Raw genomic sequence first — 54,022 nt, 5'->3', positions numbered from 1 at the left:
AACCTACCTATCATTAACTTTACAACTATGATTAGTTCTCTAAATAAATACCTTATTATTTTTTTTCTTCCAATATGTGGTGATAAAAAAAAAGTTTGAAATATTCTCTTAACCTCAAAATATACTCTAATTATGCCCATGTTCAACTTAAGTTAATTATATTATGTTCCTTTCATATATATATATATATAACATATAATTTCATACGTAAACCATGACTCAAACTTGAGACATCATCTTATCATGAACCTAGTTAGGAGGCTAGAATGCGATCAAAATTACTAATTAGAATCTTAAAGGTATATATTAAAAAACGTGTGTCAAATTAGGAGTGAAACGAGAATAAAATTGTGAAATATCAAAATTATAAGAATGAAATGAGTTTAGTATTACAAATCGAATCCAAAACGTTTAATTCAAAAATAAATTTTGAATTACATTATATTACAAAACATCTACTGTTATTGTGGAACTATTAAAATATAGAATAAAATCATCAGATTAATTCTCTATTTTATTTTTTATATTTTTTTATTAGAAAATGATGTAGATAATAATATGAAATATAAATTAGATTTAGTGAAAATTACATTAAAAAAATAGGATGATATATATCGATTGATTTTGTAGGTGAAGAGAAGAGAGGGAGAGTTGAAGGGAATTAAAGTCTTGGTGTTAGTTGCTATTTAATTTATTAATTAAAACAAAGTCATACGCGGTTTAAATTCATATTCAATGACTTTTTTTAGAGCCTCACTTCCCTTTTTCCCTCTCTTTATAGTTAATGTTAATTCCAAACTATAAATTTTATTATTTTATTCTTAATAATAATAATTAATGGGAGAAAATGGTTTTTTTTTCTCCAAATTTATTTTAATCATAAATTTCATCTCATAATTTTCCAACAAATAATGTTGTAATTACACATCAATATTAATATTATATATATAACATACAAAAACTACGTCACTCCTGAAAATGAAAATGAATATTATATATATATATATTGGGAAGTTTGTATATGTTGCATGTGACAGTATTTGGATGTAATTGTTGGTCACATGCACAATGATGAAGATCAATGATTGAGTCAGAATTTATAAACCTTAGAAAAAAAAGAAACTGCAATTTCATCAGCTGTACTATAATAAAATAATAATAATAATTTAAATCAATTAGACAATTTGGTTTGATTGGATGAATTGATTGTTTACTTTTCTTCCCCATTTCTCATCAAACTTTGAAAGGGTTTAGGGTTAATTCAACTCTCTACCTTAAATTACATCATTAACTTTTAACTTTTAATTATCTGTCTTATTTCTCTATAGTTTTTTTTCCTTCTAAACAATTAAATATATATATTAAATATCATAAAATTTAAAATTTAAATAATTATCGAAAATAATCTAGTTAATTAAATGTTCGAAAGAATTATTAAACATTTTTAAAAGTTCGAAAAATGCAACATATTTAAGATTGAAATTCGGTAACTTACTAAGCAAATTTCTTATGGTTTTGTTTTCACTTCAAAAAGCTCACATCATTAAATATGATTTTTTTTCCACTTATATAAACACGATCTATCTCTTGTGTAGTGAATATGAAATTTTATCCATATTGATCTTAACACAACGTTTTTTTCTCGTGTTGAAAAGTAAACACATATGTTTTATGGCCTCTTGGAAAGGATTGAATAATTTAAATGAGTGTACGGATAGTTATGCATGAGATTAGATTTGTAATGATACTAAAGTAAATTAAAGAAATGAGTACAAAGGCAAGAAGCAACTTATTAGTTATAATATATATATATATATAGGGATTACGTTAAATATAACTGTCCTCCACCTTCTTATGATCTGTCATTTTTTATAATGCAATGTTTTGAAAATATTAATTTTGATTATATAATATTTATTTATGTAGAGAACCTTTAATCTTAAAAAGATTGGAATTGATGTAGAAAAGTATAAATAAGATAGTTAATTCTCGTCATCACTTTCGTGTTTGATTGAAGATTAGAATTGACATATAAGAAGTATAAATAAGATAATTTTCGTCATCATTTTCGTGTTTTTAATTTTCATTTTTTTCAAATTGTATTTCATATATTTTATAACTTTTATTTTCTTGCGATTTAGTGGATGGTAGATTTTTAGATCCGATCTAGATCCAAACAAAAATAGTATAAAATAGTTATTAAGCCATCTAAATGTGAAATACTTATAATACACTCCAAAACAATTTACAAACTTCAATTTTAACAATTTGCAAATTTAAAATTTAATTAGAAGGATGTGAGCAACTATTAAATCTTTAATTGAACTTTAAGAACTTAAAAGTTTGTGGATTATGGAAAATTTAATATTATCTATATTATTCTAATACACATTTTGGGTCTGAATTGCTCTTTTATTTATATATATATATATATAATTCTTAAATATAATTCATAATAAATGTGAATTAAAACTGATAATCTTAATCTGTAACACAGTCATTGGACTATAAATTTTTTAACTAATATCTATATGTGCTGAAGAGACTAGAAGGTATGTGATTCAAAATTTTCAAAAACTCATATGATATTAAGAAAAATCATTTTGTCTAACACAATATTATTATTACTCATAATTGACTTGTTAAACGATATACGACAACTATAATATTTATTTGCCATTTAGAATAAGGTTTTGAATTTAAAAAAAGTGAAAACCGCATATAAGGTAAGAAACATCAGAATAACTTTGTGTTTATATATTAGGTTTGAACTCAATTAATTATTAGCCTTTTTTTTTTATTTCCAATTAAAACTCAATCTATAACAATAAACTAAATTCTATATGATCATTTATTACTCTAATACTCTAATTATTCAATTATACTTTATGCATATGCTAAAGAGAGCTGGAGGAGGCTTAAATTTTTAAAAATCAATTAACATAACAAGTTTTAAATTTAATATATTTAATTTTAAACTGTTTATTTATTTTAAATTAGAAAAGAGATATAAATATAATTAATTAAAATGTAAAGAGACAAATCTACATTTATTTATTTATCATTATTTCATAAAGACTAATTTATATGTTTAGTAAGATAATTAATTAACACAATGAAACTTAGAAAAACGTGGAAATCAAATTAGCATACACTAAACCTGAGTCTAATTAGGACAATTTATTTTAATATAAAAACAAAATTATATTTTATTTTATGTATTCAACAATATTTTATTTCTCTTCGTGAGTGCTTAGTAGCGTACTCACTTCAATTATCTCAACCTACGCCCAATATATATATATATATATATATATATATATATTACCATATTTCCCTTACTTTTTATTTTAACTTAATTTTTTTTCCACAACTATTTGAGTTTTAAATTTAAAAAATAGCTTTTAGAAAATAATTTTTGTTTTCTTCAACAAATATAATACATCTTCAGTTTTTTTGATCAAGTATAGTAAAATGAACAAAATTAGAAGTGCAAAACATGTTTTTATAAAGTTTACTATAAATTGTATAATATAACAAATACAATTGTTATAAAAAAAAAAAAACTAAAATATGTTAATTAATAAACTAATCAATTATAGTTTATATTAAATCTAAAAAAAGAGTGGACAACATACAGCCATATTATTGAAATTTCTATCAATATATTAACAAATTCAACATGTTTACGAGAGATGAATCAATGTTTGTAGTGTATCGTAAAAAACCAAAAGAAATACCAACAAATGTGAATAGAGATTTAATAAATCCCAAAATGTGCCGCCACACGTCAGATTGGAAACTGAGCCAGCGATCCACTTGGCGGATTCTGATTGGTGACATGGCAAAACAATGAACCAAACATCATTGACCGAAATTACCAAAAACCCCATCTGAGTCTACGTGGGGCCCTGCTTCATTGTTCCCGACAAGATCCTACATGAGAAGCACTGACGCGGCACAATCTGATTGGTATAGAGAAATGTATTATAGTCCAAAACTTGTAGAGAATTTGACCAAAACTTTAGGGTTTTGTTTTTTTCTTTTAGTTTGGAAATAAAATTCAGAAGTTAGGTTACGCAATTAGATTAGATTAATTATTGGAATTATATGCAAAGTTAGCTGTGGACTTTGGAAATTAGGTAAATCAAAACGGCGTTGAGGATAAGCACAAAACTTTATTTTTTTATTCAATTATAATTACATTACATTAAAATAATATTATATGTAATTAACCCATGTGTCAAATTTTAGACAAACCAGCTTGTATTCACATTGGCCACAACCTCCTATTTTTAATTCCTTTAAAAAGAAATACAGATAAATCCCAATTCAATTCCATTACGTAAATTAATTTATGTTCAAACTAAGAATCTAATTTTAATAATCAAGTACCATAAACTTTTCATTCTAAATTATATAGCTAACAAATAACATTATTATTGGTTAGTTTTTATGTGTGTTATGTGTTTATGGAATCAAGGGTACAAACACTGCATGAGATTATTATATATTATTGCTTCCTTAGCTACATTTATAACTTCAAACATTTCTAGTCTTAGATTATTTTTTTTTTAAAAGAATATTTGAACTAGTTCGTTAGGTTTGTATTAACCTTTATTCTTCTACTATTTCAATCAAAAATGTGAAACCTTTTAATCAAAACATTTTTATTCATATGGTCAATAGCAAAAACAAAGTATCTTATTTTTTCTATATTCTTACTTTTGAAGGTAGGTTGTTATTTTAAAAGTGAACGTCTTTATTTTTATTTCATATAAAAAATAGTAGGTAACCTTCCTATTTTAAAAGTATTTCTAGGGTCAAAATACAAAAGGCCAAGTTAGAAATACTATTAGTACTATAGATTATATACACACGATAACTTTAAGGTCAAATGTTTTATCCTCTACAGTAGGATTGTTAAAAAGAAAAAAACAAACTTGATCAATTGTTATGGTAAAATATTTTAGAGAGAGAATTTGTGTGTGAGGATTAGAAAGTTATATTATTCTGTCAAGATTCTTTGGAAATAAAACTAAATTACTAATTTACTTCTAAAATTATATTAGGATTGAAGAAAATTCTTCACCCATGACATTTAGATGTTGGCATAAGAAAATCAGACCCCGGCAAAGGCCAAGATCCTGAAGGTCTTTTCCCCTTTTCTTTTCTGCCTAAATGTGTTCAGAACACCTTAGGGATATGACCCATTCATTGAACGCGAGGTTGAGCATGTTACTTTCGACCTACCTCGGCTCTTCCTCATGCGCAGTTAGATCATAGGGGTGTGATTTTTTACTTGAGTTTCCTTCTTTCTTTTATTTAACCCTTTAATTTGTAGACTCACACAAACTCGATAATTATGCCCTCAGGTCCAAATTTATGTATAATAACATACACTCATTTTAAAAAAATAAATAATTTTTTATTTGTATCGACTATCTAAAACTTTAAATATAATAAAATAAATCAAAAAATATAAAAATTATTGCAAAATACTAACCTATTTACAGTGGGCTACAATAAAATTTGCTAGACTACTATTTGCAAATAAACAATTTTAAAGATTTTGTTATTTAAAATAATTTTTTCATATTATCCATACCTAATTTATTATTTGAAACAAAGAAAACTTCACGTGGTTTAGAGAGTCTAAAAGTTATGATATATTTAAGTCCAAATATTTATCATTCCATCTAAGCCAAATTTAATTACTCATTTATCACCATTCAAAGTTTTGATTGTACATAAATACATATTAAAAATACAAAAAGAAAAAAAAACCAATAAAACTTGGACGCAGCCACTAAATCCAGTAATTTTCATTAGAATACTCCATAACATATATATTACCCGATCAAACTTATAACAAAAGGAAAGAAAAAAACATATTATTATTGGATTAGGAACTGGCCGGTTTGATCATAAGCTATTTAACACTTTAATTAGATTATGTTGGACTTTTGGAAACCATAACAACTAAAAGTTTCAATCAAATAATTAAACCCTCATTAGATAGCACAAATCTTAATTATTAAACAGTTGAATAAAGAAGCTTCACTACAAAATTCCAACCCCACCACTCAAATCTTGTCATGGTCTAAATGGAAGTAGACAAAAATGAATAGGAAAAAGAAAACATTAAACATTAGTATACCTTAATATCCAATAATAAGACAAGAAAATTATATTAATAATCGGGTAAAAACTTTATATTATAAAACATAGGAAGGAAAAAGTATAGTTTGTTGCCATTAAATAATGTAATTTCATATGATATTTTAAAGTCAACGAATCAACAGTTGCATTGGGATAATGTAAATAAAAGGGTTATGATATTGGTCCAAGTGTAACGCTTAGTCACTGCCAAGTTGGTAGCCTATTGTTTATTTAATTTCATGCAGGGGAATTTGATTTTGATTCGGTGGAAATTAACTATGTTGGCTTTGATTATGATTGTATTATTTTATATTATTGAGAAAAAGAAAGTAATACCAACCTGATAATTAATTATTTTGTAGCTATAGGCATAAATATTACGTCATAAAAAAGGAATATACCCTTAATAGTTATTAAACAACATCATATAGAATATTCGCATTAGACTATTAACTATTAAGGCAGTCTTTTGTGACTATTTATTCATTTACTTTTATTAACAATTTGGCTAAGATATAATTAAATATATTCTTTTAGTATAAAGAAAAAAAATTTACACAATTAAAGTAAGAACATCCATCATGGATGACAGCTGCTTTCTCTCATATATAGGAAGTGCTTTCTTCAATCCAAAATTTCGTCACTTTGGTAATTCTTGACGACTATGTTTAATTAGATTATGAATTATTGTATTGCATCATCTATTTATTTAGTTTAGGTTTATTTCCTATGTATAAAGTCCGCAGAATCGATTTTAGTATTCGTAGTATTTAAGAATTAAGAATATTATAGTAAAGGTTGGAAACTAAAATACGTTCTGTTTTGTTGTATCCTTTTTTGTTTATGTATTGTATCAAAGTCTATAAAGTTTAAACGGATATTCAAGATCTTATAAAAGAAATTTGTGATATGATAAAAACGATGAACTCAAAAGAGAGGGCACGATAAGATAGATGGAATTTTTATTATGTTATACCATATTATATAATAATAATTATTGAGATGATATTTAATTTAATCAACAATAACTTTCTCTCTTAAACCCATTTTAAAAAAAGAGAGAGTGAATTAGTCATCCCCACACCAAGGAGTTGAAATTTCAACTTGGGAAGATGAGGAAAAAATGTCTTTCCTGAAAGTAATGAGCTTGAGTGAAGGCATGTTATTGTAATTAAATGTTGAGCTTAGGAATGATATTATTAATTATTCATGCTAAATGTTAGAATATTTTGCATCATGTACCTCAAGGTTTCATTTGCCCATTAACATCATTTTTTTAATATAACAATGTTTATATTATTAGTTTTTTTTAATAATCTTCTAACATTAAAAATAGAAGAAGATTTAGCAAGTGGACTGAAATATCTCAAGAAGGTCACTACATTTATAAGACATCCTTAAGCATATCCTAATTTCCAAGCTCAATAGAAGAAGCTTCATTACCAAAACAAAGATAACATAATACATATGATTCAATACAACAACAAAAATAGGTAAGTTTAGGAAGAGACTAGAGAAAAGTCTTCTAATTGAAAGTAATAGAAGGTTGTATCATAATTACAAAAGATCTTAGATTTGGAGCAAAAGAAACCACCAAGTGAAGGCTATCTAATTACGAAAACCTATTATTTTTATTTTTTATTTTATTCTTTTGTTATTTTTGACAAATTGTCGTCCATAAAAAAATTAAAACTATTTACAAGAAAGTTTAATAGATTTTAGAGAAGTTCATACATTTTGTATATTTTATAAATAATTTATATTCTTGCAATTATCATCATTATCAGATAATGAGTTGATGAGTTGATTTTTTTTATAGAAAAAACTATTAAAAACACAAAATCAATTGCATTTAATGTTTTTGGGAAGGGTAAATAGTTTTTTTTTTCTATTTAAACAATTTTTCATACTATATTATAAGTATAATTATAATGATTTGAATTGAATGAGTTGTGATAGCAGACAAAATATAAGCTGTGATATACTTTGTAAAGTAAATATTTGAATAACTTGAGTTACACTCAAAACACGATTTGGAAATGATTAATTGAGAGGAAGTATTAGAAAGCATTTGAAAAAAATATTTTTTCTTTAAATGTCTCTTTCCAAAAGATTATATGGATATTTCATGAAATCTTCTCTTGATTTGTAAACTAATTAAATTTTATTATGAACTTCTTAATTCTTTTCTCTTCTCACACGACTTTAATAAACATCACATGCAAATATGTTTTATTATTATTATTTTTTTAAAACTTAGCCTGTTATTTTGTATGTTTCAATTACAGGATAATAATGAAAAAGAATTAAAATGAAAAATAGAGTTTGATTCTACAGACATTCTTAAAAGAAAGTAAATACATGCTAATGAAATTAAAATGTACCGTACATCGTTTATCTATAAGTTGACATAATTAAGAATATCTACGCATGCCCACACAAATAGTATACTTGTAAGAAGAAGTCATATATTACCCATTTTAATTTCATTTAGTCCAACCCTATTCAATTCAATAATCAACTTGCGTATATATCTTTAACAATATATCGATCCTAACATTCCCTCGTCAACAAAGTTCTTTTTCAAATGACGTATGTGTTCACATATCCTTATTCATATATCTTGCAACTTAATAAAAAAGTTAGAAATGGAATAGGCTTTTTAGTTTAACAATGGCATGCGTTGAAAAGAATCGAATTATCGATAATTGAAATGATAACGGGTATCTTATAAATGCTCGGATTGACCAACGTAACTCCCACGTAGTTTGACCTTTCAACTTTATGAATAAATTCTTCATTAGAAATCATATGCATACATCTCATATGATTTGATTGCTTGGGAACACTCCACACCTAATTATATATCAAATTCGTTGAATAACAATCTATCACCTTATATCGTTGATATAGATTCCAAAATTTTACTCTATTTTATAAATATTTTGGTTCATTTTATTATATTTGAAAACAACTCTATCTGATTTTACACGTTATTGTATATTTTTAATTAAATAATATAATTACTTGATTAAAGAAAAAAAAACGTTTATGGGACGTGGAAGAAAACATTTCATAATAAATTTATGTCAAATAAATGAGGTGATAGTGTTAGAGATAACAAAATTTAATATAGAAGTTTTTCTAGGCTAAATTTGGCTTAATGATATTTCTATTATATAGTTAATTTTGTCAACCCATAAATTGGAAATGTATCTGCAATTAAAAATTGGATTAAAATACATTTTTTAATAATCAACTCCCTAAAATCATAAAATCCTCCGGTAACAAAAATAAACTCAAATAATAATTTAATATCTCAAGAAAAACAAATCTAACAACAAATAATTCAAAATTACAAGTGACAGACCTCGATAAATCTATTCAGTAGAATTTAGAAGCATGGGTGAGAGTTATATGTAGTTTTGCTCGTAAAAAAATAGATGTTGCTAGGAATCGAAATCATTCATATATTTCATAGATTATCACGATTTTCTTTTTTAAGTACGACGATAATATAGAAAAATTTCCATACTACCCTGAGGTCACTAAAATAGAAATTAAGAAACTAGGTGGAGTCTATGAGATAAATAAATAATAAATTAATCTATAGTGTCAAATTATGAATGAGATTAATAGCTACGTGTGTCTTTTATTGGTTGGTTTTGTGGGCTTCGCCTCACTAGGCTTGGATTGTCCCAGCCCATGGGCTTTTCCAAACCACTCTACAACCATTTACATTAGTGGACTGACCTTTTCTTTTTGGCCCAACAAGAAGAGCTTGGGGGATTAAATTTGGGGAGTTGGTTGAAATTATTGCAAATACTAAATTAATAAGCTTTATAATATATTTTCTGACGTGGACCTTTTTAAATTAAAATTCAAACTCTTTGCAAAAATTTTATTTTCCCCTTCTTATAGTTAAATATTGTAGATTGGAGAAGAAGAGAAGGTTTTCAAACAGCGATTTTGCAGAAAATGACGAATGACAGAGAAACGAAGTTTTAAGACGTTATTTTATTGTTTGTAATATACATCGTCACTACTGATTTTCAACGATTTCGGCTTTGTGATTGTATGTTCATGGGTTGATGGGAAGTTGGCATTGTTTAGATGAAAAACAAGTTCTCTTCTTTGTTTTAGTTTCCTTTTCTTTAATTAATTTATTTGCAAACACGTTTTACTTCTTTTCCCTCTTTTTTTTTGTTTTCTTTTTATGCTTTTTTTTATATTATTTATATTTTTCAATCAAATTTATTTCATAGCTAAAATGGATAGCCAATTATAATTAAGAGTGTGGAGTACTTTTTAATTTGCTGCAAAGCTAAGTCAATTCTATACCATTTTGAAATTTCATGTTTATTATTTTGATTTTATTTAGTTTATATTAGTTTGATTAATTAATTTTTTTTTTCTAATTTAATAGTTAAAACGAGTAATCAATTATAATTGATTCAAATATAAAGTACTCTTTTGATAATTATGAACTAAAACTAAATTATTTTTATTCATGGTATATTAAATTAAGTGAAACATAAATTGAATTAGTTGACTATAACTACAATCAGAAAATACATCAAAATCATACAAACTCTTAAACGTATTATCGAAAATTTAATTAATTAAACTATAACTCAATACCGTTTTTCTTAAACATTAATTAATCTCTTTTGTTCTCTCTTCTTCCTCTTCTCCTCCCTCCCAACTCTATTTTGTTTACATTTCTTAGTTCATTCTCCATTTTCATCAATTTAATGTTCTTTCTTTCTTTGGGAGGATTATATTTGACCATATTCTTCCTTTTCTTTCAAGAATTTTATGGATCTTCAAAAACAAAAAAGAAATTTACTAAAATATTCATTTTTAAAGTTATTATTATTGTCATATACATGTCTTTTTAGTCTAGTCAATAAGTGTTTTATGCATGTCTAATAAATTTATTGTGTTGGACATGAACACGCTGTCTAAACTAAAGTGTGCGTGCTTCTTAGACTCAAAGTATGAATACATAAGAAAGCTTTCACATTGCTTTCCAAGGGGTGTAAGAATCCTATTTAAAATAAAATAATAACATTTTGGTTTGAATAATTTCTCATCAACCAAAATGTAAGGTCCCAACTTGTATATGCAAATGCTATTAGGATTTTATTATGAAGTAATATTTTGTAGTTAATATGGTTTCACAGTCTAATAAATAATTAAGAGTCTACTATAATTATAATTTTAAATATTTGAAAGTTGTATAATTTATAATTAAAACTAAAACTAACTAATTAATATATTTATTAGATATCAATTTAGTTATACTCTAATATAAGAAAAAATGTTTTTGTAAACTTAAATAAAAATAGATTATATATGTAAGTGAAATTTAGTTTTCTTTCAAAACAAGAATTAATTGAACCATATGAGTGGAGAGCATTTGTTTGTAATAAATCTTGAAGTGAAAGTTGTAGGAAGTAAAATTTGTGGCTGCATGAAACCCAAAATCTAAGTCTTAATTTTGTTATTTTCTTGTTTCAAAGCACTCTTTTTTGATGATTCGAAAGAGAACAAATGACAATAGCTTCAACCGCTTTCAACAGTCTAGTTTATGGCAGAAATGCACCAACTTTCGTTCTTTGAAGCAACTTCATGCCTTTCTGATCGTCAATGGCCTTAATTCAACCACTTCTGTACTCAGAGAACTCATTTTTGTTAGTGCAATTGTTGTTTCTGGGACAATGGATTATGCCCACCAATTGTTCGCTCAAATTTCTCAACCGGATATCTTCATGTGGAACACCATGATCAGGGGTTCGGCTCAGACCTTGAAGCCTGCAACTGCTGTTTCTCTTTATACCCAGATGGAAAATCGTGGGGTTAGGCCTGATAAATTTACCTTCTCCTTTGTTCTCAAGGCCTGCACTAAGCTTTCATGGGTTAAGTTGGGATTTGGAATTCACGGGAAGGTTTTGAAGTCTGGATTTCAATCCAATACATTTGTAAGGAATACTCTTATTTATTTCCATGCTAATTGTGGCGATTTAGCTACTGCAAGAGCATTGTTTGACGCTTCTGCCAAAAGGGAAGTTGTGCCTTGGTCAGCTTTGACAGCAGGCTATGCAAGAAGAGGGAAATTGGACGTTGCACGACAGTTGTTTGACGAAATGCCCATGAAAGACTTGGTCTCGTGGAATGTGATGATTACGGCATATGCGAAGCATGGGGAGATGGAGAAGGCTAGGAAACTGTTTGATGAAGTTCCGAAGAAAGATGTTGTGACTTGGAACGCGATGATTGCAGGATATGTGCTTTCTAGATTGAACAAGGAAGCATTGGAGATGTTTGATGCAATGAGAGATTTGGGACAAAGGCCGGATGATGTAACGATGTTGAGTATCTTATCTGCTTCTGCTGATTTGGGAGATTTGGAAATTGGAAAGAAGATACATCGTTCCATTTTCGACATGTGTTGTGGAGATTTAAGTGTTCTTCTTAGCAATGCACTTATAGACATGTATGCCAAGTGTGGAAGCATTGGGAATGCTTTGGAAGTTTTTCAAGGGATGAGAAAAAAAGATACCTCCTCATGGAATTCAATAATAGGAGGTTTGGCTCTTCATGGACATGCTGAGGAGTCAATAAATCTATTTCAGGAGATGCTCAGGTTGAAAATGAAGCCAAATGAAATCACTTTTGTTGCCGTGTTGGTTGCTTGTAGCCATGCTGGGAAAGTACGAGAAGGGAGAATGTACTTCAATCTTATGAAAAACGTGTTCAAAATTGAGCCCAATATCAAGCATTACGGATGTATGGTAGACATATTGGGGCGTGCCGGGCTATTGATTGAAGCATTTGATTTTATAGACACGATGGAGATTGAACCTAATGCCATCATTTGGAGAACACTACTTGGGGCCTGTAGAGTTCATGGAGATGTAGAATTGGGAAGGCGTGCAAATGAGCAATTACTCAAAATGAGGAAAGATGAAAGTGGGGATTATGTACTCCTTTCTAACATATATGCATCACAAGGTGAGTGGGATGGAGTCCAGAAAGTGCGGAAGTTGATGGATGATGGTGGGGTGAAAAAGAAGGTAGGACATAGCCTGATTGACTCAGATAACAGCTTCTTAATGCATTTCTTGTTTGACTCAAAGCCCAACTTTGTAGAAGGCAGTTGATCCCTGTTATATGTTCTACTGCTTCATCTCTACAAGGTTTTACAATGTTTTAGGATCTTTTCCTATTTGGCTATGGCCACAGAAACAAGCACACAGATCCAGCTGTGGTTGAAAGCGTGAGTGTGGACCATGATTTCTAGACTGTATGTGAAAAGATTCGTCTTCAAGTCTAATTCTTGAACACAAAGTTGAAGCCTTCGTTGTGGAGGATTCTTGTGCTTTCTATTGCTATGTTTCCTGATGGAATCCCCAAATTGGGGGTTAGAATGGTTGTTTTTATTCAAACAACTATAGATTATTTAAATTTTAGGCTCCACAAGTTGTCCTACGTACCTTCTTCAGTTATTCTTCAAAAACTTAAAAAACAAAAACAAAAAAAAGCTTCCTTTATATGCAACAATTTTTTTACTTAAATGGGAACGTTTTTTTTATCTGGTTCTTGTGTTGAAATCTGTGTTGTTTGGCTGACCCGGAGATGTTATAGTATTCATACGGTTCTCATTACAAACTGAAGCTCATTCTTACATTCACTCGGTAGAAATAAAAATACATCATCCACACAAAGACAAGTTGGACCTCTAGAGATTTTTTCACACTCAAATTCATATATGAACTATGATTTGCAGATTAAAAGACCCAGATGTAGTTCTCATAAACTTGCAAGGTTGTGATGATGAGATACTACTTTCAATGGCGACGAGACAGTGCTGCACCAGACAGGAAAATCATAATCATAAGTAGAACAATTGCTACAAAAGATCCGATCAAAGAGCCAGAGGTTCGCTCGCAGAACGAGTTAAATTGCTGGCAGATAGCTAGCCAATTTGTCTTGCCATTTCCTTTGTGTGCTAAGTACACAATGGCTGCCGCTGCAGAAGCCCCAGATGTCAAAAGAGCCATCATTCCCTTTTCACAATTGCACAAAAAAACACAAGTAAGCGAACTTGGTCAACTTTTCTTTCTTTGTTTTAATCACTGACAAAATTTATTTGCATGTTTTTACTCGATTGATGGTTTTTTTTTTTTTTTTGAAGTTATTGACATTGACATACAAATACTTCATGCGAGGTAGAGAATCAATATTGGGTACTTATCATATACCAATACTTCCTGAGACTTCTTAGATCCTTGTTTGATGTGCAATTTGACATATTTATTATTAATTTTTTAATATCAAATACGTGTGTCCCTTTCTAGAACTTAGTAGCTTATTTAAAAACCTCGCTACCTAAACCAAAACTAGGAGAAAAGTAAAAAGAAAAAACCAAATCCTAAAATCATGTAATCTCCATCTTCACGCCCGAGTCCCTCACAAAGTCACACAAAAAAATTCACTTGATTAAATATCTTTAATAATTCAATGAAGAAGTTATTTGTTTATTTTCATACATTTTCCTCTAATCTTCTTTTTCTTTGATTGATTTGACCTTAGTGTGCTACCAACCTTTTCTATTGTGTTTCATTGACTATTCATTCTATTTCAAAATGTCTCTGATCCTACCGTTTGTATTGTATTATTATAATCAAATTGACATTTTACGCTTTTAAGTGGATTGAATTAAGTATCTTCATGTTTAATATACGCATGTCCCAAATTTTCTTTTATAAAAAAACGTACCTAAACTTATATGTATGGCCATATCCTAGTTTTTTAGAAATTAACGTATCACCGTATTTTATTATATCTATATCTATATCTCATATTTGTATCTATATGTATGCTTCGTAGATGAAAAATGGTTAAACTTCATGTATACCGCGTCTAAGAATACCAGCACAACTCTTGTCGCGCGTGCTCTGCTCCTCAAGATGTGGAATATAGAAAGAGGCAGAGATAGAACCAAGTAGCCACTTACAATGGCGCAGGCTACAACAAAGAAGCTGCTCAAACAATCAAAAGAGGTTAGTAAAATTCATGAGGAGTTAGTTTGAATTATAAATCAAATGCTTGTGATTATGACATACGTAAACATAGGAAGATCATTATACTCAGCTCTAAACTGAATAAACTGTGTGGCGAATGGAAGAGTCTGGGTGGTTGTTCCCATAGCTATTGCACTTCCTAATGCTCCAACAATGGCAGCCAACCTTAGGATAAAATCGAATATCGATAAACCACGGTTCACCCCTGGTTTGAGTTTGGAACTCTTTAGCTCACTCGAGTCGCTGGCAACAGCCTTCATCTTTCTTGAAGGGTTAGATGTTGTTTGGATTATGAAGGTTTGAGAAGTGGTTTTCTTTGGAAAGCTTAATGTGCATGGCTAGACAGTGTGCACCATGGAGCTATTAATATGCAATGCAAAAGCTATGCATTGTTGTTTTGGTGAAATTTAGTGGCTGAAAAACCCACAAGAGAGCATAACAACTCCACTCCAAAGACAGGGGGAACTTCCTAGATGATATACTCTGAATAAAATAAAATAAAAATAGAGTAGTTTTAAAATAATTTTTAAGATATTATAGTTTAAGTTTTCTTCAAAAAAAAAAAAAAAGAAAAGAAAAGAAAAAAAGTTATCAGGGGTATGGTACTTTTTGAAATTAAAGACAACATTAGGTTGGTTTGTGTAGTTAAACTATTTTACGTTCTAAATGTAATTTTTCTTGTTTATGTAGGCAAAGCATATTTATTACAACACATTATGTATGGTTGTGTTAAACAAATTGCATCCTTGATGTATAATTTACATTTGCATTAGGACTCCATTTTTCAAATTTGTTTTTCAAAATTATTATATGATCTTCACTAAACATTCAAGTAAGGTGTTTTCTTACATTTTGTAAGAGTAGTTACTTTACAATTGCAAACAAAATTATTATATGATCTTCACTAAACGTTCTCTTGAATCTCTTCTAATCTTGAACTAAGATTTACATAAATTGCATTTTAATGATTTCTTGATGGATCCAGTATATGCATGAACTAATTTTGTTATCGCTCACATAGGCACATATATACTATACATGTTCGATATGTGATCATATATCCTATGTTTGAAACTGCATTATTTATTAGAGTTTTTATTTTCCTTATTTTGTGGTATGAAATTGATAAATGGATTAGTTAAGACTATAAATACTATTTTAAAATCTTTGATTAACTATAATAAACACTACTTTAAAATCATCCATTTGCTTCTATTTTTACTATTTTGCATTCATCTTTTTTTTGTTTTTATTTTTTACTACAATGTTTAATTTATTGTTTCTTTATTAAGCTAAAATAGTTTACGTACCAAACATAGGCTATTATAATTCAAACTAAAATAATAAAGATAAAACATTCGTATAAATGAACTCATTTACTAATTAAATATGAATTTTGAGGACTTTTGACACTGACCAAAACTTAGTCAATTTTTAGAATAGCATTGGTCATTTTTTAGATCAATTTGAGCGCTAACGTAGTCCAACCCTAGGAAGCACCCTTCAATACCCATAGTTCATTTACCTATGAAGATGGGTAGATCGTCTCATCTCTTTCCTCAAAGTAGTGGATCGAACTTCGATCATGTCACGAAAGTGGATTCAGTTGGTTTCCTTGGCCATTCTACGAACCTGACAACTATCACTTACTAATCAATAAAAGTGGGGTTATCTTTGAAGTCAAAGAGTACCATGTCTTTGCTTATGGAATTATTGTTTCAAAGTCACATCAAACACAAACCATTACAAAGTTAAGTATAATAACTAGAATTATAATAACTCATTTTTTTTAGTCGGATGCACAGTCTAAAGTAATGAAAAAAGGTTTCATTTTGTGATACAGCCTATATTAAGCTATGGTTAGAGGTTACCAAATCCTCTGGCAAAACCTAAGGAAGACCCAATATGGAAATGAATTTGGAGTTTGGTTATGTGGGCAGTTGGAATTTGGTATGAAGAAAATAAAAAAAGATATCACAAAGCAAAATTGAGGGAAGTTGACTATATCATCCAAAACCATTCCACTTATATATATATATATATATACATATATATATACGTTCATGATAAGATCGTGTGCTTGACACGTTCCTTTTCACCAAAAAGAAAAAAAAAAGAAAAAGAAAGAGAGAAAGAAGCATTGGAGCATATAAAAAAGATATTAAATATACCTATGAATATTTAATCCTGATATTGAACCGTTAGATTTATGATATATTGACATATTCATGAATATTCTAATCCTTGATTACAAGAAAATGAACACTAATTAATCTAATTTAACAACAAATATTAAATAAAACACATTTAGTGACTATATTTTATAATAGTAATTGTATGTATTTAGTTAAATTAGCTATTTTTAATCATTTTTATATATTTTTTTTTATTTGACTAAATATTTTCAATATCTTTTTTAAATGCACATAGAAAACGATATTTCATGATATTTAGGTAAATAGAATAAAAATACTATTAACCATGTTTGTAACTTAATTCTTATAGAAACACTCAATTATTAACCTATATAAATTCATATTTTTGTAAATTTTAAAAATATTTTATGGATACATTTGTAAAATTAAAGTTTCGTTATTGAGTTGATATCTTAATCCTTGCACAACAAAACATGAAATTTTCATTCCAAGATTTATGATGAGAGTCGAACCATATATTTGATTTAGAAGGCAAAATCATACATTCCTACCCATCATTTTTATTTGTTCATTTTTTATCACTAAATCGAAACGAATAAATTTCAAAAAAAGCATTTTACAAATTAAAGTTAGTAAGATTTCGATCATTATTATTTCTCCATTACTTCAATTAGAGGAATCGTGTCAACATCACAATCACCTCAACGATGAAAAGTCCAAAAAACACCAAAATTTAAATGAAATATATCGAATCTTCAATTGAAAAAATAAACTAAAAGAAATAAATTTAACACACCAAATACTATTAGGCAGAAACCATTTGATAAATGTTAAAAGGAAAACCACCAAATATTTAACGGCCAAATACACATTAGGGATGATAACACAATTTTAATCATTAAATTGGGTTCTAATAATAAAATCTATAAAATTGAGAAAGAAAAATACAAAAAACTCCCCATTTTAGTTGAGTATTCAATCCAACCATTCTCGTCCAAAGCTTGCGCTTGCTCATTCTAGCCATCATCGTCGAACTAATCATCGAATCGACGGTAGGTAAGACCGGGTTATAAGGTCCCAACTCCCAAGATGAAAAGCTATTTGATTTGAAGACAGCTCTTCATATCATTTCCAAACACATTAATACTTTGTACGTACATTTTAGATTACGTACATTTTAATCTAACCTTCCAATTCCTAGAAGCCAATAAAACCTTCCAAGGTCCATATGAGTGTAAAACTCTGCATTCAGCCACAACTAATACTAATTATAGCGCGAATCTGCCACGAGCATCGCAATACTTCCAACTATCAAAGGTTCCCAAGCAAGAACTAGAGGCTTATAGCATAGACCATGTCCCAGGGTCAGATTAAGTTAAATCCTTGCATAGAGGAAGGGTTTTTTTTTTTTTTACCAATAACTTGGCACGCATGTTTCTGCTTGACCTCGAAGCTATGTTAACAGAAAAAGTCCTTTGAAGAAAAAATGCTGTAAATCATGCTATGAAACAACAAAAAATATTGAAAGACATCATAGACGATTCCTATAAAATACACACTAGACTGACCAACAATAAGCAAAGCAATGCATTTTCAAAACTGACCTTAACTTTGCCTTGTCAAGTATTGCTTGCCATAATATTGCTTCTACACGTAATGGATAAAATAAAACAGTATGCATCCTTGAGCACGAATTATTTCTGATTTCGGTGTGTTTACTAGGTATAGAGCTTGAAGAATTAGAAAACAAAATGGGCGTCCTTTCCTTCTTTTCTCTGGCTGGTTATACCATAAAACTACCAGGTTTTTATATTTCCTTTTTCGATAACCCACTAAACCAAAAGCTACGCACCCACTAATCCAAAGGCACCTGTACGCACCATCCCAAAGTATTGACCAAGAAAGACAGCTTCTAATAAGACTTGATGAGAGAATCTTATTCTTTTATAGAAATTTGGAAGTTTGAAGGGGGCATTGTATCGCCATAAAAACGAATTGACTATTGGGTGCAAGAGAGTAGAACTTGACATTCAATCCCTGCACAATTTAGGAGATGATGCAGAAAGAGGGTGCACTCGAGGGTATAAAAGGGGAAAAAAACACAAAGCAGAGTTTCAAGGACATCACAAACTCTAATCAAATCTTATAGCAGTAAAGCACACAAAACGAAACTCCACAAGTGTCCAATGCGGAAGTCAACATGGTTTCATAGTTCAATCTTTGAGCAGGAAAAACAACAAAAAAAGCCAAGGCATTTCATCTAGTAGGTTCTCTTAAGGAGCTGAAGAGTTTGTGCATGGTCATCTTGGTATGTGGACAAGTTAAAATTAAGAGTCAACAGGATCTTCAGGCATGGTTCTTCTAAAGGTAGCATCAAGGTGGGCAATGAATATGTCAAACTCTGGTTCATCTGGTCTTCAGGTTTAGGCAGTAGGCTGGCCCTCAGGCTTCATAAATCTCAGCTGTTTTGATGGGAAGGAAAAGGCAAGGGGAAAATAACTGTATCAGAATTTTGACCATAGGGAGTCCGGATAGCTTTATTTCATCAAACTATCAATTGTCAGCGGTGAGTTGGCGAATGTTCTAAAAAGGTAAAGTTATCTTTTCTCCGTATTTTCTCTCTTTAATCCTGCCCCAAGGGGAGAAGGGAATAGCATACCTGTAGCTAATGGAAGCCATATCTAGGAATAGTTTCTCCTCCGAGAAACGCTGCCATGTCCAGAAACCCTAGACAAAAAAAAAACCAACAGATACAAAGTCAATCAAAATCATTATTCCTGCTTTCATGATTAACACCATTAATGGAGATGAAGAGATGCATTTACCCTGAACTACCACTACGTCCAACAGAAAAATTTCCATAGGCTCCATAAGCACCACCGCCGCCGCCGCCGCCACCGCCGCTACCACCACCACCAATCTACAGAGGAAAAGGTTGGCTTCAGTTACAAAGAACAAGCTAATTATTAAGGCAAAAAATAAAATTGTCTTCAATTAAAAGTGCATAGGCGGAATAGCTTGAAAATCTTATTTGGCATTTTAGCCTCTAAAAACAGAAGGAACCACTGTCCCCATTGCTATAATCAGACAAGTCAGGGTTAAAATATGTACCTGTGAGCCACTGTAGCTTCCATAACCATCACCACCAGCCAAATCATTGAAACCCCCATAACCACTTGAATATGAATGTCCACGCCCATGTCTTTTACCTTCTCTACCATCATAACTAAGACTATCTGAACCATCAGCTGACAGAGGAAGATACGGCAGAACAGGCAGAACAGCTGAGAGAGCGCCTTCTCTATCAAAAAGGTTGGCTCTAAGCCTGGTCACTATATGTACAAGAGCCTCCTTGGCAACATCAAGATCCCCAGATATCTAATCACAAAAACCACCAAATTAATCCCACAACAACACAAGCAATATGAAATTCAAGAAAGTTCATCATGACATGAAAATAAAAATAAATTAATTAACAATCACCTGCACCATTTCATCATCTTCCAAGGCAACCTTGGGGAGATTTTCCTTCGATAGTATTCGAATATTAGCCTTGGTGAGCCTTCTCAACTCTGTAATGATAGCTCCACCTTTACCAATTAAGCAACCAATTCGTGAGGTAGGCACAAGCAGACGGGTTGTGAATGAAATAATCCCAGAATCTCTTTCTACTTTCTCACTGCATCTTGGTTGCAAGCGCAATGCAGCTTCCAGCGTGGGAGAATATGAGTCTTCAAAGAACTGAAACAGTAAATGAATAAAACAGTTAGAACTATTACTGACAGCCAACAAAAGACAAAGCTATAAAAGATTAGATCAAACCTCCTTTGATGAAATATTTATCAAACAATCATCTCCTTCAGTAGCTGAACTATCAACTTTTATGGCAGCCTTGGTCTCCTGTCTAATCTGATTGATTATTGCTCCACCTTTTCCAATGACACCCCCAATATTTTCAGTTGGACATATCAGTCGAAGAGAAAACTCTTTTGAAGATAAATCTTCCCTTGGAGCTGAATATAAAGACCTGGACCAATTGCCACTGTCACCTTTATAACCTCCATACGGACTGACCAATGGGGCCAATCCCATAATCGGGGCACCATGTGTAGGAGCCATAAGTGAACCACCAGAAGAATATACACCCGGTATGGCAGAAGCAAGTAGATGCTGAGATCGTGATGGATTGTCATGCAAACGTGATGCAATCTGGTACAAGGCTTTCTTCACAATCAAGGGTTCACCAGATATCTGGAAAACATAACCACTTTAAAAGGCTATCAAGGAAACAAAAGCATGCACTTTGAAAAGAATTTATGGAAGACTACGCAAAATCATTAGATAAAATTCATTCACTTACTTGCACAAGTTCATCAGAACTCAAAGCACAACGTGGTAAATGATCATCCTTAAGAATGCGGACCTGTGCCCCAGTCTCAGTGCGAATATTCTGGACAATCTGTCCACCTTTTCCAATAATACAACCAATTTGATCGGAGGGTACAAGAAGTCTAGCTGTAACCTGGTGACCTCCTCCTTCAGAATCCTCATCCATATAGTCGTCAGCCACAACTCTATCGTGGATTTTGAACAAAGCCTCCTGAGCTGGAGAAACATAGTCACTACTTTCTTCCAAAGAATTAGTCTCGTTGCTTGCGCTATAGATCGTTATGACACGCTCATCTGATCCAGGCACTGTTTCTCCAATCCTAATCTTTGATTTAGTATCAATCCTTAACTGCTTCACAATCTCTCCTCCCCTTCCAATAACACTTCCAATCTTTTTAACAGGGCACAAATACCGGTAAACAGTATCTTCTGAATCTATGACAAACTGGTCCCGGTCCTCACCATGACTTCTTCGTTTGTTGCCCCCATTTTCAGAATAATCAGACTGAGAATGATTTCGTTTACCATAACTATTCCTCTGCCCAGCCATGAACTTATGAAACTGGTTGGTTATATCTGTCTCCACATGAAAAAAAAAAAAAAACATTAAAGTTATGAGCAAATCAAACAGCCATAGCATATCCTAGCTAAATCGTAATTAGCACATATAAACTACTACAACATAACACGTTTGCTCAGTTAGAATGTGAAGAAACTCAAGCTTCAGGCCAATAACAAGAAAAAGATGAAAAGGAATTGGCTTTCTTTCGTCAGGAAGAAGAAACTTTGTTCCTGAGCAGTGATATTGCGAAGATAGCGGAAAAGAAGGAAAGAAAAAGAAAAAGTAAGCAAGTGAAACAAGGGTTGAAGAAAAACAAAAATAGATCTCGAGACGTCAACGCTATGAGTTGGGTGGAAAAACAGAAAGACGATGATGAATAGGTGAAAATCGGAGAAGGATCGAGAAATTGAGGAAAGAAGAGATGAAACAATCGGAAGCGTAAGAGAAAGAGAAAAAAGGAAGAAAAACGTAGAAATCAGAGTGAGGAGAGTTAGAAGGTAAAGAGGATGGTGAAGAAACCTGTGGGAGATGGAGGATGGGAATCGGAGAAGCGAAGAGCGAAGAGTGGGAAATGGGAGAGTTTTAGGAAAGAATGGTTGATTCTTCTATGCCGGAGTCTAGGGTTTTGACCTTCCCCTCTCCATTTACTTTCCCCAAATTACACTTTTTGCCACCAAATATTTATATATTCTCATTTTTCTTTTTTCTTTTTTCTTTTTTCTTTTTTCTTTTTTTTTTCTTTTTCTCACGTCTAATAGCAATATCTTCAGTTTTCAATTAATAAAACATATTAAATTTGAATCTAATTCCATATTTAAATTATAAATGTAAAACTGATTTTTTTTTTATAAACATGATAGAGAGAAAATATAACCAGAATAAGGATCGTAAATTCGTAAATTCGTAAATTAGCCTAAAAGTCATAGACAAAGTCCTTCCATAAATTGTTATCCCACCTTTTTTATTTATTTATTTATATTAAATATGTTTGATAATTAAATTAGTTTCCACGTTCACATCTTTTTTTATTAAATTAACCTTAGCTTTTTAATTTTAATTTGATTATTTTCTTACTAACAACTTATTTATTCTTTTTCTTCCTAATATATATATATATATATATATATATATATATATATATATATATATCTAAGTTTCCAATTTTGAGTTTTTCTTATTAAATTCACTTTTTTAATTTTAATTCGGTTATATCTTTATTAATAAACCTTTTTATTTTATATATATATATATATATAAATATATTAAATATCTTAATTTTCACTCTTAAAAATATGTTTCCTCCTTAAGTTGAACATTCAATTTTAATTTGATTATTTTCGTTTCCAATTCCAAATATTCAATCTTCAATTTTTTTTCATGAATATTTTTTTCTAAAGAAGCGTAAATTATACCCCACTTATAAAATTTCTTATAAAACTCATAAAAATGTTTAGAATCAGACAGAATTTGAAATTTAGCAAGACTTAAAGAATTATTTAAAAAAACAGAATTTATATTAAAAAATTACAAAGGCAATTTATTTTAATTATTATATATAAAATTAAAAAAATTTAATATTTCCTTACCAAATACTTTGGGTCAGTTTGGTCCATGGTTATTAGTATGGAGCCATTTGGCCCTCAAATTATAATGTACTTGAGTTGACTAATTATGTTTGCAGAACGAATATCACAGTCCCTTCTAGAGATTACGACTATTCTACTTTTTTTTTTTTTTTATTCCTCACTCCCTTCTTTTATTATTCATCACTCTCTCATTTCGGTGCTTTCACTATTCCTCACATCATCTCTGTTATCTGTCAGTGTTCTTCACTCTCTCATTTTATTATTACTCACTTTCTCAAACATAAATTATAATAGCTCAAATTATAATAATAATATGTACTCCAAACATAAACTATTATAAACCACATACTATACTATTGACGAGATTCTATTTAAGATTTATTTGAATTACATTTTGAATCTAAAATTTTTACCAAATTATGCTCATACTTTTTTTAAATGCACTTTTTTGTTCTCTTTCTTCTTCTTAATTTTTATATTTTCCATTAATTCATTATAATTTTTTGGAAAATTGCATCAAATAAAAAAATATTTAGAAAAAAATTGTTTATGACAACAACTTTTTGCATATTGCGAATATGACAAAATTAGTGATATCATACGGCTATCCGACGGTAATCATAAGACTATCGAATGGCTATCAGACAGTAATCATAAGGCTATCAAATAGTCATCGTTTTAAATTTTCCACTTTTGCAAATTTAATTTAGAAAATGTTGTGATATGAGCTTTATTATCATTTTTTTTTTGCTATTTTTGCAAAAATCCTAACTTTTTTTACCATTTTTTTTGCCCTATGGAACAACAATCCTCCTCTTTAAAAATGAAAAACGAAAAAAAAGAAAGAATACTTAGGTAAGAAGAAAGTTTAGAATATTTTATGTTTAAAAAGAAAAACAATAATTTGTTTTATGAAAATTAGTATAATTTGGTAAATTGAATATACAAAATTTGTACATGAGAGTTAGAATATGAATTTAAAAGAAAAGTTAATAATTTATTTGCTCATAATAACTACATAAAAACGGTTGAAAATGGAAGTCACAGATAAAGAAATTTATGAAAATTGTTTTACAAAAATAGTTAATAAATTAAATATATGAAATGTGTGTATTAAATTTAGAATACGAATTTTAAAAAAATATAAAAATATATATTTCATAACACTTCTTACATAACTCTTCTTCGCTTTACGGAGCGTGCAACACATAAAAAAATTGGAAATGCAATGAAACGTAATAACTACTCAAATAATGTTGAATATGAATGTTATCGTTAGAGAAATTAAGTCAATTTGTTTAAGACAATGTAGGACGATTTGGTCAACAAAAATTATGTACTTTGTGTATTGGATTTATAATATGAACTTGATAAAAAGATAATAATAATAAGAAGAAAAAAAAACTTTCACAACACTACCTAAATAACCCTCTCCGAACACATTTTATTATAACACTATCCACATAACTCTTCCTCCAAAGACCTCTTTATCATAAAACTAGTTTTATCATAATTCTAGTCTTTCCATGACCCAACATTTCCCTCAAACTAACCTTTTTATATTACTACGGCTAGACATGGGTTTTAATCCTAACTGAAAATTTTATTTTTGTTATTCACGTTTGGATATCACAATAAATTCTCCAAATTTAAAATTTTAATACAAATTGAAAAAGTGGAATTTAAACTTAAGCTGTGGTGGATGAAAATAGTTGAATTTAGTCGTATATTAATACATCAATTGATTGTTTAACTAATATGGCTATGATGCAAATTTGAAAAATAAGTAAATAATAATAATAATATCCTCTCTTCACCCGTTCTAACCCTTGATTTTTCATACGAAACCTCACCATCGTTAATGATAATGGTGAAGGAATTGGAAATATGAATTTTCTTAAAAAGTTGAAATGCAAACTCGATTAAGAATAATTAAGAGTGAGTTCTTTTTTAATTATCTTTTTATATACTCATGTTATCACTTTTCAAATGCATTTTTGGAAGAATGGAGTAACTTTTGTCCCGTCATATATAGTTAAATTATAAATTTTCTTCAATTATCTTTCAAATCAATACCTGCAGTTAAAAGGTTAATTTATAGAATAAATATTGTGTTGTCTATGGTTAGTTCAATGTAATTAAAAGACATGTATGTATATATAACAATAATAATACAAAATTGTTGCACGAGAAAAAGTGAATGCATATTTAGCTAAGTATAGAGACTAACTCACAAGGTCGGCTTATTATCCAACCATAGACTTTTTAACTAAGTATGGAGACCCCCAACCATCTAGCCATACATTTATTTAGCTAAGTATGAAGACCGACCCATAAGATTACCAATAAAGTCCTTAATGTATCTAGTCATGCATTTATTCATCATTCAAACCCCAAATCTAGCTATAGACTTATTTGGCTAAGCATGAAGACCGACCCGTATATATATATGGTCGACCATCTAACCATATACTTGTTTAACTAATTAAGTATGGAGACTAACCCATCAAGGTGTCCATTGAGACTTAAGTTTCAATGATCAAGCACCACACCGGTGCGAGTTTCTCCATTTTATATGACATTGGTTCAAATTTATGTTTGACACCAAATTTATGACATCATCAATCATGATTATTGTCATTATAAAATCGAAGGTATACATTTATAGAGGGGGAATATCTTTAGTGAAACAGATCATCTTCAAACACATATCTTCATGTCTTTTCTCAAATGTTACATATACAATAAGGGAAAAGGCAAAGCAAAGACAAAGATATATACTCATCAGTTACAAAAATAAATTATAACACCAAACAGACATTAACTTTCATATTCTAACTTCTTAATTTCAACTCTCTCAAATATTTATCTAAGTACATATTACGTAGTTAAAATGATCAACAACTTAACTTAGTGTTTGTTAATTGGCCTTGATTTTTTATTTTAAAGGTGGAAGGTTCGATATGACAATCCACGAATTTTTATATAAAAAAGCTATAAGTTATCTATAAAATAATTGTGTTAAAAAATATAAATTAGAAAAATATTTGACGTTATTGTAAAATAATATTTATGATGTGATATTTTGGTTGATTGTTAACAAAATCTATTTATTCTATCCATTTTAAATTTATACTAAGGTTTAAAATGAAGACAAATACTTTCATTTACACTAAGCTACAAATTATACAATTGTTTGACTTTTGGGAACATATTTAATATAATGATGATGATTAATTTTTTTAAAAAAAGTAATAGCTTAAATACTAATTTTAAGAAAAAATAATAATTTTGAAAGAAATAAATGAATGCAAGTGGTTGAGAAACCTCTACAAACTCCCAATTTAATGAGAGCATATTTAGTTGTCACTATTTTTTCTTTTCTTTTCTTTTTTCAGCCCTTTTCAAATTCATTTTGATTCAAGAATTAGTTCATAATAGCTTATATTGTGAAATTTTGAATTATTTGTCTTCATTTTTGGAATGTGGTGATTCTTTTGTTGGTTGGGTGTCCAATCCATCTTTTAATTTCTCTCATAGTCTGTCTTTGTAGTATGCTTTTTTTCAAATATATATATTCATATTAGATCCTTGTGCATTTACAAGTTGTGAATATATTATTTGTCAATTCAAAAATTAAATTTGATCATCAACATCTTCTAAATTGTATTTTGTATTGAATAACAAAAAAAAAAGAAAAAACTATAAAAATATAAAACCGAACTAAAATATTTACAAATACGCCTCCGTCTATCTACGATAGATTGCGACAGATTATTCTATATATTTATCTTTAATATAATAGACACAAACAACATAGTTTATCAAGGTTTATCAATTTTGTATATATATTTTTATCATTTAAAACAATTTTTTATTTTGCTTTTACGTACATATATATTTTGTTTAGGAGTATAATAATTCTCTTTTATTTTTTAAGAATTTGTGAAATCTATTGGGTAGGTTTACAAATTTGGTCATGGTCATGCAAGTGGATGAACCCCATCCAAATGGGTTTCAGCCCAATACTATGTTAGGGGAACTTTTATATTTTCAATGATAATTCATGAATATATTTACCTATCAAAATTGATTTTGAATCTAACTCCTAAACATATATAGGAAAATAATATGTATGAGAATAATTTGAAAAAGAGAAAAATGTTTTCAACCTACCTATGTTTAAGAGTAATTTTAAAATGGTTAAAACTATTTTTGTTAATTTAAACTTAGTTCCAATGATGTGTTTAATTATTCAAAATCAATTGCAAATTATAGGAGAATTATGTTTAAAATTATACAAGTAATTCTTATTAAACATGATGTTGCATTTGCGAATGTGTATGTTTATGAATGAATAACCTGACAAAATCAATTATTTATGTAAAATCAATTTTAATGACAAGAAATTTATGTTTAAATGTAAAAGACCAACCATTAAAAATATGATTTATGAAAACTAATGAAATCACTACTTTAATATCATAAAAGTGATGATATTGAAGTAATTGAATTGATTGAGTTTTGTTTGAAGAAGCCACGTATTTATTTTAAAATTCATTCAAATTCTTTTTTCATGAAATCTTTTATCAATATTTCATCCAAGGTTGAATTAATATAAATTTCGTTTTATATATGATTATCAAAAGCTTTAATTTGAAAAAAAAGTATTTATTTTCAAAATTTAATCAAACTTTTTGTATTGAATTTTCACATTATTATTTCACCTAAGCATTATTAACAATTTCATGTGTAAGTATGAATTTATGAACATTTTGCATGCAAAATATTATTTCACATTTCTAATTAATTGACAATATTTTCTATTATTTGTAATTAATTTTTTTTTTAACTCCCACCCCTTTCACATCAACCTTTAACCAAATACTTACAATATACAATACATTCCAATGTTGTTTCACTCTACAAAAATTATGGTTAAAAACAATCAACTTACTGTAGTTTAAGCCACAATTAAACTTTTATTAACTAATTATCGACACCTTTAAGATGTATTGCTTATGTAAAAGGTGTTTTCGGCTACTAGACTCTCGCTATTTAGGGTGCAACACTGTACGACCGCTTCATCTAGTGCAACACAACAATAGTTTAGGTTGCTTCAATCATTATTTCACTCTTTGCTATTATGGAAATCACTTTGCGTTCTTTTTCTCTAGCTACTAAGACGTTTCAGTTGTTTAGGTTATCTCTTGCCTACCTATAGATTCAGCAACAATTTAAGGAGTTACTAATTCTCCATCTCATTATTGGTGAAGAATGAATCGACGTCTAATTATCCATTCTAGAAAGTGATTCAATATCACTAGTACTCAAAGAACTATCCGTGACTTTCTTTCCACTCGTAGTGATAAAAAATTTCATCAGAACTGATATTTCGATAAAATTGAGATCCATATAGACATCAATATTTGAAAAACTCATAACGTTAGGAGTGTATAAAGTAAAATAGAAACGGTAATTATTTGTGTTTAATAGATGAAGTATGAGAGTTATTATTAAGTTTGAAAAAGAGTGCACCGACACCTTTGTATATATTAAAACAAAAAACAAACAAGGGAACAAACCAAAGTACGGATTTGGCCAACATTTAAAAACCCTAAGCCCTTCCCCTTGTCCTCATCCTCCAAACATCTCTCTCTCTTTTAATTTTTCATTTTATGTCAAATTATTAGAGCACTGATTTTGGAAGAAAGTTGGAGTTCCAAACAATGTAAATTAATGATGTGATGGAGATGGAGATGGAGATGGAGGAAACAATATGATCATTCTTACCTCATTATAACACACTTTTACACGTAATTAACAATGTTTCATATCTTTAATTCTTGTATTTTTACTTTCACTAATCTTCTTTTATTCAATTCTCTGTTGGAAGTTGGAAGTTGTTCTCAACCAAACAAAACATAACATATATAGTATCTCAATCCATCCAATTACGTTTGATTGCCATTTTCTAAAAAAAAAACAGTAGCTTGCATGCTTAATTTTATAGCAAAATTTCGTAATCTATTAATGTTATATACATTGATAAACCATAATACACATATATCTGTATCTATATATCAATATTGGTAACATTGACAAACATTGATAGATTTTAAAATTTTGCTATATTTGCTATTCATTGATTGGATAGTTTATAGATTTCTAAAACATTGTAACTTTTTGTTTGTCGATTTAATTCTGCCGAAGCTTGTTACCTTTCTCGCATTAAAATTGTGTCACATGTTAAAAAAAAAAAAGCATATCATATAAGACAACAATATAATTGACATATAGTGATGGTAAGATATTTGGAGTAACATTATAATAGAATCTTAGGAGGTAGGACAAAATTAAAACATCTAAAATTACAGTAATTGAAGCATAAAGTATAGTTTTAATTAACAACTATCTTAAGTAAGCTATGGTATTTTAATTTCCTTCATAATTTGAGCAAAATTTTGTTAATAAATCATTAGTACTATAGAGATGAACTAAGCAAAGAAGAGTGGAACGAGATTGTGAAGTATTAATTAGAGAAAGTTAGGTGAAACAACAAAGGCATGTGCAAGGGTTTAGCTATAAAATAGACAAAAAAGAAAAAAGATAGAAAGGGTAGAATTTTAAGTCAAGTGATTTTATAAAACATCCCCATCAACTTCCTCTAATAAGTTGATGAAAATTGGTGGGATATTTATAATATGTAATGTCATTATCCTATCTCTTATTTTTTTTTCTTGCTTAGCCCTATCCCTATTGCATGCTACTTAAAAACCACATTTCACCTAATATCCTAAATCCACTTGCATTTGAAGATTGTCATGTTCATAAAATGTGTCAATATTCATAAATATTTCTAACGAATTTAAAGCAATTATTTATACTAAAAGATTAAATATTTTATGTTTTTAATATAAGTTTAAATGGTTTATTATTTATATATTGTATTTACATTATTAATCTTTGTTGAAGTATTAATTCTTCGTTTTCAAGTTGAGATTGTTTGGGTTATTATTATTACTTTTAAACATTGAGATTGTTTGGGTTATTATTATTTAGAAAAAAAACATTTCCCATTTTCAAATGATTTTAATAGTTTAAATCTAGAATTAAATTTGTTTAGTTCTAAAGTTTGACAACAAATTTTTTGAAACGTTTTAAGGACCATATTAAAAGAAAAAGTAACCATCAAATTTCACCATGAACTTGGAAAGGTATAATAATTTACCTTTTGAATTTTCAGTTTCGAATTGGATTGAATTAATTTTTTTTAAAACTCGTTTGTTTGATTTTTTAAAAAAGTAGGTTTAAAATACCCTTTAAAATTTATTTTAAATGAATTATAAATATTTTAGTTTTTTTAAAAGTAACTTATTTTTTAAATTAAATTTGAAAATATAATTTGTTTATTTTTTATTCTTTTTATTATAATTTAAAGTAATTCATTTTAAGATAAGTTGAGGGGTTTGATATTGGTTTAAAATAACTTTTAAAAAATAATATTACGAAGTAAATCATTTTAGAGAAAATACATACAACCAAATTTTAGAATAAATATTTATTTGGTGTTTAACGAGGAATCCTTTCCAAATATCTATTTTTTTTCTATTTTTTCTATTCCTTTTTACTGGCCAATTTTCATTATGTGCATTTTTTTTTGGTTTTTTTGTTTTTTAATTTTTAAATAATTTATGAATATTTGTTCAATGTGTGTTCAAATACATATAAATATAAGGATTTGTAAATGCTCATCTTTCAACCAAATTGACTTCGTCTCAACATCTGTGAAATAAATCATAGGGATGTCATTGAAAAACATGATCATTCGGTTCGTGAAATGAAGATGAATGAAAAACATGATTGAATTGCACATCCCTTTGTCTAGTTGAATTATATTCTCAAAAAAATTATTCATCTTTATTTATATTTTGTTGTTGAGAATCAATTTTTTTTTATGGTTATGTATTTACATTAAATATTTTGTGGTTTTAAAATTGAATTGTAAAAAGAAATTAATACAAAAAAAAAAGAAATTAATGTTTAGGATTAATTTTAAAATATATTTTTTAAAAAATGGATTCAAAATATGTGTATTTGTTTATGAAATTAATTCACAATGTTTAATAGTATTTTACGATAAATTTGACCTAAATATATACATTGTTAGTATAGAACAAACCAAACACAACTTTACATATAAACATTTATAAAGAGGTCAAACCAAATATGTTTAGATTTTAAACTCATTTTATAAAAAAATGTTTGTTTAAAAAATGCATTCTTAAAAAACCATTTTTTCATAAACAATCCAAACGCTTCTAACTTTAGAAAAATGAAATATTTATTTTTCATGTACATTAAATTTAAGTCACGATATGAAAACTAATTTATATATGTATTTTTTAAATTTCGCTTCGGGCTCAAATGTCATCTCAAAAGATGAAAGGTTGCTGTAAAGAAATTGCGGGAGGAGATACCATTTTTATAAATAAAAAACCAAAATCCAAAAACTAGCCTAGTTTGACAATCATTTAACTTTTGTTTTTTTTTTTAAATTATGCCTACATCCATTAGTTTTCATTTTGTTGTTGCTTCCATTATTTCTTGTTATAAAAAGATTAAGTTAGATTGGAGAGAAATACCTCAAATCAACTTATTTTTTTTAAAAAAAATTAATTGTTTAATAGTGTTGAATAACTAATTTTATCCGTGATTTGTATAAATTCTTAAAACTATTAATAAGTCGTTAACTAGTTCTCGATCTTAATTTTACTACGTTGTTGTGGCTATCACTAGGCTTTTGCCAATGACGATCATATCAAGAACCTGCTTTGGATGTCTACTATGATGGCCACGTTAGAGGATCAACTCCAATGGCGTCCCCAAATAACCGCCACCTTCAACCACTCTAGCCATCACCACCAACTACCTCCAGCAATCACCATCATCAACTTGAAGTTTAGGTTTATGATTCTAATTTTAAACGGCTGCAATTTACAAAATATATATACATAAAGAATAGAAATATTAGATTGGATGAGTGGATAGGTTTTGGGTTTATGGATTCGTGTGTTTATAAGTAAATGGGACCTTATAGAAAGAGGTGCGTTGATAGAAGGGAAACAACAATGGGTATGCAATAAATAAGAGAAAAGAAGGGCATTTAATAATGTATATGAAATTTTAGAACATAGTCCATGTGCCACTACCCCATCTCTAACTCTCTCTCTTTCACCCCCTTCCCTTCTTCAACAAACCCAATTGCCCACCACCCTTACCTCTTAACCCTTACTGCCCCTTACTGCCCCTTACCCCTTCTTCATTTAATTAAATACCACAATTCTTCAATCTTATATATCTATCTATATATATATCCTTACCCCTCCATTCCCCTAAACCCAATAAAATACTGATTGGATTCACCTTAAATTACACGTTCCATATCTATCAACATTCGTACAAATTCTACATTAATTACTTGCTTCTGACATTTTTCTTTCTATGCATCTCATACCATCTCCTTCTGTCATTCTCTTACAATATATACTCCATGTGTTAAAGTATATTGGTAATAGTTTAAATTTATTATAGTCCATCGATTCAAACTTGTTAGAGGAAGACATCCAACGTATTATTGCTAATTAGCCAATTAATAACCTCTTAGTTTTGGAATTCAGATGATTGAGCAACTGAAAAAAATGGGTAAATTAAATTTTTTAACAACTTATTAGAAACTTTTTGAAGTTTTTTTTTAAAAAAGCAATAGACTAATAACTTTTGATTCAATACAATAAAAATTAGTCAATAATCAAGTTCTTATTTTTACCAGCTTTAACTCAATTTTCTGATATTTTATCAAAACTCAACGTTAGGGCTATTATTTACTGAGTGGGTAAGAAACATAATGAAAAATTAAATGAAGTGACCAATTGTACTGTTTCCTACAAACTACACATTCTTTTGCTTTCTAATTTAAATATATAAATTCATACCCAACTAAATGTTGAAGCAATTAAAACCCCCTCCTGTTTCTTTGGGATCCAACTAAACTTCTCTGTTCTTACGACAGGTAAACTAAAGCAAGTTTCAATGAAGTGTTTTTGGTTTATTTATGAACGTCTTTCCTTTTGTTTTTAATCTCTTAAACTTAAAATGTAGTATTTATGATTGATGTTAAAAATCCAAACATGAAAAAGAACTCAACCTTTGCGTGATAAAATAGTAAGATACACACTAGTGTACTACCCATCTTTGGTCGTCTTAGGAGACATTGTTAGGTCTCCACTAATGTAACTTTATCAAGTTTTAAGATGGATATATAAATTAAAATCAATATTACATCCAAATAGCTGGAGATAAGTGAGGATATGAAAATATAGTTAAAGAAAAACTAAAAGTATTAAACGTTATTATCTATACGGGTATTACTTCTTGGTCACACATTTCTTTTCGATAGTCTAGTCATAGTGTTGTAATGTCTTGAATTTGTATTATGGTACTTAAAATGACCAAATTAATTAATATGGGGATATCGTTGGTTGGTTTAGCGAGTTAGGGTCGAGGAGTGGTGGACCATGATGGAGTTATTTACGTAACTGTCATTTTTATGTAATTTACACTTATGACCTTAGAGTTTAGAGAAAGGCTATGTAAATCCTAGAGGTACTATTTATTCCATACTCGGTAATATCATTAGAAGTAAAGTTATTGTTCTATTTTTACCTTGTGGATGGTAGCTAACACATTATTATTAATTTGTGTGTCGATTCTCTATACTTATTTGTAGATTTTGTAACATGTAAGAACTTTAAAAGTGAATCGTGTTTAATTTAAAATAATTCTAAATGAAGCTACATTCTGAACAAATTTCTAAAAAGCATTTGAGTGAGAATAAAGAAAGAATGTGGGAAAGCAGGAGCCAACCCTGTTGTTTGAGGTTGTTATAGCATTTTTTTTTTATCAAAAATCATTCGTAACATTTATGTGGTGGATTGATTGTAGAAAATAATAGAGCCGTCGTAGTCCGTAAAAAATGAGGGCAAGTCAGTAATTAAAACAGAGAGATAATGATGTGATGAAACTTGGGGAAAAGTTGCCCCCACACTTGAATTGAAGAATTAAATTTCACAAACAAAAAACACACAAATGAGTAAACGCGGTTTCAAATTAAAATCACACACACACCACCCTCTATTTATTCCCATTTCAATCCTCACTTCTCTTCTTCAATTTTTCAATGGCAATCATAACAACAGTCCTCCAATTGCTTCTTTTTTTCCCAATCTTCTCCTCTGTTAATGGAGATTATGGAGGTTGGATCAGCGCTCATGCCACTTTCTATGGTGGAAGTGATGCTTCAGGAACAATGGGTTTGTAATTTGCTCCCTTTTTGCTCTTTGTTTCCTCATTCTAATTCTAAATTGTTGTTTAATTTGTTGGTTTGTTTTTATCACAGGCGGCGCTTGTGGGTATGGGAATTTGTACAGCCAAGGCTATGGGACGAACACTGCAGCGTTGAGCACGGCGCTTTTCGATAATGGACTCAGTTGTGGCGCTTGTTTTGAGCTACGCTGTGTCAATGACCCTCAGTGGTGTCTTCCTGGCACCATTGTTGTCACTGCCACTAATTTCTGTCCTCCTGGTGGCTGCTGTGACCCTCCTAATCATCATTTTGACCTCTCTCAGCCTATCTTTCAACACATTGCTCAATATCGCGCTGGGATTATCCCTGTCGCTTACCGCAGGTACTTTTGATTTGATAGAATTAAACTAGAGTACTCCACTCTCGAAAAACTTAATTTAGTTCCTGTACTTCAACTTTGGTCCATTTTGGTTATTTCCGTAGTTTAAAAAATATTCGTTTTGGTTTGTACGTTGTAACTTTGATATATTTTGGACATTGGATTTAGGGTTGTTTTGAATATAATTTTGCAGGGTAAGGTGTAGGAGAAGTGGAGGAATAAGATTCACAATCAACGGGCATTCATATTTCAACTTAGTACTAATCACAAACGTGGGGGGAGCCGGGGATATTCATTCGGTGGCGATTAAGGGTTCGAAAACAAGATGGCAACCGATGTCTAGAAATTGGGGCCAAAACTGGCAGTCCAATTCTTATCTGAACGGACAAAGCCTCTCATTTTTGGTCACCGCCAGCGACGGCCGGAAAGTCCTCTCCTACAACGTAGCTCCCTCCGGTTGGTCCTTTGGCCAAACTTATGTCGGCGGCCAATTTCGTTATTAATTAATTAATCAAAGAGAAACAACAAACAATATATCACTTCTCCCAAATGCCAAAAAAGGGTTTTATGGTTTAAAAGATTTCACCCTTTTTCTTTTCTTTTCTTTTCTTTTTTGTTTTTGGACCACTTCAAGGACTTGTTTGGCTATTGAATATAATTTAAAAGAATATATATTATATATCTATATGTTTTAATTGTATGTGTATCTATAATTTAAAAATAATAGAGAGAGAGTAGTAGAAGTTGAAATTACATAAAGTTGGAGAGGGGAATTAAAGGGTATTTTGGGTATGGGGTTGGGGTTGGGGAGATGCAGAAGCATGTGGGGTTTTTGGTTTAAGTTTGTGCAAGATTTGAAACAATAGGTTGTGGTGTTGTTTCTAAATGAAAGAGATATTTTCCTGCTTCTTCTCTCTATTTTCTATGCTTTTTTTTGTTTGGTTGGTGGTAAATATAACAATTAAATATAATATGATATAAAATACAATTGACATGAATTAACCGATATTACATCTAAATAAGAGAGGGCGTGTAAATACATGATGACAGAGTCAAATATGATATTTTATGATAGACCATATCCTTAGTAAGAATCTATCAGTAATTGATCATGTCATAAAAATATATATTTATGATGTTTAATTAAAAAAGTAATATTTATTGTAATTATTCCTTCTTTTTACCTCTTCCATCATTTTCATGTGAATTCAACCATTTTAGAATTCTAACACCAAATCATTCATTGTATGATATATATTAAATTTTAGTGAGATACTTTACATCTATTCTAGAATTGTATTTAGCTATTTTACCAAAACAACAAGTAAAAAATAAGAAAAAATGTAAAGGAAGATCGATGTACATATATATGTATATGATTTATTAATAATTTGTTGACTACATTCACGAGATAGAGAGAAAACAATAACAAAGAAGATTTTACAAAAAAAATACAATACTACACTATTAGAGGATTAGAGAATTTATATATATATATAGTGAGTCCTCATACTTAATTATCTGTATTTCAGATAACAAATTCAAAAGATATCAAACCCGTTACAATGATATTATTGATATACTATTGACAAATATGTTTTTCTTTTCTTGGAGAAGCAGTACATATGGTTTTAATAATGCAATAAAGACTTGGTTTTTCAACTTTTAAATGTATTGTTTTGTTCTTCAACACTTGCATTCAAGTTTTCAATTTTCACTACTCTTAGTATTAATTGAATTCCATATTTCTATTCTTGAAAATGCCCACTCTTTTTAAAATAGAAACTAGAGAATATTGTTTAGAAGTTTTGTTGCCATTTGTGAATGAAATAATTTCATATCATCAACGAATAATCTAAATATAAAAAAGAACAAAACTTCAAGAATTATGATTAAACCCTTGAGATTTTAGGAACCATTATTCAAACCATGTTTAGACTTTAGTATAAATCACATATAAGTACTATAATGATGGTTGTATTTTCGAGTTTATCAAAATAAATTTTAAATATATGATTTTGGTATCACTTATACTTTTGAATAAATCTTAAATTTATTTTCATAAAACTAATTTATTTAACAAAATAATCATATTCTCTAGTAAAACATTTTCTTTTTTAAAAAAATAAACAAATAACCTAGTAAATGCATTAAGTAACACTTTTAAAAATAATAATAACTAGCAGTAAACAGTTAAAAAAAAACCCAATATAACAAAACTTTTGATAAAATATAGTATTATTGAACTAAAATGAGTTGGTGATTGAAATATTAATTAAAGTCGTATTAAATATAGAACAACATCTTTGTAATATAATGAATGAAAACATTATATATAGCTACGGAAAATGAAATTAAAATGCATGGGAGGCACCGACAAAAGATTATACAATTAATATAGAAGGGAAGAAAAGGTGAAACAAAAATGTTTGAGAAAAAGTATTAATTGGTTTTATCCAAACAAATGTCAATCACACTCCAATTATTTTTGGAGGTCGTTTTGGTTGATTTAAAAAAAAATATTTTTCAAAAGATTTATTTTTGTTTAAACTCATTGTAGCTACGTGTTCGAGACATCGTGGAACAACCTAAGTCCTTGGAAATTTGAACTCATGACCTCTTATCTTGATGAAGTGTCTATTGAGCTAAACTCATGTTGACAAAAATATATCATTTATAGTCAGAGTAGTTTCTTCGAATGCCTAAAAATGACAAATGATAGCTTTTTTTTTCATCTCAAAATCACATGCAACTTTTATTAACAAAACCAAAATTTAAAGTAATTCTCCATCCTATCTTAGTTAAACTAACTAATTGGTTTACTTATTCTAACCAAACTACTCACAAAACTTTAAAATAATTACATAATTTTTTTTATATAAATTTGGTTAATCACAAAATAAAAAATAACTAAATTAAGACAAAAATAAAAATAACCAGATTAAGACAAAAATTAAAAGCGATTGAATTGATTTTAAATAAGGCTGACAAAATTAGGTGGATACGTTCATTTTTCTAAAAATTGTTTAAAATAATTTATTTATAAATTAAACACTTGAAAATGTAATACAAACACACTAATATGATCACTGAAAGTCATGTACCCAGTGCACGACTTCATTAACATGACAAACTTGTGGTAGTTGTTGAATGATAGGTCAATAGTGCACATGAAATTGGTGACTTCCGTGAGAATTAAATATACATAATAAAATATTTTTTTCATTAATTAAATATGCATAATAATTTTTAGAGAAATTTGCAAGGACAAAAAATGTGATACTATTTTATAAACCTCTATTAATATTACTTATATTCGTTTCTATCAATGATAGACTTTTATACATTGATAAACTTCTATTATTAATGTCAATTTGAACAGTAAGAAATATAGAAAATTTTGCTATAACTTGTAATTAGTTTAATGAATCTTAAAAAAAAATAGAAACTCGTTTGAAAATTATTTATTGTGTTATATTTTCTAACATTTTCATTAACTTTTTAGTTTAAATACTATTTATTTATGTAAAAAAAATATAGAATTCATTAAAATATATATAAAAGAGTAACTATAAAACACTAAAATGATCAAATATACGTCAATATGTTACAAAATCAATATCTATAATACAATAGTTTTTATTAATATTTTCCGTTAAAATTTGATTTGAAATATTATTCTTCATTCAAATCATTTCTTTTAAATTGATGTTGATTCAAATTAAGTGGTCGTAAAATGTTAAAAGATAGCCTAAATAATTATTTTAGTAAAATAAATTTATATAGAGTAGAATTCTAACTAATATTGATGATACTACAAATAATAAAAATAAATTTAAAATAACATATATATATATATATAAACATGAATATTCCAAAATTTGAATTTTAAATTCAAAAAAACATTTAAATAAACATACACAATTTAAAGATCAAAATTATATATAAATTTACATATTCAACAATTTAAAATTCAAAATTAATTTGAAAATCAAATGTTAGATTAACCTAAAAATATAAATTTTAGAATTCAAAACTAAATTCAACATATAATTTTGAAAAATTAAGAGAATAAAAGAATATTAAACACATGTGTGTGTATATATATATATATATATGAAAGGTTAACAAAGAAAAAAAAAAGAGAAATACTAAACATATAAATATGAAAAATTGATAAAGGAAGAAAAAAATAAAACAAGCTAAGAAATAAAAAAGTAGAAACATGTCTCCCAACTAATGAGCCAATTAAAGATTTTAAAATATAAAAGAAATAGAATCACATGAAATGATAATAGAATTGGAAGGAATTATTTTCTTTTCTACTGTTTCTCTATTTCACCTAATTTTTAGAAACGTTTTTTAGATTTTGAGTATGAGAAACAAGATTGGTTATCAAATAGTCTGTTTTTAAAAAAAAAATGAAAAACAAAAACATAGAACATGAGATGAGAACATTATCAAACGGGTCCTAAATTCCCAAAGCTTCGCGAAGATTCAAAGATATAAAAGACACAAATATTTTGAAATTATGTGAAGATTAAAATACTCCATTGATAACTTGAGGTAGAGGTAAAAGACTTTTAAGAGAATCTATAAAGTAGAATAAGTTCCAAACATTGAAAAATCAAATACATTTTTGTAGACTACGAGAAGAAATTGAGAGATCACCTTCCTTTTAAATCTAAGAAACCATAACTTCAAGAATAAGTTGGAAGGCTATCAACACTAATGAACGTGGAGTTTCCTACCCATGAATGATACAAAAGTAATAGAATTTTTTTAAAAAAAATCAAAATCTTACTTTCCTTGGATTTGGTGAAGGGAAGGACAAAATTGTCCATAATAAGCTACAAAGCCCCCAGAGACAAATCAACGTTTTAAAACAAGCAACAAAGCTCTATAAACTATTTTTAGTGTGATGAATTGATTTTTTTCCCCTTATACTTATTGATTGGTAAAATAAAATGAGAAGAAACATAAAAATAAAAGATTGAAGATATAAATATATGTGAACATTGTATTATATATGTGTGTGTATATGAAAATTACATAGTGAAATAGAATGGGCCAAAGTTTCAATTCCATTTACCCAAAAAAAGAACACCACAAAAAGGGTAGAAGGCTTCATTTTCGACCACACTACAGACAACAATTCAATAAATAAAAAAATTCAATCTTTTCAATTACAATCAAACCACGGCCTCCATCAATTTAACAAATTCTTCAAAATCAATTCTCCCATCTTTGTTAGAATCAAACTTACGAATCATCTTCTCGCAATTCTCAATCCCTTCTCCTTCTTTAAATCCCAAAACACACATCACTCTCTGCAATTCTTCAACGTCGATAAACCCATCGCCATTAACATCAAACACACCAAAAGCTTGTTTCACCTCCGCTACACTAGCCGCCGTTTGATCAAACATCTCCGCCACTTCTTCCGCTGACCCAAACAGAGGAACAGAGGACCCTTCGCTACAATCAATCCCTAAATTCCCCATAACCCATTTCATCTCCTCTGTACTCACCAGCCTCTCCTCGGCTCTGGATTCCACCGATTTTGAGGACGCCGGAGGAGTACTCTGTTTTAGTTTTGTAGAGGTGGAGGAACAGAGCCAAGAGGCAAGGTTTTGAAAACGGAGGAAGTCGATGATTAAGAGGAATCGGAAAGAGGGGTTTTGTGGGGTTGATTTGTCGTCCATGGAGACGTTGTAGAGACCGAGATTCATCATTTTTGTATTGCTGTGTGATTTGTGAATGAATTTTGTGATTGTTGTTGGATGGAGTATGAATGTCGAATTAGGGGTATTTGAAGAAGCTCTGTTTTGCGCGTTAGTGGGGATTGAAAGAGGAAGGAAACAGGGGAATTTTGGGGAAGAAAGTCAAAAGAAATTTAGTTTAATTGAAGAAAAAAATGTGTAAACAAAATTGGGAGTTGTTGAATAGGAAGCTTCGTTTGAGAAGGGAAGGGAATGGAAGGGAAGATGGGTGGATCGGTTAGGTCATTCTGTCAAATTTCTGGACTTTTCTACCAAACTTTTTTTTATTGAAAATATTTAGAGGAAAAGGGAAATAAAATGTATTATATGGTTTAGAATATAATCTTAATTAAAAATGAGAAATTACTTCCCGTTGTTTTTTAATTATTTTTTAATCAATCACATACTCAATTAATAAAGTAAAAGTTTATCTAGAAATTATAAATTTCACAACATGTTTATCAAAAGAGAATTTGAAAGGAAAGTTAGAATTTAATGAATGATTGATTCCAACAAAGTCGAAAGTTTTTCTTAGTACAATAAAAATAAAAATAATGGAACATATACATATATTTGAATGCCAAGTGATACAAACAAACCAAACTTTGGATGTATATATTATTGTTTTCTATTGTTTATTATTTGGAATTTGGTTTTGAAGGTTCTTGGAATGGTAAATAAGTTGGACAAAGTGGTCTTCAATTTAATTCTTTTTTATTCCCTCCTTTTCTTTTTAGAATTATATTTATGTGCTTACACTTCTTCCACTAAATTGGTGGGCAGAGCTAATTATATTATTAATTGCAAATACGCAACTAACCCCATAAAACTTCCTAATTCCATACTTACATGGTCAAAGGAAAGGTTGAACATTGAATTTATTACATTCTTGAAATTTAGGGTATATATTATTATATTAGACATAACTTGAAAATTTAACAACATATATTAAGTATTTTGTTTAAAATTTAGAAGCTAAACACTTCTCAAACTTGTAACTTAATCTTTTTCAAATTTAATATCTTACAAATTTTCTTGACATTTTAGATTAGACGGGTTGTTCGATAAGATTAATTTAGATGTGCATAAGCTAATTAAGACATTTATAGATATAATAAAAAATATTTTGTGTATTTATTACTTTTTTTTCAATTAAGGCCATATTTTTTTTAACTAATTTAATCTTTCACCATTAATGGAAATTAAAATTGGTTGGTATTAAATTTACATAATATGATATTTAATGCATTGACAAAAAGAAATGAGAAGAAGAAAAAGATGAAAGAAACTAGAATTTCTACCCAAATTATTTGAATTTTTATTTTTATCTCTTTTTAAAAACTATATTTTAAGTACAATAAATAAGATATGAAAAATGGAATTATCAATGTTAAAGTAAAATGAAAAAAAAATGAGTATATGTTAAATACTATTAAATTATATTACTTTGTAAATTTTATGTCTAACTTATTAATTACATATATTTATATATACTTATCAACGTCAATTTTAAAACAAGTAAAAAGAATAATAAATAAGGAGCTTTCCCAAAAACAGACAAAAAATATTATGATAATAGAGTCTATGTCACAATATTTTCTAAATTTGCAAGAGTAGCAAATTTAAAAATAATGATCCTCTGATAGTTCTATGATTACCGTCTGATATTATTAATTTTATCATATTTGCAATATGCAAAAAAATTGGTGTCCTGAGCTGTTTTTCTAAATGTTTTTGTCATTTGATGTAATTTCTCTAAATTAAATGAAAAATGACACACTATTGTGAAAATGGGCTAAAATAATGTAATAATAAATAAATAAACAAGAAAATTAAGAAATTAAAAATCTCAAATTTCTCTACTATCACCCTATTTTTTTTTTTTGAAAAATCATCTAATATTAACGTGTCTTTACAAATCCACCAAAACCCTTTATAAGGCAACTTAACAAGTAAAAATGTGAATTACATAATGAAGTATGGATACTTGACACATGCACGAAGAATGTGACTTTATTTAGAGTGTATAAAATTAAGATCGTGGCTTGAAATGAGTATTTATAATACACATAATATTAAAGATCAAACACATATATATTTAGCATTTATTTTCTAAGCTTATATATTGAACAATTTAACAATTTGCACATCTTTTTGTTTTTAACTAAGTCAGTTGTGTCCATTGAATATATGAGACTCACTCATATTTACGAAGATAAATCTATTATATGAGTTATGAATAAAAGAAAAACGGTAGAAATTACAAAAATTCTCAATAACAAACGTATCAATGCACTTTTTTTTTTTGTTATTATTTGTGTTTTTTTTTTTAATTTGTGACACAATTCTTCCATTAAACCATCTTTAATTTTTAGAAGAGACTACCATCTCTTTGATAAAGAAAAAGAAGACTTTTCATATGGGCAAAATTAAAGTTTTTCTTAGCCCCTCTCAATAGGTTTGTAGTAGTTGTGTGTCTATTCAATATTAATAATTTTGTTGGACAACTCAAAGTGAATGAACAAATCATCCATAATATTAGTATGTACTATTTTCTCAAGATTTTAAAGTATTACATTAATATTTTAAATGTGGTGCTTTCTCTATGTTTTAGGGATTCAAAATATATAGACTACTATATTTAATTTCTTCATCAATAATATAGAACGAAATATTAATTTCAATAATCACCATTTCCTTTTTATTTTTAGATTGACTTAATTTACTTGAAAAAATCAATGTACTAACCAAAAATACTTCTTGCGTTGTAACATCAAATTTTTATAAATAATGGTTGAATCTAATAAAAAAATTGCACGTTCAACAACTATGGAATCAAAATTGGTATGGATTAGTAATTTTTTGATCCATAAAAAAAGATATGTAGCTTAGTGGATAAGTTAGTATAGGTTAATGGGTTAGTGGAACTAAACAAGAAATAAATTAATTAAACCTTTCTGCACTCTATCGTGTGTCCTTCCAAGAAAAAACGTGACTTGAAAATGCATTTTTGAATAGTGATTTGAAGGAAGATGTATTTATGAACTTGCTACCAAGTTTTGAAAACGAACTTGTATATGTAATTGAAAATTTTGCAAACTAAAAAAAAATCTCTTAATGTCCTTAAACAGTCTTCAAAAGCTTGGTTTAAGTATTTTGAAAAGTGCAGTGTTCAATTATGAATTTTTTTTAACAAAGTCCAATTATTGGGCTTGAGGCTATTGAAGAACCAAATGACAACTACATCAATCACCTTATTCGTTATATCGTTAAATAATATAATATCGAATTAACTTTCCTTCGATTATCTTAAGTAATGGGTGATTTGACATGAATAGTTGATCAGGAGGATCTATACTCAAACCCTAACAATGTTATTCCAAATTAATATTGTTTTCTAGTGTTAGATTCATAAATGTATAATTTTTACTTTTTAATTTAATGTTTCTACCATCATACTTAAGAAAATATGTAAATCAGGTAAGGAATGAAAAGAAAATTGACATAATTTTTAAAGAAAAACTTACTAAAACATCAAAATACATTACTATGGTAGCAAGGTAGAAAGTACTTATGCGAAAGAAACAAGGTTGGCGGTGAATTAGTTCAAGTTCTGCCATGCATTATTACACTTGGAGCTCATGAGAGGACGAAAAGTGTTCGGTTAAAACTATAAAAAGTCCAGAAAATTGGGAACTGGAGTGTTAGAGCTGAATCCTTTTGTCATATAGATTCATAGAATTTGATACTGTACTTACACATAAACACCATGACAGAAGATGGTTGGAGTAAAATGAGTATTCCAACACCATGTATATACTTTTAAGTTACAAATATGCATTTACGAGAAAAAAAGAGTCTACTGTAGCTTCGAAAAGTGCTATCATATAAATCTGTTAAAGATTCTGTCCAAAGTTGTGACAGTTCAAGTTATTAAAAATATTGAGCTTTTTGCAGCATTTGTTCAACGTTATGTAGAAGTCCAACTTTTTATAGCGTTTTATAGAGTTGATTTTGATAGCATTTTATAAATGCAATCAATAATTAGCACATTCAGTCCTTGCAAATACCTAAGATAACATTTTTGAAAAATGTTTACTGTTACTTTTATAGTAAATTAATATGTAGCTGTCCTTTGTCAATTATAGCATTCATTTACTATTACAACTATTTATTTAATGAAATCTATAATAAACCTTCTGGTCAAAACGGTTTATATTCATACCATTTCTATATATTAGAAGTGGTCAATTGCGTTATATAGTTTAATGTTCATTGTTTAATCCTCTTAACTTTAATAAAAAAATTAGTTTTTTCTTTATATGAACCATTTTTTAGCTAATGCATGTGTAGGACTTTGGTCACACTTTCCACGTCAAAAATGTTAAGTGTGAACCCATGTTTACCTTTATATAGTAGGAGAAATTTGGACCAAACTCCTAATACCTACTACAAATTATTCATACTATCTTTACAGGTAAATTGCAAGTTGCAATTACAATTACCATAAATTTTTAATTGTTTGACTTATAAACTTGTTAAATTTGAATTCTTAAACTTACAATAATTGTTTGCCATGATAACATCATTTAAAAATAAAAACAAGTTCATAAAATGAAAAAACACAACTCAAGAGTAAATTAAAACGTAACTTTTTGAAATCAGATAGTAGAAAAAAAAAATTAACTATATGATGGTGAAATTGTGTGTTAGGATTACATGTACCGACGGAGGATTTAGCATAGGTCTAGGGGCTCGAGCTCCCTCCACTTCTTACAATATTTTTTTCTAAATTATTTTTACTAATCTATAAAATCTCCCGTCTATGCATTTTTTAAATCTGCCATTGATTAGTTACTTAGACTTACTTGGAGAAGAAAAGGTAAAAGAAAGTACACACTTTTAGACTTACTTGGAGAAGAAAAGGTAAAAGAAAGTACACACTTTTGAAGGTACATAATATGCATATAGATTACACTAATTTAAAAGAGAAGGGTTGAAAATTACAAACCAATACTACTTAGGTCCATGCATGCATGGATTATTATCACACTTGAAATATAAAGACAAAGAAAAAAGGTTACACACTAGTAGTTTCAGAGTACATGCATACGAATTTTACAATATACACGTCTTATATATATGATGTTGATAATTAATTAAGGTGTTGCAGAATTAGGAGCAGTGATAGACCTTGGTTTATTAGGTCCTGGACCATGATAGTCTTCAAGTAATTGATCAACCATCACGTCTCTCCATTTTCCTCCACTCATTTCCTGTCAAATATAAAAACACACAATTTCACCCCTTCATTTTCATCTTTGTACTAATTTTAATAATCTGTTTTCATTTTAGTTTTTTCAACTTTCAAAACCTTCATTTTGATCCTTACATGGTAAAAGAATGAGATACAACTTAAAACGATTATCCAAAATGAAAGTTTTTAAATTAAAATAAACCGAAATTGAAAGTAGAAGGACAACAAAATTTTGAAGAATCACCTTTTCATGTGGAGTAAGTGAGGCTGCCTGTTCCATAGTTCTCATCGTTTCTACTCCAAATCCTTTGAGAGAAAGAAATGTTTGAGCAGAGAAGAGATAAGAGTAACGAATATAATAATAAAAACCCAATGATAGAAGAAATAAGAGAGAGAAGCATACCAGGAGAGAGAAAGAGAAAGAGGAAACATGAAACGAGAAGAATTGGTAAAATTCTTTGGTCCTCCATTTTGAGGCCTTTTGGGAGGATTCTCAAAATTATTTCTTGTAAACACCAAGGATAACTAAGCTCAATGATGCTTCACACTTGAGATTCATCTCTATTTATAATGTACCACCAATGCTTATCCATTAATGTTTTAATTTTTGGTAGCAGATCCTTTTTTGTTTTTTTAAAATTAAGCCCATTTTCTTTCGATTCTTACGTACCATGAGTGATGGAATCTAAAACAAGTTAAAAAAACAGAAGCAAGTTTTTCAAAGACCATTTTGTTTAGTTTTTTTAAAAATTTGACTTGGTTTCTAAATATAGGTAAAATAGTAGATTATAAGAAGTGAAGGGTGATAAACGTTTATAGACTTAATTTTAATAAATTAAAAATAAAAATAAAACATTTTATTTATATAACTTTTTAAGATTATTTTGAAGTCTTTCCTTCATCTTTTTATATAGTATCTTTTCAACATATTACTTTAAAAAAGATGGTGTCTTTTGAATTTTATAATTTTTTTGAGTCTGTCCAAATTTAAATTAAACACTTGTTTAAGTTTTATGAGTTAACTTAAAATTCATTAGATATGTGAGAAGAGTACCCATGGAGTTATATTTCAAAACTAATTAGATAAGAAGATAGTAACCGTTTCATGTATCTAACTAGATCCACTAAACACCTAGCTCAAAAATTTAAATTGTTAGTCATCTTTATTTATTTTCATTTTGTTAGTTCATTTGTGTTACTGTAGGATGGAAAAGTCGATCCTTAAATATACTATTTTTACAACGATATTTATTTCGGATGATCAAATTATAATTCTGAATACCAACCAGATGTTTGGGTGGCAGCATGAAAGAACATGTGTCATTCGTAGGACTTATTGGATAAGTTCCATAATTTGGAGGAACAAAGCAGCAACATTTTTGCAGTGTATATCAGTTCAATTCCTTCATGCATGGATTACATTTGGAATTAAGAAACATAGAAATGTGTGTGGTATATTCACATTATTTGGGAAAAGTTTGAGTGCATGTTTTGTTGGTTATAGTTATAGTTATTGTTACTTGTGGCATCCTAAGCAATAGAGATGAAGAGAAAGCAATAAAAACGGGAAACAAGAATTTACTTAAAATTTTTAACTTGAAAAAAAACCACGTACAAGAAAGAATCTACTGTGTGAAAAATTGCTACAAGCACACATAATAATTTTCTCTCTTGATTCCAATTATAAAAACACTCCTCCCACCTTTTACTCACTCTCCTACAAGAGAATAGAAAAATAATTTAATTATTTAAAGGTAGCACATTAAAATGTAAAATGTTTCAAACTGACAAAATTGTAAACAAAGTAGGTGAGCTTCTTTTATAGACTTGGTGCTACCCACCTTCCTACATAATAAACAAAGGAGGCGAGCACCCAGTTTTATCAAACTCAACAAAACGTCAAATTTAGAAAGAAAAAAAATATTGAAGAGTTATGTTGAGAACCAAATGGGCCTGGTCAATCTCATTCAAGCTGAGGTCGAGGTCGAGCCACGCTAGCTAAGACACACAGATCCATTGGCCAAAAGCCAAAAGGCCAAAACTGCAAGGAAGAAGCTTCAGACCAACCCGAGAGAAATATAAAGTAGGTTGGCCTTGAGTCGGGCATGATTCATGTATGTTTGATCTAATGTAGAATCCTAAGAAAATAAGAAAAGAGTGATTATAAGACCACGAAGAAAAAAGAGAGAGAATTATGCAAGGTAATCTAATCGACCAACAACTAGAACTTAGATTGATAACCTTTTGAATTCTTTTCTAACTTAAGCATTGGAGTCTATGTTGCCTACACCACGTTAGTGTGCATTTTCTAATCTTTCACCCACCATGCTTTCATTTTCCCAAAAATCTACAAATTACTAAGGCCTCTTTCAAGGTTAGCCTAATCTCCCACCAACATTAATTATATTAAAGCAAAAATTTGAAAACATGAAGTTCATAGGACAAAAAGTATTGGGTGATTAATAATGTTCCATATTTGGTGAGACAATTGGAATGATTATAGATGTATAAAGAGGAATATAACTACTACTCAATCTAGGCATTTTGAGTCCAACCAAAAATATAAAAATATAAAAGTTATGATAAAAAGTGAACAATATCATTGAAAATATTATGAAGTATATATATCGTTTCTAGCAAATGGGATCAGAATTGTGTTAGTAGAATGCTCATAGAAGATAACAATAATCTCATTAACATTTAGTTGTATTGGTATCTCTATATTTATGTGTGTTTATATATGGTTGAGTTTTTAAATAGGATATAAATGTTATAAAAAAAATCTCTAATTTCGTTAAAGGAGGTCCTCTCAAACCTTTTTTGAAATTAATTTTAACAAATACATATAATTCCATTTTAATCAAATTTAAAGTTCTTGTGAGGAAATTGAAAATTGAAAATTAGATTTTTTTCTTCTTTTTTGTTGTTTAATGCAGTCGTTTTCGGATTTTTTGTTTTTCTCTTTTTTTCTTCTTTCTTTTCTTAATTTTCGATGCTACAAAAAAAAAAAAATAAATATATATATATATATATATATATATATATATATATATATATATAAATCATAGTATACAGATAACTAGAGGTTTGCTGTCTCTAACACAATTGAAAAATATAGTTATTTCAACCTATTATCCAATAACAAGTCAATACTTTTTTTAGTAGTTAACTAACCCCTAGCGGTTTAAGAGTTCTTTGGCCCTATTGGTTTGTTATACAAAATTCAACTTTTTAAAAGTTGAAGGCCGACACAACAATAATATACGTTGAAAGAATGTAGAAAAACTCAATTTGGTCCGTAAGAACTTCTTCCGACACGAATATGGTGACGTTCTTTGCCAACGCAAAAGATTGCATCGACATAGCTTAGATCGACGTTTTTTGAACTTTGATTGACATTTTTTTTGGAGTGACTTCCTATATAATCATCCAGTAACTTTAAAATGTATATGAAATGAGTTTTTAAATTTTTCGTAGAAATGTTGAAATTTTCTTGCACGGGAGATGAGCAATAGAAATATAATGTAATCATGTGAAGGTTCGTTTGAGAAGGGAATGTGATAGGTCCGTTGTTGTACTCTTGTCCAAATCGGAGATTTTAATTTTCAAAGAAATTTTGTGGGTTTCATTGAAAGATTTAAGAGAAAAGAGAGAGAAAATGGTATTATTGATTTATGAAATTCTTTTACCACTCGTATTTTAATTAATCTAAAAATCTACAAGTGATAGACCTTATTCATGATAGAGTTTAATTGTGATATAATCTATATCATATTTGAAAATTGTTAATGTATTCATCCGTAGACTTCTTCTTATACTATATTAACAAATGGACGATTAAAATTGATCATGAAAAAAAATCTCAATTGAAAATTAAAATTAATCACAAAGTTTAGAAACTTATTTGATAACATTATAAGCTCATAAAATGTATCATAAGACCGAATGTAATAGAGAGTTAAAATTCATTCTTTTGTAAAAGTAGAAAGTATTGATACTATCTAAATTGATACAACCCAAACAAGATTAGTATAAAATAAAATATTTGAACTATAAAATCTCAAAATCACAAATCTAGAAGATAAATTCACAAAATATAGAAAATTTTATATCTATCAATAATAGACACTAATATATTTTTATCAATGACATTGATAAACAATAATAAAAGTTTATCAATTTCTATTATTAATAAAATTTAAAATTTTACTAATTAAAGTCCTAGATGTTTTAATTAATTTTACTATATTTAAAAATGTTCTAACCTTTATATTCTTTTTTTTACTTTCTACGTGGGATATGGTAAGGATGGTTGTTGGGAACTTGGAAGTTGAATTTTCTTTTCTTAATTATATTTGTGGTCTTCAATTGTTCTTCCCACTAAATTGGTGGGCAGGACTAATTATATTATTATATGATCATTCAACAATAATACCCATATTGAAAATACTCAACTAACCCCATCAAACTTACTAATTCCATAATAATTACTTGGTCAAAGGAAGTTTGTGAAGATTGAATTTATGATATTCTTAAAATTTAGGATCTACTAGAGACAAGTTAGAAAGTTTAGTAACATATTTTAATTAATTACTTTTTTAACAATTTAGAAATATATTTGAACTTCTAATTTAACATTTTCAAGTATTTTGTGAATTCTAATTCTTTTTCCCATTAAGTTCATTGTATATTTTAGAAAAATAATTTATAATTTGATGGTTCAGCGTTAATGAATATTAAAATTAGTTAGTAATAAACTTATAAATATGATATTTAATGAATTGAATGAAAGTTGGAAGAAAAAATGCTAAAAAAAAAACTAGAATTAACTTCTACCGAGGACATATTTATTAAGGGGTTAGAGGCACGTGTCTCCCTTATTATCGGTTTTTGTATTTTAATATTAATTTTAAAGTGTTAGATTATAATATATATTAAATGTAGTTTCATTTTGTCTAAATTCTCATCTCATCTCCTACAATTATTTTTACTCAATAGTTTTTCTTTCAAATATCAATAATTTTTTTCCTCAAATATCAAATTTCTTTCTAAATAACTATTTTGATTAGTAGATAACCTCTTTATTTTAAAACTATTTTCTTATTATTAGGGTAATTACAATGAATATCAATTTTAGGAGTAAAAATTAAGTATATAGCAACATTTTAAAAAAATTGTAAATATTGACTCTTATGATTTATGGGTAATAGATCAATATTTGCAATATAGTCGTTTATCAGTAATAGACTTTGACAAATTTTGCTACATTTGCAATTTTAAAAAAATATTGTTATATACTTAATAATTAGTTTGAAAATTGAATTAAATGATGATTTGAAAAATGAGTATATGCTCATTAATATTTTAAAAATCATTTAAATTTGACTGCTCAAATTAAATTTAAACGATTAAATCAAAACGATTGTGTAAAAAAAAAAAAAAAAGACAAATTTAAGCAATATTGTGCACCAAATTCTTTTTTAAAAAATCGTTTAGATTTGGTTGCCTAAATTTAAACGATCAAATCTAAATAATTGTGTACAAAATACAAATTGAAACGATCAAATCTAAACGATCGTGTACCAAATATAAACGATTGTTTTAAAAAAAGCTTGACAAAAATCGTTGAGATTTGAAAAGTTAAATTTAAATGATTGTGTACAAAAAAAATTATTAAAAAAACTCGTTTAGATTTAGATTTGATGGTCAAATCTAAACAATCGTCTAGGAAAGAGTAGCCAAATCTAAACGATCATTTTTTTCAAATGGTAAACGATCGTCTCCTAAATATATTAGACATTGTCAATTAATCGGGACATTTTTTGAAAATTTTCATTGTGGGCCTGTGAGCTTTTTTTCATATTTGAAATTGCTCTACATGGTATATATACATATTTTACCAGTTTGTTATTATTTTTAAAAAGAAAAATGACAAAACCGGCACATTTATAATTCGCTTTTAGAAATTTACAAATCCAAGTTTGAAAATCCTCCCACCAAACTTGAGAATGAACCTTCCAATTATACGCTGATAGTAACATTTGTTTAAGTTTCACGAATGTTTATTTGAAATATTTTTATAAGTGTAAGAATATGGGTTGAACTCATATCAACGTGGACTACTCAACTCATATTATAAGCGTTGGGTTGGATTATGTTAAAATATGAGTTGGGTAGGGTTAATTTTAATTTTAATTTTTTTAGGTTGGGTTGGATCTCGAGTTGGAGGGTTGAAAATTTTAGTTCAACCCAACCCAGCCCGAATTAATATATTTTTATATATATTATTTAATAAAAAAACAAATTAGGTATATAAACTTTGAATTTATTATATGAAATTTTGAATTACGTATGTTTAAAATTTAAATGTAACAATTTTGAACTTTTATAACTATTAGAAACTAAAAACGAAAAAAAAAAAAAAACTATACAACCCGATAACCCAACCATATTTTACGGGTTAAGTTGGGTTGGGTTAGAAATTAAATTCGGATCATTCGTGTTGCCAGCCAAAATAACCCGAAAATATAGGTTGGGTCGAGAATGTCTCTCAACCCAACCCGATTTCACTCCTATATCTATGTATTGGTGGTATTTTTTTTTTCTTTTCGATAAAGAAGACTCTCTAAACATGTTGATTTAATTGCAAAAATATTTTCCTTTTACAAAATTTAATCTATCAATGGTATTTTTGAAAATCTCCTTCCTTCTTAGGCCGTACGACTATGAAGGTTAAGGTTAATGTTCATCTATCGTCCCGTTGTGCATATTTAGATGGCTCCTTTCTGTTTTTTTAGTGAATGGAGTTAAATAGTGTGTTTTTGGTATTGTGAGTTGTATCAAGTTTGAGAGAAGAGAGTTGAGAATTATTCACAATATTGAATGGAAAAACGATTAAATAGAGAAACCCTAACAAGATCAACCCGATAAGTTTGACGTATAAAATAAACTAATACAAAAGTAATCATACATTTAATATATCTTAATTAATACTTCTAATAACCTAATAAGTTGTAGTCAGTCGTGAACAAAGTGATCATCATTGAATGAAGAGATTCAACTCGGAGATATACTCTAACATGTTCCTGACATTAAAATTGTGATTTATTTTAGAGAGATTCTCAAATTTAGAAAGAGAGTGTAGAAACTTTGCTCTGGAAGGAAACATAAAAATCAAGGGAGATGGAGTTATATCATGTATATAGTATAAATAATTTTTCAGACTACTTCCCGATGAATGTTTGTGATGTTCGCATCATTTAATTTAAGAATAATGTAGAGTTCACGAAAAAAATTAATTTTTAATGTAATAATA

General features: G+C 28.5%; 5 protein-coding genes across 7 annotated transcripts; 2 read left to right on the top strand and 3 right to left on the bottom strand.

The window, feature by feature from the left end:
• Window positions 1-11,556: 11,556 nt before the first annotated feature.
• Window positions 11,557-14,091, top strand: LOC101211751 (pentatricopeptide repeat-containing protein At5g15300). 2 transcript variants are annotated; one of them, XM_031886440.1, is made up of 2 exons: window positions 11,557-13,241; window positions 13,955-14,091. In XM_031886440.1, exons 1-2 carry the CDS (start codon window positions 11,700-11,702, stop codon window positions 13,997-13,999), a joined length of 1,587 nt encoding a protein of 528 aa, XP_031742300.1. In that variant the 5' UTR covers window positions 11,557-11,699; the 3' UTR covers window positions 14,000-14,091. The 2 variants fall into 2 exon arrangements, with proteins under 2 accessions (XP_031742300.1, XP_004141574.1); XM_004141526.3 differs by lacking the exon at window positions 13,955-14,091 and having other exon boundaries at window positions 11,558-13,656.
• LOC101220826 (casparian strip membrane protein 1) lies at window positions 13,807-17,521 on the bottom strand. 2 transcript variants are annotated; one of them, XM_031886441.1, is made up of 4 exons: window positions 16,777-17,521; window positions 15,294-15,734; window positions 15,086-15,209; window positions 13,807-14,234 (listed from the first exon to the last, which is right to left on the bottom strand). In XM_031886441.1, the coding sequence occupies exons 2-4, from the start codon at window positions 15,509-15,511 to the stop codon at window positions 14,016-14,018; spliced, it is 561 nt and encodes a 186-aa protein (XP_031742301.1). In that variant the 5' UTR covers window positions 15,512-15,734; window positions 16,777-17,521; the 3' UTR covers window positions 13,807-14,015. The 2 variants fall into 2 exon arrangements, with proteins under 2 accessions (XP_031742301.1, XP_004141446.1); XM_004141398.3 differs by lacking the exon at window positions 16,777-17,521 and having other exon boundaries at window positions 15,294-15,806.
• A 1,812-nt stretch (window positions 17,522-19,333) lies between these two features.
• Window positions 19,334-23,031, bottom strand: LOC101220588 (KH domain-containing protein HEN4). The gene is made up of 8 exons (XM_011657696.2): window positions 22,878-23,031; window positions 21,768-22,372; window positions 21,230-21,658; window positions 20,891-21,148; window positions 20,519-20,785; window positions 20,233-20,327; window positions 20,067-20,134; window positions 19,334-19,869 (listed from the first exon to the last, which is right to left on the bottom strand). The coding sequence occupies exons 2-7, from the start codon at window positions 22,344-22,346 to the stop codon at window positions 20,089-20,091; spliced, it is 1,674 nt and encodes a 557-aa protein (XP_011655998.1). The 5' UTR covers window positions 22,347-22,372; window positions 22,878-23,031; the 3' UTR covers window positions 19,334-19,869; window positions 20,067-20,088.
• An 11,981-nt stretch (window positions 23,032-35,012) lies between these two features.
• On the top strand, window positions 35,013-36,596 carry LOC101220358 (expansin-A5). The gene is made up of 3 exons (XM_004141396.3): window positions 35,013-35,316; window positions 35,403-35,691; window positions 35,882-36,596. Exons 1-3 carry the CDS (start codon window positions 35,184-35,186, stop codon window positions 36,189-36,191), a joined length of 732 nt encoding a protein of 243 aa, XP_004141444.1. The 5' UTR covers window positions 35,013-35,183; the 3' UTR covers window positions 36,192-36,596.
• Window positions 36,597-40,681: 4,085 nt separating this feature from the next.
• LOC105435607 (probable calcium-binding protein CML47) lies at window positions 40,682-47,225 on the bottom strand. The gene is made up of 4 exons (XM_031885910.1): window positions 47,111-47,225; window positions 46,952-47,013; window positions 46,613-46,726; window positions 40,682-41,570 (listed from the first exon to the last, which is right to left on the bottom strand). The coding sequence occupies exons 1-4, from the start codon at window positions 47,175-47,177 to the stop codon at window positions 40,881-40,883; spliced, it is 933 nt and encodes a 310-aa protein (XP_031741770.1). The 5' UTR covers window positions 47,178-47,225; the 3' UTR covers window positions 40,682-40,880.
• Between the last annotated feature and the right edge of the window lie 6,797 nt (window positions 47,226-54,022).

This window comes from Cucumis sativus, chromosome 5 (assembly GCF_000004075.3).
Source record: "Cucumis sativus cultivar 9930 chromosome 5, Cucumber_9930_V3, whole genome shotgun sequence".
Taxonomy (NCBI): domain Eukaryota; kingdom Viridiplantae; phylum Streptophyta; class Magnoliopsida; order Cucurbitales; family Cucurbitaceae; genus Cucumis; species Cucumis sativus.
This window is presented reverse-complemented; position numbering and strand designations above follow the sequence as displayed.

Coding starts and splice junctions, on each gene's coding strand:
- LOC101211751 (XM_004141526.3), top strand. CDS start 11,700: ATGATTCGAAAGAGAACAAATGACAATAGCTTCAACCGCTTTCAACAG.
- LOC101220358 (XM_004141396.3), top strand. CDS start 35,184: ATGGCAATCATAACAACAGTCCTCCAATTGCTTCTTTTTTTCCCAATC. Junction 35,317..35,402: donor TGATGCTTCAGGAACAATGG/GTTTGTAATTTG, acceptor TTTTTATCACAG/GCGGCGCTTGTGGGTATGGG. Junction 35,692..35,881: donor ATCCCTGTCGCTTACCGCAG/GTACTTTTGATT, acceptor ATAATTTTGCAG/GGTAAGGTGTAGGAGAAGTG.
- LOC101220826 (XM_031886441.1), bottom strand. CDS start 15,511: ATGAAGGCTGTTGCCAGCGACTCGAGTGAGCTAAAGAGTTCCAAACTC. Junction 15,210..15,293: donor AATGATCTTCCTATGTTTAC/GTATGTCATAAT, acceptor TTGTTTGAGCAG/CTTCTTTGTTGTAGCCTGCG. Junction 14,235..15,085: donor TGCTGGTATTCTTAGACGCG/GTATACATGAAG, acceptor AATTGTGAAAAG/GGAATGATGGCTCTTTTGAC.
- LOC101220588 (XM_011657696.2), bottom strand. CDS start 22,346: ATGGCTGGGCAGAGGAATAGTTATGGTAAACGAAATCATTCTCAGTCT. Junction 21,149..21,229: donor TAAATATTTCATCAAAGGAG/GTTTGATCTAAT, acceptor TTACTGTTTCAG/TTCTTTGAAGACTCATATTC. Junction 20,135..20,232: donor GGACGTAGTGGTAGTTCAGG/GTAAATGCATCT, acceptor TTTTTTGTCTAG/GGTTTCTGGACATGGCAGCG.
- LOC105435607 (XM_031885910.1), bottom strand. CDS start 47,177: ATGGAGGACCAAAGAATTTTACCAATTCTTCTCGTTTCATGTTTCCTC. Junction 46,727..46,951: donor CACTTACTCCACATGAAAAG/GTGATTCTTCAA, acceptor TATATTTGACAG/GAAATGAGTGGAGGAAAATG. Junction 41,571..46,612: donor CTCCTAATTCTGCAACACCT/TAATTAATTATC, acceptor TTCTTTTGACTT/TCTTCCCCAAAATTCCCCTG.